The sequence below is a fragment of the Dendrobium catenatum genome, unplaced genomic scaffold (assembly GCF_001605985.2).
Source record: "Dendrobium catenatum unplaced genomic scaffold, ASM160598v2 fragScaff_scaffold_1257, whole genome shotgun sequence".
Classification (NCBI taxonomy): Eukaryota; Viridiplantae; Streptophyta; class Magnoliopsida; order Asparagales; family Orchidaceae; genus Dendrobium; species Dendrobium catenatum.
In genome coordinates this window covers 59689-131777 of record NW_021319719.1, presented here as the reverse complement: position 1 = coordinate 131777, position 72089 = coordinate 59689, and the positions used below count along the sequence as shown (strand labels likewise).

Genomic DNA, 72089 nt, shown 5'->3' with positions numbered 1-72089 from the left:
GGTTTGAATCATATGTTTTGAGACTAACCCTTGAGGTAACATGCAATGAATGTACAAAAATAATAAACACATCATGTCTTTAGATCTAGGAGGGCCTAAGCTAAGTACTCGTGCATCCTACACATGCGAAATACAGCAAAATAAAAGACTAAGCATGCTTATCAATGTGATTAGTGGACGGTTGGAGCTTAACCACCCACTAATGCTCCCCCAATGAATGCTATTCATATGAATAATCAATGTTTAAAATTTCATTAAATGGATCTCACAAAATTAGTGAATTTAAAGATATATGTAATTTTAAAATACTCTAAAATATATATTTTTTAGAAAATAAGATAATTAAAATTAAAAGAAATTGTAATAAATATGTATATGGGAGATCCACTAGCCACCTAAAAAGTATTTCAAAAGGGGTTTGAAAATAATTTTTAATTTTCAAATATTGATTATGTTAATTATTTAAATAAACAAGTAATTAAATAATATAGAGATATCATAGAAAAATAAAGTTTTGATATCTAAAAGTATTTTCAATTATTATTATAATAACAATAATAATTACTTTAAAATAATAATCATAATAATAATAATTTTTAAAATATTAATAATAATAATTTTAAAATAATAAGAAGAATGATGATAATATTAAGGTATTAATAATAATTGTTTTAAAATAATAATAATAAAATTTTAAAATAAGGGTAATAATAATAATAATAATAAATACAGTGACAAAATAATCAAAATAATAATGATCAAAGTTAATTATGATTAAATAATGATAATTAAAATAATTATAATTAAATAATTATATAATAATAATAATAAAATATTTAAAATCACTATTTTAACAATATTTTAAAATATTTATCATATTTTTAATTGAAATTAATTTTAAATTAAAGAGGATTGAAATACAAATAATAATAATAGGACATCAGAAAAATAAAGGGTGGTGAGTAATGCCTCCCAGGGACTCTGTCGTGCTCTCTCAACCAGGTATACTTTAACACCTGCCTAACCAATTTGGTGCAACAAGAGAGGAAGGGCTCAATACTCACTCAATCTTTTTAACCAAGCGAATAAAGAGTTAGGGTGGTGGGGTATGCCTCCCAACTACTCTGTTAGGCAACCCCAACTAGGTAAGCTTTAACACCTGCCTAACTATTTCAGTGTAGTAGATGAATAAGGGTTCAATACCCACTCAATCATTTCAAATGAGCGAATAAAGAGTCAGGGTCTTACGCCTCCTTGATCACAACAAAACATCACAAAAGTAAAGGGTGGTGAGGAATACCTCCCAAGGACTCTGTTAGGCTCTCTCATCCAGGTAAGCTTCAATACCTGCAATTTCAATTAGGTAGAGCAAATGAGGAAGGGCTAAATACTAACTCAATCATTTCAACTGAGTGAATAAAGAGTCAGGGTGGTGGGGTATGCCTCCCGGATGCTCTGTCAGGCACCCTCAACCAAGTAAGCTTCAACACCTGCCTAACCATTTTAGCACAGCAGATGAAGAAGGTCTCATTACCCACTCGATCATTTCAAATGAGCGAATAAAGAGTCAGGGTCTAATGCCTACCTGATCATAATAGGACATCAAAAAATTAAAGGGTGGTGAGGAATACCTCTTGGGCTCTTTAAACAAGGTAAACTTTAACACCCGTCTAACTAGCTTGGTATAGCAGGTGAGGAAGGGCTCAATACTCACTCAATCATTTCAACCAAGTGAATAAAGAGTCAGGGTGGTGGGGTATGCCTCCCAGGTGCTCTGTCGGGCACCCCCAACCAAGTAAGCTTCAACACCTGCCTAACTATTTCAGCACAGCGGATGAAGAAGGTCTCAATACCCACTTGATCCTTTTAAATGAGAGAATAAAGAGTTAGGGTTTGATGCCTGCTTAATCATATTAGGACATCATAAAAGTAAAGCATGGTAAGGAATGCCTACCAGGGACTCTGTCGGGCTCTCTCAACCTAGTAAGCTTTAACACCAGCCCAACCAGTTTGGTAGAGCAGATAAGGAAGGGCTCAATACTCACTCAATCCTTTCAACCAAGTGAATAAAGAGTTAGGGTGGTGGGGTATGCCTCCCAGGTGCTTTGTCGGGCACCCCCAACTAGGTAAGATTCAACACTTGCCTAACCATTTCAATGCAGCAGATAAAGAACAGCTCAATACCCACTTGATCATTTCAAACAAGCGAAAAAATAGTCAGGGTCTGACGCCTTCTTGATCACAACAGGAGATAAGAAAAGTAAAGGGTGGTGAGAAATGTCTCTCAAGGACTCTATTAGGCTCTCTCAACCAGTTAAGTTTCAACATCCGCCCAACCAATTCGGTAGAGTAGATGAGGAAGGGCTCAATACTCACTCAATTATTTCAACCGAGTGAATAAAGAGTCAGGGTTGTGGGGTATGCCTCCTAGTGGCTCTGTTGGGTACCCCACCAAGTAAGTAACCAATCTACCTATCTGACTAGCTCAATGAAGCAGGATAAAAGGTGAAAGTCACCTCAACATCGACTTGACACAGATTTGTGTAGGGTTGTGAGGGAGAAAGTAAAAGTAATTATACAAATTTCAAGGCATAAAGTTATCTGAGACTTCCCAAATTGACTTCAAGATACCACATGGTAGGAGATGATACCACATGGTAAGAGAAAAAATATCGTGGTCACAAGTATCCAAATATCGGCTGAATTTCCCATGCAACTTTATCACCAAAATAGCTAGAAAGGGGAATTTGAGCTCTTATAGAGTAAAGCCGGGTTCCACCTGTGATAAGGGCAATCAATTTTGCTCCACTTAGAGCTTCTCTCTCTATATTTTTTTTATTACATCAATAATAATATAGGAGAAGAAAAGGGAAAAACTAAGCTCTTAGAGAGTAAAGCTGGGTTCCTCCTATGCCAAGGGTAGCAAGTTTTGCTCAATAGAGAGCTCCATCTCTTTTTATTACATATATATTTTTTATAAGTTCGTGGTCAATGACTAGAACACATTGAGAGGTAAGAAGGATTGGCTTTGATAACCCAGATCATGTTCGCCACATAAACAAAATTAGGGAGAGAGAAATTAGATAGAATTTTATAAAGATTTAAAATATTGGCTTTGATAGCCTATGCCGCATTCATCACATGAATGAAATTAGGGAGCACAATCATAATGGAATTAATTTAAGAATGAAATTTATAGATAGATAGTGAATCAACATTACCACGCCCAACTAATGTGGGCCGGTGTGGACCCAGCATCTCATCTTGAAAAGAGGTTTGAATAGTTGGTTTTGATATCCCAGACTGTACTTAGGGTGACAAGCAAAACTAGGTAATACATATACAAGCATTAATATCCCTATGGCATATTAGCATATCACCTTCAAGGACAACCTTATACTCTTCGTAATGAATATCATATGTTAGAAGACAAATCGTCGTGGCCATATAGATTGCCGAAAAGTAAGAGGGATCCTTTTAGGAGGTACATATACAGAGGGATATTTGCAGGAGGTAGGAAACTCCTCTTGTGACGTGCAAAACTTAGGCATAGTACTTTTTTAAGTACTGCCAATTAATAATTGGCATGGGGTGAATTCCATTTTCATTAATAAGTAGGTAAGAACCACCTTCATATACTTTCTCTACGACGAAGGGCCCTCCAACTTAGGTTCAAACTTACCACTTTGTCGTTGGCACAAAATCATGGGCCTATGCAAAATAAGAACAAAGTTGCCAACCCGAAAAGCACGAGGTCGAACAAGGCGATCATGTGATCAGACCATAGATTCTGGTATAGCTTAAGATTCAGATAAGCTTACAAACGCAACTCTTCTAAACCATCAAGCTCTTTCAATCATATTCAGACATTATCCTCATGAGAAGGATTATGACTAACTACCATACGCAGTGAGGTAAGATTGACGTCAAGTAGGAGGACTACTTCAACCGCAAAAGTTAAGGCATATGGGGTAGACTGGATAGGAGTACGATATGTAGTCCTATATACTAATAATTCCTCGGGTAACTTATTATGCCACTCTCATTTATTCGCAACCAAGATATTCCTTATCAGTTACACGATAATTTTATTAAATGCCTCTGTAAGCCATTGGCTTTAGGATAATAGATTGAAGAGTATTACCAATTAATGTTATGGTAGCAGGCAAAGCAATCTTGGTGCTTCTAAAAGATGGGCCATTATAAAAAATGTTACGGCATGGAACACCAAAGCAGTACACAATGTGATCTCAAAAGAAATGCATTATATCTTCTGATTTTACTTCCTTGAGTGGGATAGCTTCTGCCTACTTAGAGAAGTAATCAGTGGCAGTTAAAATAAACCTATGACCATTAGAATAAGGGTCGATAGGACCCACTACATCCGTGCCCCAACCTTTAAAAGGCCAAGAAGAGACAGTAGGATGCAACATATTAGGGGGTTAGTGAATCACCGTGCTATGAATATGGCACTGGTGGCATCTCTAACATGCTCCATATAATCATGGATCATAGTGAACCAATAGTAACTAAGGCGCTTAATTCTGCATTTTATTTTTGGTCCTAACTAATGAGCATCACAAAGCCCTTCGTCTATCTCACCCATGACCTTACGAGCCTCTTCATTATTGAGACAACGTAACCATATTTGGTCAAAAGAGCATAGATACAAGGTTTTATTTATATAAGTGAATGATAAAGCTCTCTTTCTAATCTGAGCAGTCAGAGAGCGATCAACTAGAAGCCTACCATGCTTCAAATACTCAATAAAAGGATCTCTCAAGTCCGACTCTTCCTCAACAGAATGCACAGTGAGGGTTTGATCGGGAGAAGATAAGTTTGTGGGGCACAGGGCTTGATGATACCGAAGAATGATAGACAATGGGTTGACAGAAGGGTCAGCCAATTCCTTTTCTAAATTGGCCAATGCATCTGCTTTACCATTTGCAGATTGAGGGATTTTAGCCAAAGTTATCTCAGGTATTAAACACAAGAGCTTTATTACTTTCCCATGATAAGGCAAGAGCTCAGGCTTAAGTACTTTGTAGACTCCTGCTACTTGATTTATAATCAGTTGGGAGTCTCCAAAGATTTTCACCTGCAAAATGTTCATCTGAATGGCCAACTTAAATCCCAAAATTAGAGCCTCATACTCATATTCACCTTCACTCATGATTAGTTCTGAACATTTTGTCTTAAAGTTTTGAATGACTGTAGGAATAGCGAACAGTGTGACCTTCTGGGGAGACAAAAAATAAGGCCCAAGCATACCCTAACTGTGGGAGCCTCATTTGGATATAAAGCCTTAACGAATGATGCATTGTCAAAGTAAATCTCTCAAGTAGGGGACTCATATTTACCTTCACTCATGATTAGTTCATCATGTAAATCATCATTAAGTAGGGAATCCATAGGGATCGGATGGGTAGCAAGAAAATCAGCTAGAGCCTATCTTTTAACGACCCACTGAGTGATAAAAGTTAAGTCAAACTACAGTTGGATCATCGACCAACATGCTAGATGGTCTGAAAGAGTCAGGCGGGTCTTTAGATACAGTAAAGGGTTGACTCGAGAGAATAGGTTAACCTTATGTGAAAACATATAATGCATAAGCTTCTATTCCACAAAGATCAAGGCTAAACATTATTTTTCCATCACTGGTACTTAAGCTTTGTAGGTATCAATCATTTGCTAAGTAGCACAAGGCATTCTCCTTGCCTTCCTCATTCTCCTGAGCTAACAGTGGACCTAGGGACTCATTCAGGGCTGTAGTGTAAAGGATTAATGACCTACCTAGGGTTGGAGCAGCTAAAAAAGAGGGGTTCATCAAGTAGAACTTTATACTATCAAAGGCCTCCTGATAATGCTCATCCCATTAGAAATGGGCATCCTTCTTCACTAGAGCAGCGAAGCGATGGCATCTATTAGAAAGGTTGGAGATAAATCTCCAAAAGAAAGTAAGTTTGCCCTAAAAGGATCTCAACTGGATAAGACTTTTAGGAGGTTTCAAATCCACTATGGCTTTGATCATATAAGGGTCTATCTCAATGCCCTGATAGTGGACTATAAACCCTAGGAACTTTCCTGCACTAATTCCAAATGCACTTTTTAAAGGATTCATTTTCAAATCATATTTGACATTAAGAAAATGATTTGTAGATCTTGAAGATGATCTCCACAGACCTTGCTTTTGACTACCAAATCATCCACATAGCATTCAACTTGCCCGTGTATCATTTCATTAATGATAATAGTTATAGCACATTGATAGGCGTCCCCGGCATTCTTGAGACCAAAGGGCATCATCTTGTAACAAAATATACCTATAGGTATATGAAATGCAGTGAACTTCTCATCCTTGTGGTCTATATTTATATGATTATAAGTAGATGAATCATCCATGAATGAGAAGATTCTATGGGATGATGTTATATCCATCATAAGCTCGAGGATAGGAAGAGGAAAATCATCCTTAGGATATGCTTTATTCAAATTATGAAAGTCAATACAGACACGTATCTGTCTGCTCTTCTTTCGGACTGGAATAATGTTGGCAAGCCAAGTAGGGTACTTCTCTTCCCTAATGAATCCAGCTTCTATAAGCTTCTTAGTTTCAACGATCACCTATTGCTTAATCTCCAACCTCATCCTTGAAGGTGAATGCTTAATAGGGACTGCATCGGGCTTAATAGCCAACTTATTAACTACTACTTTTGGGTTTAGACCGAGCATTTCAGTGTAATTCCAAACAAAGCAATCTTTAAACTCTGAGAGTAATTCGATATACTCTTGAGCCTCTGAATAAAATAGTAAAGCACTATGAAAAATAGGCCTAGGATATGACTCAGTGCCAAAGTTACCCTAACATAGTTCATCCATGATAGAAGTAGTGTTATCTTCAAACTCTCTATGAGTGTCAAGGACCCTACCTTCATCCCTTCTTCATAGATAAGAGAAATAACTGGATAAGAATTAGAGACATCACAAATATTGACATGATTAGACTAATTCATCCCCATATAACCCACACTTTCTAGGTTTCGAGGGAAATCAGTTTGCCAAATACGGGCTTGATGTAGAGCTTGTTCACCAGACCAAGTAGAACAAATGAGACCCTGATCTACATAACTCTCTATAATAGGGGAAAAGTAATGAGGGGCACTCATAACCTCTATATTCATAGCAGCCTCCTCCGAATCCTAACTCCCAGGACCCAATGGGGCACCTATACTACAGGGTAAAGAGGCACACTCCTTAAACCGTACTGGCCTGAATGTCTCATACAGTGGAGGCCTAAGGCACTCGCTATTCTATAACGAACCACTATCACTAGTGGAAGGAGTGTCAAAAGGTGTTTGAAGGGAATCTTCAACTCTTATTTCATATATTTGATGGGGAATAAGCTATCCACTAGTAGTCTGACGTCAGAAGTCTTCTTCCTCATATGAACTATTATTAATAACTAATCCACCGTTGGGTATCAAATACCTACAACAAGTAGGAAAAGAATCATAACCAGCAAAATTTGGAGTTGATGAAGGGACTAAATGATAAATGACATCTATCATTTCATTATCTAAAAAGTTATACTCGACAGTCAAGGAAGAAGTGTAATGGTTTGAGGGAGGAGGAGTCCGAGTGTTGTAGTTTCGCGACTCATAAGTTGGACCTCTACCTCTACCTCTATCTCATCCTCCCCTACCTCTACAAGGGGGAACATTGTGCCTCACTACAAACTAAAAAGGAGCTCTATCAGAATGCATAGTGGAAACACATGCCTTAATATTAACTTGTGACAGACCCTGTACTAACGATTATATAGGATCCTGTGCAGGTGACTGCGTAGGACCCTGTATAACACTAGCGAGTGTCACTGGTGACTGGGCAGATGGAAGTTTACAAGTCTTTTGAGGCACATAATACTCGACGTCATCGTAAATAATGACCTCATGCATGAAAAAGGGCTAGATATCTCCAGGAATAGTATACTCAACATCATTCATTATAAACTTCATAGATTGGTGCAAGGTTGAGGGCACCATTCCATACTCGTGGAGCCAACACCTTTCTAAGAGAGCCCTATATTAAGTATTAGCCCCAAGTACATGAAACTTTGCCTCAGTTAAGAAAATTTCAAACTTCAAAGGCAAGGTAATAGACCCTAGAGCACACTGGCATTGATCATTGAAGCCTTTCAACATAATCTTGTTGGAAGTGAGCTTTAAATAACCTAGGGAGAGGCTCTTTAAAGTTTCATAAGTAAGAATATTTACTGAATGAGGACCTTGTTCAACTCATAACCATTAACTTCAATAGTGACATACAAGGGAAGGTTGTGCTCAGAAGTCTCTAAAAGAAGATCAAGATTTGAAAAGGTAATACATGGCATCTCTTTTAAATGGCAAGCATCTCCAACATAATAAAAAGCAAAGAAAGCATGATAGAACTCTAAATCAAGTAGGGCTTTCACTAGTGTCTCTCACATGTCAAGGGACATCATCAAAGCATCATAGACACTAAGAAGAGAAGGAATTTTCATTATATGAGCTAGTATATTATAGTCTACCTCCAGCTAAGGGCCTTTCCCTTTCTCCTTAGATTTCTCTTGAGAGGCAGGGGTAGGATCATCCTGCTGGGTAATAATATTTTTTATATTTTTCTTTTATATTCTTAGCCATCTGAGATGGGAGGAACTTCCCTGAATGCAAGTGAACTTCATGTATCAAGTCATCCTCGGTAGAAGATTCACTTGGCTTTGGGGTGGTGACTTGTGTTGGTTCTAAGGAGAGTGCTTAGAGTGAGTTCTCATATTCATCTCCTTAATCCATATAATAACACCCTCTAGAATTGTAAAGACTGGTTCATCTTCATACTCGGACTTATATCCACATATAGGATCATTTATATTACAAGTAGTATGAAAAATATGAAAAGAGTGAGTATTAGGAGAAATAGAAGTAAAAATATGAGAAGAAGATTAAAAGTAACCAGAATCACCTTCTTCTATTATTTTATCATCCATTTAAAGGAGACCAAAGTCCTTCAATGTAAGCACTGGAAGGAACCTTATCTTCCCTTCTGAAGTTATAACAAGTTTTTATTTCTCATACTTTTTTTCACATAAAGCAAAAGAAGAAAAAAAATGTGCTTAGTAGGCACTACAACAGAAGAAGAAGGGAGAAAGGTGTTGGCATAGTAACTGGAGCGGCAACTATCGAATCATCCTGGGGAGGCCTCCTCTCAATTACCTCTGAACTCTAAACTGCATGGTCGATCATCTTCTTTATCTTCTGAGAGAGTGCTAACTTCCACTCTCCCTCAGAACCTCTAGGTGACCTCCATTTACTATCCTAATTATCAATGTGACTGCCACTGCCACTTGAACTTGAGATTATCTGAACTATCTGAGTAATCTTTCCCTGGGGCTGCACTAAGTCACTATCCTACAGATTTATCTTCCCACAGGCCATAAGCCTCTCAACTCTATCCTTAAAAACATAGCAATCCTCTAAAACATACCTGATATGTCTGTGAAAGGGGTAATAGAGTTGGTGGTTTATCTATTCCTCTTCCTCCACTCTATTGTTGTTCAGGAATATTAATATATTTTTTGTAGTAAGGAATTTAAATATCTTTTTCACACTTTATCTTTTGAATGGATATGCCTTACTAAGCTTCTCCTGTAGGTACTGCTGACTCTTCAAAGTCCTACGAAAATGTCTGGACTGTGCTGATGACTGACCCGGTGAGTACGATTATTGTGGAGGTGCTGAATTGAATACGGGCCTCTTTCCTTTATCTGGTGTCCCATGAGTACTGTGTACCTCCACTCTCCAAAGAGGAGGTGCCCCTAAAGACTCCTGCCACTGAGGTCTGTGCAAAGGTTGACTCTCAACCTTAGGAGGGACTGCACCGGGTATGTTGTCCTGCAAGCTAATAACCTTTGTTCGCAACTTCTGGAAGGTTCTAATACTGAAACCCTTAAGGTAGGGTGCTATGGGACCATTAATATTCTTTATTATGATCTCCACTACATGATGCTTCTATAATTTAGGCTCACACTGTAGGCTAAGGTTTCACTATCTGACTATGTAATCTGGGAGACTCTCTTGAGGACGTTGTCTAGTCACTACTAACTCTCCAACTGTGACCCGGTGCTCTGTACTCACAAACCTCAGAACAAAAAACTGCTCTAACTCTACAAAGGTACGTACTAAGTCATTGGGGAGGTCGGCATACCAAGCAAAGGCCACCCTAACTACGCTGCTAAAAAAGAGTCTTAACTTCAAAGCATTGTTCCCCCTATATTGTAATATACATCCCAAAACTATGTCACATGCTTCCTCGGGTTCCCAAACCCATCAAAAAATCTAAAATGTTGGGGAATGAAACTAGGATGGTTGGGCTCTCTCTCGTACTCAACCGGGTAGGGTCTCCCTCTATTAACAACCTCTCCAGCCTCCTTAGAGGAAATCGCCTGCACAACCTTCTAGGTTATCATGTCCTGAATCTATAATGCTGATAACTGGGCTGATTGACTATAAAATGTGGTGGTATCTACTATAGGTGGGTCTGGCACTAGTGGGGGTACTGTGGGCTCATCCCTGGACATAGTAGGACTGGCTATGCCTGTCATCTGGGGCATCACCCCCAACATTATCAACTGTTTGATCATCGCCACCATGACTCTAGCCATATCTGTTATCTGAGTTTGAAGGTGTAGAATAGTAGTCTCTGTATCAATAGACCTGGGAGAACCTCTCTGCTCCTCGCTATCCTCTGGCTCTCTTTACTCATCCTAGTGGCCTCTATGAGTAATCATACAGACTCTATATATTGGTAAGTCTCCGTCTTACTCATCCTCAAGTATATCCTACTCAGAGAAGGTCTGATGAAGTACCTCTATATATGGACCTAGTTAACCATCAGGGGAAGCTATAATATCTACATCACAAACCATCAGGACTGCCTCAGGCCCAGTAAGAGTAATTGCCTCTATCTGCCCAACTGCCTCTATCTCGATTAGGGTGTCCACCTGTCGTCATCTCCAAACCTACCTACTGTGGTGGGCCCCAGAAGGTTCAACTAGCTACTGAGATGCCATAACTACTAAATAGATCTGAACTCTAGTAGACTCCAACCACTGCCTCGCTCCATAATGATGAGGGCGCCATCCACCTCCAGGAGTGACTGTCTGTGGTCGGACTATCGGAACTAAACTAATTGGTTGACTTGGTGGCTATCCTCTCTGCCACCTATAACTCTATCTCAAGGTCTACCTTTGTAACTAAAAGGGTGCTTGAGAGATCTGGAAGAGTAACCTCTCTCGACTAACAATCCCTCGACCTCGTGCTAGGCGGATGATACTCTAAATCCTTTGAGAGAGGGTTCAGACAATATCATCTCTGGGAGAACTAGCTCAGGGTAGAGTAGTGGTAACAGGAGGGGTAGACATAATAAGGTGATGTCCTCCTCATCACCACTATGTGCTAGGGGAGAGAAGCATCCTCCCTGGACTGCCTCTATCTCAGGTGCTATTACAACCTCTAGGGTAGGTAGAACTATTACTGGTCATGGCTCCCACTACATAAGGACCACTCTCCTCTGAATAGGATCTTGGTGAACCACTGCCACTGCCATCCTCAGTCTATCTACCTTAGATATAGACAAATGTAGTCTTCTATTTCTATTTCTCTAGGCCCTTCTCCCAAGGCCGTAGGTGGATGAGGAAGGAACATCTGAACCCACTGCTTGGGTGACCGAGAGAATAGGAGCTACAGGAACTACAGGAAGTGTCGAGGTTTACCCAGCAGTCTTGGGGTCAGAGAGCTGAGCAAGCATAGAAGCTCGATGGTGGAAGGTGAAGGAGCCTCAGTTTGGGCACCCCTCTTCCTACAGGAAGGAGGGGGAACCCGAACTAAAGCTACCTCCTCTGAAACAACAAGAGTAGCAACAACTGGCTGTCGGTGTTGAGGGGCTGGAGCAGCCTACACAATAGGTACAACAGGTACGTGTCTCCTAACAACTGGACATGTAGGAGGAATTGGGAGTGGCCTGGGCACTGGCTATCTAACCATAGGGCGCACTAGATGTGTAGAAAGGGGAACAGGATGAGCAGGTGCCCGGGCTGTCTGCCGAGCCACTGGTCATTGAAAAGGGCACATGGCTACACATTCTCTCCTTTGAGGAGGACAAAATACAACTGACTCTATCGGGGTCATCCCTCCAAGACTGATGAAATTCGAGTCAGTGAAGGAACTAAAAGTGATCCCTCCAGTAGGGGGATAAGCTATTATGGACTTAGGGAGAGTCACCTGTATGACCAAGCCAAAATAGAAAGTCATGAAAGAGGAACATGAAGCCATAGCAGTGCTACCAAAAGAATAGAGAATTGAAAAGATTAGTAAGATTTGAGATTATGATAGAAAAATAGAATTGATAGGGTATGGAATGTCCTAGAAGGCCAGAAGGAAAGGAACCATAGCTAGGGAAAAACACTTGCTAAGAAAGGGATCCTAACTAAGAGTAGGACCAACCTAATATAAGGAGTACCAATCATAGAGTACACACAATAAAGAATAATATATTATCCAAATATGGAGAGAGAAATGAGTTCCACCATCATTGCCAGAAACCTATAGACCCTGAAAGGACACCACCAATTGTAGAGTGCAGAGGGTATACAACTACAATACCCTAAAAGATAGAGACCATCACAGGCCTCTATGTACCTCACAAACAGGCCAATAGAAGGGTAGATTAGATCGCGCATACAACTAACCGATAGCGGCTCTTGACAATGCATCATAATTGGTAGAAATATATATGACCTAATCAAAATAATGGGTTTCCCCCACCCGATACATCAGCTCAAGGGGGGTTTATTTGATGGTGGAGTTCTATTTCCCATGGGCGTAAACCCCCATGGTTAATTACATCTCTAGCCTAGGGCCCAAGAAAACTCTCCATCAAGGATCTAATATAATTCTTCCCAAATAAGGGATTGGTACACAAAAGGGGGACTAGGAAATCCTACTCAAAAGGAAAGAAATGATCCAAGTGGCTTCGTTAACATGCATGGTTCATCTTAGTATTCAGAGGGACTAAGGAAATTGAGGAGAGAAAGAAACTCAAACACTTAAAGCATGCAAAGAGAAAGAATAGAAGTGATTCCATCCATGTGACGTAGATAGGTAGGATTTATAGTCCCTGAAGAAAAGGAGCTTGCCCACCAATTAGGCTTACTACGAAATTTCAAGTGTAGTAGCCTTGAATTCTAGATCTAATGTGAGTTTATTATTCTACCAAACACTAATACCCATGTCATAGCTAATGCACTTGAGCTTATACCCTGCCTAAAGAGGGAAGCTAGCTAATTACCTAAGTGCTTAAAATCCATGCTATTCAGTCTTTATGAAAAATGGGTAGGTAGGTTGAGTATTTTGGAAGTAGGTCCAACATATAGAGAGTTTCTTTTAAGTGGCCCAGACTTATAGGTTGAATGCTTCTAGAGCTAATGAAATTAACTTTTTAATTAGTTAGTTTCTAATGCAATGCATACTAGTTTAAGAGTCTAAATCATGAATGCTTGAGATTTTAAAAATAGACTTATATAAAAAATAATATTTAGAAAAGACTGGGCCTCCCCAGGTCTAGCACTTTATCCGCATAGACCAGATTATCTGGACACTACCCATAGGTGAGGATGTATCTTACTAAAAAAAGAGAGAAAATGCATCGATATGCATGTGACCCCCAGATAGTTCCAACTATTCCTAAGTCATTAGGTTTCTAAATTATTTAAACCTTAAAATGTTAGTTTTTAATTACGAGTAGAAAATACTTTTTATCCTAAAGAGCCTTGCGTAAATCAGGCCAAGCACATATAAGAAAAGAAACCTAGAAAAAGAATGAAATTTCTAGTACATAATCAATAGTAAATACATCAATATAAATCCAACACATTAAAGTAAAGTCCAAAGTCCAAGGAAAGTGTCACATAAATATAACCCAGGCTCCACAAAAGAGTAGTGGTGGCCAGACTCCACCGACAACAACCTAGATTCTAATCCTATTGAATAACATAAGTCTTAAAAGCTACGCATTTCATTATCAAGTCTTAGTCTTCAAGTGGATCATCCTTCTATGATCATCTCCCTTTGGATCATCTCCTTCGGGCTCCGTATGGTTCATCCTCCAGAAGGGTACTCAAATGATTAAGAAGTTTCCTGAGAGGGGGCCTTTCTTATCCTCTTTGGGTACCAAGTGTTTGAAATGCTAGACTTTTAGAGACTTTCACAACTCAATATCAACAAATTACATTACATTTAAAAATAAAAATCTAGACCCAGAATCCTACATAGTTATCTTAAGAAAAACATCAAGCAGTTTATATATCACATCACATATAGTTATATTTTTATAAGAAGTAAATATGCTTGGCCATGCTCTTTTAATTTAGGGAGGGGGCGTTAGCAATTTCTGGAGCGCCTGTAAAAAATAAGGTTAGTTTTAAATCTTAATGATTATGACCCTCTCAATTAACGTTGCATGAGTGTGGCCACCTTCATAAGATTAAGTTAATATAAAAGCGGCCCTAGCCCATGGGTGATCTATTGCACAAATCATATCACAGAAGAAAAAGTATAGTAGTGAAAGAAGATATCACAGTAATCATCAAAATACATCAGAATAATTAACCAGCACTCGTGTCACATGCAAGATCATCACAGAAGTAGAAAGAAGTAAAATACCGGCCCTAATCTTAGAGCTAGAAGTGGTACCCTAACACATCTATGTATGCGTAGTAGGCTTGGTGGCTTTGGATAGGTCCTATGTGGGGTAATTAATTCAAGTTGCCTAAAGTTTAGACTTATTGAAGCTCAAAAAAGGTAATTTAATTAAGGTTTAAGTATTAATGGATTAAGATTCATTTTTAGATAATTTAGTTTGTTAATCCATTTTAATGCTTAGGGTAGTGATATTTGAAGTTCAATTTATATTAGCCAATTTTAGAAGGTCCCGGGGTCCTCCTATACACTAGGTTGAGGGGGTACAAAAGGTCATTATAGAAAATAAGCTAGGATTAGGGATTCTAGCATTAGTTAAATATTATACCTTAAGCGAAGTAGTTAGGCTTTGAGTTTGCTAGATTTGGGATTTTCTAGGCCAAGTTTTGAATTTCTTAAGTTTTAGGGCAATTAAGGAATTATTAAAAATGTTTAATTATGGGTGATTTTATGGTTTTGATCAAAATTAGCTCTAAACTGATTGGAATCACCCCAAAGGTCAGGAATGACCTAAAGAGGCATTCCTAAGCATTTGGGGAAATTTTGGAATTTTTGTTAGTTTTTAATTATCTAATATGGGAAAAAAGATAATTTTTAATTAACGTTAAATTAAGGCTATGATTAAAGCCTAATTAAGGGGCCCTAATTAACGATTAAATTAGGGTTTGTTAATTAAGGGGTCTAAAGAGTCCTAAAAATTCCTAAAAAAAATTTTGTGAGGTTTAAGATGTCACAAAGTTCAAGTTTTAAAAGTTTTATGTCAATCAGGGGTCTACCCTAACTCTTAGAATTTTTTAAGTTCGCTAGACAGGTCCTTAATTATTATCCTTAGGGTATCGCTATGTTATATAGATTTGAATAACATGTTTTGAGACTAACCCTTGAGGTATCATACAAGGAATGTACAAAAATAGTAAACACGCCATTTCCTTATATTTAAGAGGGCCTAAGCTAAGTGCTCGTGTATCCTACACATATAAAAGATGACAAAATAAAAGACTAAGCATGCTTATCAATGCGAATAGTGGATGATTGGAGTTCAACTACCCACTAGTGCTCCCCCCATGAATGCTATTCATAAGCACAATCAATGTTAAAAATTTCATCAAATGGATCTCCAAAAATTAGGGAATTTAATGATATATGTAATTTTAAAATACTTTAATATATATATATATATATATATTAGAAAATAAGATTAAAAGTAAATACTTTTGTAATAATACATAAGTATAGGGAGACCCACTGACCACCCTAACTAGGTTTCAAAATAACTACCATAATAATTACTTAAAGAATATTCTAAAAATTAATTAATTAAAACAAAACCAAAATCTGCCAGAAAAAGGCAAGCTTTATTTTGAAATAATTTTAAATAAAAATATAGATTTTTCTGAAATGAACGAGGGGTTGCATGCCGAAATCCGATTTAAAATGAATTAGATATGATTTTTTGACGTTTAATGCATTAAAAGGACTTTTAATTAATTAATAAGGGTAAAAAGGTAATTTTTATTTAAAATTAAACTAAGGTCTAGATTAAAGTCCAAATTAGGGGCCCTAATTATATAAGGTTAAGGGATGAATTATAAAGAGTTGAAGCTATTATAAGTAATTTTCTAAGTTGAAATGGGTTTATTAGAATTTTTTGAAGTTATCGGTGCCCTAATTACGGGTAAGTAATAATAATAATAATAATAATAATAATAATAATAATAATAATAAATACAATAACAAAATAATTAAAATAATAATGATCAAAGATAATTATGATTAAAATATTTATAATAATAATAAAATATTTAAAACAACTATTTTAACAATATTTTAAAATATATAACATATTTTTAATTGAAATTAATTTCAAATTAAAGAGGATCAAAATACAAACAATTTGATTTATTATACTTATTTTTTGGATTTATAAATATTTTTTTAATTTATTTAAAAAAATCAGGTTAAAAAAGGATTTAAAATTGATTTAAACTTATTTTAAAAAGAAATGGCGGTGGTCATGTGATGTGGTAGCCCGGGATTCGCTCCGCGGTTCCATGTAAGGACTGTCACAACGGCGGCTCGATGCAAGCCATGTAGTAACTCGGGACATGCTCTATGGTCTGCGATAATGGTTACCACAGCGGGCAATCATTATCGCAATCAAAATGGCAATGATTATCATTAATGAAGCTCACTTAACCTTGTAAATGAGGTGGCAGGGTTGTTGGATCAGCCACAATTTCGAATTAATGGTTCAGATCGAGCCGGATGAAGTGGTAGGCCGAGCATCCAATCTTGCGGGTCGGATGAAGCCGGTAAATGATAGAATCTCCATCATTGATCAAATGATCAATGGTGGATATCTCATACATGTGAGATTAGGGCGAAAATTAAGGTTGAAAGCATTTCTTATCTCATTCTCACAAACGACATGATCAAATGTGATGAAATTATAAACGTGATTTATAATAGTGAAGAGCATTCTTGGGGGACCAAACTTGCATTCTAAAATGCTCTATATAAAAAGTTATTTGAACTTAAGTGTTGTGACCTAGGTTAAGAGTTTTAGAAAAATTTCACCAGTGGATCTTCGATTTCTTTGAACAATTGAGCTTGTAGACTGTCCTCGTATAAATTCCTACTTGAGATCGGGCCTTGGAATGTCTTGGATCATCCTGTAGGAATTTTGGAAGCTTTGGGGCTTCAGGTCACCAAAAAGTCATCGCCGGCGGATTGGGATGGTCGGGTTTTGCTTGGGGAAGGTAGGGGGATTATAGGAGAGCCCTCACATGAAATATATTGGGTTGAGAGCCACTAGAGAGAGATAAAAAGTAAGAGAGTGACTAATGGAACCCTAAATACCCTATTTATAATCCAAAGCCTATGATCGATGGCTAGGATCACATCTAGGGTAATTTAGGAGGGAAATTGAGGCTCCATAGCCGTGGTTTGAGTTTAGAGATTAATAGGAATTAAATTCATGTATTAAAGGGGTCTTTAATTATTTAAATAAGCCAGATTGACCATGGGAAGACTAGGGTTGACCAAGTCAGGGGTTGACTTTGTCAACCTAGTCAAATAGGTCCAAGGTATGGGATCTTTAAGCCAAGAATAGGTTTGAATTGATTGGAATTTAATTTGGGCTTAAAAGGGCCAAATGGGTCAACCTGGGTTGACCTGGACAACCAGGTTGTCCTAGGGCACAAGACTAGGCCCAATGGGTTGGGTCAGACCCATTGAGTCCAGTGGAAGTAAGAATTAAGCTTGAAATGCTTTGAATTGGATTTGAAATCAAATAAAGGGGTTTAGGTCAATTTGGGTCAACCAAGGTTGACCTAGTCTACCAGGTTGACCCAAGGCCCGGGTCTGGGCTCAATAGATTTGGTTTGACCTAAGGAATTGAATGGGAGGGGTCTAAGAGCCTAGCTTGGTCAATTCAACCAAGTCAGCCCTTTGACCTAAGGGTTTGACAAATTCAAGGTCAACATGATAAAAATAAAATATATATGGTTGACTTAGGGTATATATGAAGGTAAAGCTAATCAGAGCTAATCGCAAGCCACTGTTAAGTGGGTTTGGTTTAATATATAAGATGTACTCAAAAAAAGTGACACGGGCCAAGAATTATGTTTTGAAACCAAGTTGGTTAATCTTTGGCCCTATGTTTCTTTTAATTTGATTAAATAAGTTTACCTTCTAAAAAATGTTTAACATCCTAAGATCCTTAAGTGAAGACTTCATCCATGCCACTCCTAAGAAAAATAATCAAAGGAAATTAATAATAGCATGAAGTTCTAGTGTGCAAACAAAGTAAGCACACTAATCATTTATAAATAAATAATAATTAAGAGGTTAGAAGTGCAACTTGGTTTTGCAATACATCCCAAAAAAAAATAAGAAATAGGTAGTTGAGATCTATCATAATTATAACTCAACCTAAAATTATACATCAATGAAATAATATATGGGGTGTTGATCAATCTTCATGTATTTTGCCTCCTTCCATTTGAAATACCCATAAAGTTATATAACTTTCCTAACTAAAATTATATATAGAAAATAAAATTACATAAGCTCCCTAATAAAATAGAGATTAAAATATTTATAAAAAGATAGTTATATTTACATCCAGATCTAGTCTGCAGGATATTTATGATGATAATTATAGTATTTTTATTAGTCCATTGGGAATGTGGTCACCTATAGAAGATATTTCTTGTAAAAATTATAATCACTTAAGGGAAAGTGCCCACTCATCAATCAATAAAATAAGAAAAAAAAAATACCTATAAATAATCTAAACCAAAAAATAACATTATATTATTACAAGTGTAAAGTGAAAAATAAAGAAATTAAAAAATGATATCCTAGCTACACCTTATCTTAAGATGACTATAAAAAAATGTCCTATCTAGCACCTAAGTGTGTACAAAGTTAGTGTTAGCTAACTATTATAATTTAGGTGAAGGGTTCAAGTTGCAAGGTCAAGTTCATATTATTTAATTTATTAACCAAAGGATTTCTTATTAAGTGATTAGCTATTTAGGTTGGATTAATTATAATTGAAGTTATATTTTAGATCATTAAGTTATAAAAAGTCTAAAATATGATGGGGGGCTATTGTAGAGTGCACTATTGAATTACTAAAATTTTTAGGGCTCTATCTAGCCTAAATAATTCTTAGGTTTCCTGATATATAAATAATATCAAAACCCACTTAATATATGCAAGTATATATGCTAAATCAAGTAATAAAGTGATAGAGTAGAGTGTCAAACCCATGAGAAAGTATGCTTTTTAGCAATCAACTACTATAATTTATTCTAATTATAAAATTATCCTTCTGAAATAAAAATGTTGGTTGTGTAGATTCAATCACTGAACAAAAATAGTAAAAATATAGAATAAAATATTTAAATAAAGTATTTTGGATTGATGAATGTAAATTGTATATCTTTCTTAATAATTTTTTTGTAATATGATTCAGATCATATGCATCCCTAGATCTCTATCGAGCTTATAGGGGTGAAAAGGATATATGCTAACCTCCTATAGTTATATCAACTCCTTAAGAACCTAACATATTTTACATCAAATGTCCAAGTATGCAAATATATTATTTCAATATTCCTGGTTGTTCTTGTATTCCTCCATCAAGGCTATACAACACATTAAATTTTAATTACACATGTGACCACTATGCATATTAAATAAAGAATGAGAAAATATTTTAAAAAAAATCATTTAAATTTATAACACAAGAATCTTCATTGATACTTAATATATTCTCTACATCATCAATCCAAAACTAGAGAATTAGAAAGACATGAAAGAAAGATAAGCAAACTCATTTTCTTTAAAATCCTAAAAGAACAAAAATACAAGAGAATGATATCACTAGGAAGGATCAATGTATCTCTTATACACTCATTCTTCCTTAACGTATACAGTTGCTCAAACAAACACTAACTAAAACACTCTAATAATTATATCTAGTACTTCTATAGTCTCCCTTAAAATTGACACTAAGAGAGATTAAATTACTATGAAAAATATTAAAATTGGAAAAGTGACTGAATTCTCTTACAAAAAATAACATGTGGCACTACAACGCTTAAAAGAGTTGCGTCGAGGAATTTGTCAAGTTAACTAGCACTTCAGCTCTAGAACTTCTACACCATTATGGTGCTTGCTGATATGGACTGGCTACTTAGTTAATAGTCGCATCACTTTGGAAGAAGATTGTGTCCCTTGGAAGTTAAAACTACTACACCGTGACACTGTTAACTATCAAATGTTGCGATGCTTGAGTGGCAGATTTGGCGCCAAAGCATGATATATTGTGATGCTGCAATGATTGAAGATAGCAAACACAGCACTTCCAAGCTGACCATATAGTTTCCCAATGGTTAAAGATAGTCAACACGACACTGCTATGTCTAAATGTGATGCCTCGATAGTATAGAAGAGGATGCTACGGTGAGTAATCATAGGGTGTCGCGGTACTGTATTCTGCTTTAGATTTTTTTTACCATTTTTTAGTTTCTCTTACACACAATAACTAAAACAAAAAAATTAAACTCATAAAAACACATATAAAAATATAACATAATTTATACTTATCAAATTCTCCTCAGCTTAAACTCTTGATTATCCTCAAGAAAAAAAAAAAACTCAACTATTCTTTTTAATTTAATAACTAAAATAAAAAATTATAATTTAAAATTATAAAAATATAGGATAATACATCATAGTCTAGAAGTAGTGGAAATGAATAAAGTTATAATTCTAGTTTAAAATATAATAATAATTATCCTGACTAGTCATTCTTATCGTTACTTAATTGGAATTTACTTATTAGGATGATATTCATTGGCTATTATATTTTTAATTGAATAATATAGATTAAAGATTAGATGTGTTTGTAGTTATGATTGAATTTTTATTAGTTCATTATTATTTGTATTAGTTATCCCATCTTGTTAATTAAGAATTTTTGTATAAGATTGTTGTCAGATTCCAAGTTTTTAACTGATACCCATTTTTGAAAGTACTCATTTTCTTTTTTTCTCTTTTTATCCTTTTAGAACTCTTTTTCAAGTTTATTTTATTTTTTCTTTCTGCGAGAACAAAGTTAATAATTTTGAAAATCTATTTTACTTTCCTATTTTCACAATCTTAATGATATTATTATAAGGATTTAATATATTTACTAATTTAAATTTGGTTTTCTTTATGATTTTTAATTTTAATCTACCCATATCAATTCTTTAACATTAATTATTCATCTTTAATTTAAAAATCAATGCTTAAATAAATAATTTATGAATTCTAGTTAAGTTAATAACTTAAATGATATAACCTAGTTAATTTTTAATTTCTCCAATATATGCAATATAAAGCAATGTTCATTTAAAATATTATATAGGGTTTTATTGTTATCCTAATTTTACATAATTTTTATTATCATTTTTATTAAGGTTAGTTAAATAATCAAAATACATAATATTAATAGAGTGCAATGTAAAAATTGAAATATAAGAGAAATTTAGTACAATGAAAACAACAACATAATCAAAAATAACAAACGCATATTTTCATATGAATGATAAAAATACATTAAATATGTGCTTTAAAATAATAACATAGGTACATGATAATTAGTGCTTTAAGGAATCATACAAATCATCAATGACTCAGACATATCTCCAAGAACATGACCATCCTTTACATATCTGAATTCTCCTAAAATGACATAAAGGAAAAAAATTAGATATATATGCGTACATGACCATTATTATAAACTCTCCTCTCTAACATGACCATTATTATCTTTTTATCCTTTTAGATATATATATACACATACATACATACATACATACAAACATACATATATAACCTCTTCCTCTCTTAAACTAAGCACAAAGAAAAATGAACTCTCCTAATCTTCTAAACCATAAGGTTTCAATCTATGCCCCTTAACCATGAAAATGTGAAAGGTCATCTTATCTAGTTTCATTATGCCATTGTTGAGATAAATTCTAATTAGTATAAGGGTTAATCCATCTAGATTTATGTTTTTCATGGAAAAACATCTTTGTATAATCAAACTGTAAGACATCTTGACCAAGATAAAATTTATAATTAAGAAATTTACATCCATTCATCTTATTCATTTTGCATTATATCTTTTTGTATCTTCTTAAACTTCATTTTTAAATTCATGAAGTTTATTAATGATACCAGAACCTGGGAGGTTGAGAAGTGAAAAGGAATCTTCATTTTTTAATTGTAATTCTTTTCTATTACTAGAGGAAAAATGCTTTCTTTTCTTTACTCCCATGGCTTTTAAGTTTCAAGAATGAAAGGTGAGCACTCAATAATACTTTACTCCAAAAGATCTGTTAATGATTGAAAATAGTACTTCTAACTTATCCTTTTTATAATTTTAATTTATTCTGGAGTGCCAAATTTTCAAACTTAAAACAAATACAACCCATTTAAGCATTGCGGTGCTCCTTTTTCTCTCAAATTATTTTTTTTTTAAAATAAACTCCAATGATTACTATTATTAAAACTAATAATTCTACCTAACACACATAAACTAAAAGCTAGGTTGCCTCAAGTTAAGAGCTTAGTTTGTAGTCTTTAGCTATACTTAATTTCAAACTCAACCTAATTATGGGTTGCCTCCCATACAATGCTAAGTTTATAGTCTTCAACTAGACTTGACAAGATTTTTTAATTTGGGAAGGGTACATTATTTCCATTCTTCAAATAACTTCCACTAAGATCTTTTTCATTTTCTTTTGGGTTAACTTTAGTATTGGTAGGTAAAGGACTAAGAGGTTAACTACTAATTAAAATTATAAGTTGACTTAATTGGGTTTCAAAAATTTTAATTGAAGGAGCTTAATTTTATAATTGACTCCCTAACTGTATTATTACATCCTCGAATGCTATTTTTTATTTTTAAATTGATTACTTTGATTAAATCTTGGAGGATATATAATTCTAGGATTAATAGTAGGTTGTCGAGGATTATTATAATTTACTTGATTATTCTACCCTTTTTTTGATTGATTGCTACCACCCATATTATTTGACCAATTAAAAGTAGGATGGTTCCTCCAAGCTAAATTATATGTATTTATATAGGGATTATTATGACTTCTAATTAAATTAATATTTTTTATCTCTTGGACATTATTATCTTCAAATAAATTTTGATCCTCTAAAGATTCAATTTCTAATCCAGAATTTACTATTATTAAATTTAACTTCTTATAAATTGCTAGAATTGGTGCAGTCAAGATTGATAAAGAATAAATTATAAATTCCTACTACTTTCTTAAGATTTACCCTATAAACAGGCCACTAGAAATTATTTGTAGCCAATTATAATCAAGAGATGTATTCATTTTTGGTTAATAATAACCTTCATGAGGTTGGGTGTATTAGTCTAAATTTCACTTGGTGTAATAATAAAATTGGCTGGGCTCAAATTTTGGAGAGGTTGCATAGATGTTTCTTGAATTTTGCAACATTCAATTATTACCATCAAATGTTAGTTAGGTATCTTGCTAGAGTTACTTCAGACAATTGTCTGTTGGTACTAAATCTTTTAGAGCTAAAACCTCTGACTAAAAGGATTATTAGATTTGAAAATGTTTGTTCTTCATTTCTGGCAACTTTTGTTGTGGTAAGGAAAGAATGGAATAAGAAGGTTGATGGTAATTATTTTGATTCGTAATATCAAGTGTAATAGAATCTTGAAAGCTTTGTTCTTCTGGAGTAAAGCCAAGCTAAAAAATTTTAATCAATTGAAGGATTGTCTCATGAAAGAGATTTTGGAGATACAAGTTAAAGTGGAGGATATAGTTTATCTCTCGAAAGAGGATAGGTGGAGTTTTAAGGAAAAGGTGAATGAGCTAAACTCTACTTCGGCTCATCTGAATGCTTAGTGGAGACAATGTGTAAAAACCAGATGGATGATGGAAGGAGATATGAATTCTAGATTTTTTTCAATCTTTTGCTATCATAAGGAGGAATTCAAATTGGATCTTTAAGGTCAAAGATGATAATAAAGATTTGGTCAAAGATCAAATTTAGATTTAAGATATTTTTATTCGGTTCTTCAACAAGAAGTAGAAGGAAAGGAAATGAGTTCTGCAAGGTTAGCCTTCTATGATATGTTATGTTGATGAAGATGATATATGTTTGCTAAATAGGGATGTTTCTTTGGAGGAAGTTTAGGGAATTATGAATCAAGCTGATGCTAAAATAGATCTTGGGAATGATGGTATTACTTACTCCTTTCTCAAAGCTTTTTGGGATATTATTAAGGAAGATTTTTGGAATGCTATTAAACAACTTTTTTTTTACTCTGGAAACATGAATGCAAAGTGGAAAGATACCTTAGTGGTGCTTATTCCGAAGACAAGCAATCCTATGAGTCCTTCCAATTACAGGTTGATCAGCCTTTGTAAAACAATCTACAAGATAGCTGCCAAGGTGATTTTGAATAGAATGATTCCCATTATATCAAAACTGATTTCAATAGAGCAAGCTGCATTTATTAAGGGGAGGTCATTATCAGATTATTTGCTTATTGCTTAAGAATTTTTTCACGTGTTCAAATTTTTTAAATCTTCTAAAGGTTTAGTATCTTTCAAGATTGATATGGAGCAAGCTTATGATTACATGTGTTGGGGCACAATGGGAAAATTTTGGAGTATTTCAATTTCCCTTTGAAGTTTTCCAAACTCATTTTGGAATATGTGGAAAATCCCAGATTCTCTTTGATGATTAATGGCAGTCATTCTAATTGGATCAATGCTAAGAGCGGCTTCTATCAAAGTTGTCCTTTATCATCTTTTCTTTTTATTCTTCGATCTCAACTTTTATCTAATGCTCTTATTCAGAATGGAAAATCTATTGGTGTTTGTATTTGTCCAAATGGCCATATGATTTCTCATTTATTCTATGCATATGATACTTTTTTTTTTTGAACCTAACATTAAGGTAGTTAAAGAGATCAAGGGTGCTTTATTGGAGTTTTGTGGGTGGACGGTTCAAAGGATTAACACTAGCAACTCTACTATTCTTTTTGGTAAGCATGTTAAGAGGAGGAAAAGAAAGTCTATAACTCACATTATGGGGTTTAAACAAGTTAAGGAATTCAATTATCTTGGTGTAAAGATTGCATTTAGGAGGCTTGTTGGGGCAGACTTTCAGTTCATTATTGATAAAGCTGTAAGAATGCTAAATGTTTGGGGGAGTAAGTTCATTTCCTTGACAGGGAAGTTTGTTCTTGTAAAATCATTTTTTCTATCCTAGCCCACTTTTCATTATACGCATTCTCTTGTCCCTAAAGGTGTTCTTGATGAGCTTGACAATATGTGTGGAAGTTTTATATGGAATAAGTGGAATGTGAGGCTTGGCCTTCCTTATGTTAGTTGGAATGTGTTGTACAAACCTGTTAAAGAGGGAGGATGTGGTCTACACTCTTGTGCAAGTAAAGTTGGTCCTTTGAGAGCTAAGTTGGCATGGAAATTTGTTCAAGATAAAGACTCTTTATTACATAAGTCTCTTTCTCCAAAATATGGGTCTCAGTTTGGTGAGGTTGGATCAAAAAAGGGAAGCTCTGCTACTTGGAAAATTATCTCTGAAGGTGGAAAATTCTTTTAACTCTATTGTTAGATGGAAAAATTCAAATGGCAGCACTATTTATGTTCAAGGATGTTTGGATTTGGGATAAATGTATTAATAAATGGCCTACATTTGTGGCAAATACAGGATGTGAAGGCTTAAATATTGATAAGTTCATTGTAGATGGAGCTTGGGATGTAGGTAAGCTCTGTAAGGTCTTTGGGCTTGAGCTTGTGAAGAGTATATGCCAAATTCAAATAATTACAGAGATGGGTGATGATACCGTCAAACTTATAAACCAAAATTCCAGGAAATCTATCTCAGCTATGGCTTTTAAAGCTTCAATGTACGATCAGTCGTGCATTCTTTACTGGAAGTGGATAAAAATGCAAAACTTATGTTTAGAGTGGAGGTGTTCCGGTGGCGTTTGTTCAATAACGCAATTCCAACCTTTCAGTTCCTATCCTATAGAAGATTGTAGGATGGTTTTTGTTGTCCTAGAGGTTGCAATGCTATTAAAGATATAGAACATGTAGCAACAAAGTGTGGGAAGTTAAGAGAGGTTTTTCAACACTTAAACAAATGGGGCTTTTATATTCCCTCTTTCAACTCATTTGAAGATTGTTGTTAGTGGATGATCCATAGTTGTTTAGATAATGTGTTCTTAATTAACATGTATTTTAATTCGAGTTATCTTTCTTGGAAGGCTAGGAATAAGTATTTACATGAGGGTATTAAAGATAGTTCGTTGTTAATTATTGCTCAAACAGTAAGCTTCGCTTCAGTATCTTCCTTTGGTTGTGGTTCAAGCTCAGGCCACTGGGGTGTTAATCAGTCGGATAGACTATTATTGAGTTATTGGCACCCTCCTCCATCCAATTAGATCAAATTCAATGTTGATGCTTCTCTATTAACTTTGTATAAAGCTGATATTGGTGGTGTATTCTGTGACAATAAAGGTAGATTTCTATTAGCTTTTGGAATGCATTATATTCAATGGGATATTGCTCATTTGGAGCAATTAGCTATTCAAACTCTAAGGGATGTCATTAAAGAGTGGATGTTGGTCTATAAAGGAATTATTATTGAAAGTGATAATTACAATATTATCAATTTTCTTCTAAATTCGGCAAAGAAGAATGATCATTGGATGGAGTAACTTGCTTTGTTCAAGGATTTTAATCACGTTGTTTTTAATTGTATTGATAGGAATTAAAATAAGTTAGTTAATTTATGTGCTAACTATGCTATTTTTGGTAGTTTTAGTTGGGATGATATTAGTTGTAATAAGGTTCCTCTTTTTCTTACTTTGTTAAAGGAGGAACTTAAAAATATTGCTTAGTAGGTTGTAATAGTTTCTTTTAGTAGTGATGCAACTAGTTTGCTTCTTCAAAAAAAAAAAAGGAAATTATTAGTAGCCATTTTATCTATTAATTCATAGGCTTCCTAAATTGGCTTAAACATTAATGATCCTCCAGTTTCAACATTAATTATAGCCCTAAGATATCATACTAATATATTATTAAATGATTGAATTACCAACCAATCAGGTAAAGCAGGATGAGGGCATTCTCTAAACATTTACATAAATCTTTCTCAACTCTCATAAATGGATTCTCCAAAAAACTGAGTATAAGAAGTTATGTCATTTTTGGCTTTTTTTTAAGGTGGGAAAGACTTAGCAAGAAACTTATGAGATTACTCACTCCAAGTATTTATAGAGCTTGGGAGTAAAAAGTTAAACCACATCTTAGCTTTATCTCATAAAGAAAAGGGAAATATTCTAAGTCTAATAACATCATTATTGACACCATCACACTTAAATATTACATAAATTTCTAAGAATCTTGCTAAATATAAATTTGGATCTTCTATAGGAGTTTCTCCAAACTGAGAATTTTAAACTATTTGAATAATGATAGGTTTTAATTCAAAATTATTAGATTGGATTATAGTATTATTAATGCTCTTATGACTTCCTTCTACAAAAGGGTTTGTATATTCCTTATGAATTCCTTCTAACATAAGTTTAGAAATTTTCAAAATCTTTTTAGTTTCTAAATTTTAGAAAGAATTCTCTTAATTTTAGGATCTAATGATAAAAGTTTCTTTTTATGGATATAAAGCATGAACTAAAAATATACAATTAGTAATCAAAGAAATTAAAAATAAAAGATATAAGTAGGTCTAACTACGCAATTAATTAAATGATATATTTAAAATTTTCTAAAAGCAAATTACTTCCTTAGAAATGGTGCCTAAAACTTAATGGGGGCTACTATGGAGTGCATTCTTAAATTATTAAAATGTTTGAGGCTCTATCTCCCCAAAAGAATTCTTGTATTTTTTAAAATATATAACTAATAAAATATGCCATTAATATACACAAGTATATGTGTTGAATGAAATAATAAAGTGATAGAGTAGAGTATCGAACCCATGAGGAAGTATTCTTTTAGTAATCAATTTCTATCGTTTTATCTAATTAAAAAATTATCCTACAAAAATAAAAATGTTGGTTGTGGAGATTCTTTTTCTTTTTTCTTTTGAAGAAATGCATAGAGCAATTTTATTGATAAAAAGAAGATACAAGCACTAAGTGATAGTAACCCTATCACTTTCCTCCTTTAATAAAGAAACAAATAAAGGAGGAATGTTATTACAATATAAACTATCCCAAATGAAATCAGAAGAACGAGCATAGTTAGCACAACAACCAACTAACTTTATAAACTATCCCAAATGAAATCAGAAGAACGAGCATAGTTAGCACAACAACCAACTAACTTATTACAATTCCTATTCACAAATTGGAATAATACTTGGTTAAAATTTCTAAGAAAGGATAGATCTTGTGGCTTCAAAATAGCTTCTCCACCATTCATAATGCTTTGAACATACTTGATTACATTATAATTATCCCCTTCAATTATAATCCCTTTCACCTCATACATCCATTCTTGAAGAACATTCCTCAAAGATAGAATTAACATTAACTCCAATTCCGAGCAGTCCCAATGTAAGCAATTGAAGCCAAAAGAAAACAAAAATCTTCCTTTGGAATCTCTTATAACACCTCCTATTCCTGCCATATAAGAAGTATCTAAGGAAGCATCAATATTAAGCTTAATCCACTCAGGGGGAGGAGGATACCAATAAGAAGAAGACAGCTACAACAGCTAGTTGGTATCCCAGTAATTCGAGATTGGATTAAAGCGAAAGGAAACAACAGCAAAACTGATTGAGTTTGCTGCTATAACAAAGATGTAGTCCTCGCTTCCACCATGTATGAGCTTGTTTTTTCTTTTCCTAGAAAAAAAAAATAGTAAAGCAATATAGATTCCCTAAAAAAGGATTATAATTTGATAAAAACTTCAATCATTGAATAAAAATAATAAAAAAGGATGTAATATTAAAATTATTTTTTTTAATGATGAATGAAAATTTCATATATTTCCTAATGAAATTCTTTTATGTAATGTGATTTAGAGAAAATGCATCCCTAGATCTTATAGGGGTGAAAAAGATATCTACTGATCTCCTACAGTTATATCATCTCCTTAAGAACCTAACATATTTTACATCTATGTACAGGTATGTAAACAAACTATTTTAATATTAGGTCTTTTTCTTGCATTCCTCCATCGAGGCTATACATAATATTAGATTTTAACTACACATATGACCACTAAGTGCATTAAATAAAGATTGGGAAAATATTGAAATCATCATTTAAATTTATAGCATAAGAATCTTCATTAGCACTTAATATGTTTCTTTATCATCAATCCAAAATAAGAGAATTAGCCATACATGAAAGAAAACATAAGCAAACTCATTTTCTATGAAATTATAAAAGAACAAAACTATAATAAAATGATATCACCAGGAAGGATCACTGTATATCCTCTACACTCCTTCTTTAATATATAGAGTTGCTCAAACAAACACTGACTAAAATTCTTTAATGATTATATCTAGCACTTCTCTATTCTCATTTAGAATTGGCTCTTAGAGAAATATAAAGAAGCATTCTAAAAAATACTAAAATTAGAGAAGTGACTGAACTCCCTTATAAACATTACTACTATTTATAGGAAAACATAAAAATATTAGGTTGCACTATGGTGATTAAAAAAGTTGCACTATGGTGATTAAAAACGTTGCACCACGGTGCCCGTAAAATGAATTAACACTTTGACATAGGAAATTTTGCATCGTCGTTGTGCTTGCTGATGTGGATCGGGTAATTAATGAATATCCACGTCTTTGCTGATAGACCATATCCCTTGAATGTTACAACTTCTACATCATGGCCCTATTAACTTTCAAATACTGCGGCACTCGAGTGGCAGATTTGGCACCAAGGTGTGATAGATTGTAATGATGTGGTGCTTAAAGATAGTAAACACTATATTTTTGTGCTGACCATCTAGTGCCGCAGTGCTTGAAGACAGTGAACATGGTGCTTCCATGTCCAAATGTGATGCTTTGGCAATGTGCAAGAGGGTGCTACGACATGTAATTATTAGGTGTCATAGTGTTGTATTAAACTTTAGAATTTTTGCAACTTTTAAGTTTTTCCTACACACAAATAGCTAAAATAATGCATTTAAACTAATAAAAACATATATAAAATTATTACATAATTTATACTTATCAAAATATATGGGTCATAACCTATGTTTGAGTTATAAAGAATTAAGGGGTTAATATTCTATCCTTAATTCTACACCTAATTAAGGCTAAATTGATTATATGGATACATGGGTGGCTAATTCCTCCTAAAGGTGGCTTTAAATTTCTAAAAGGGTATGATTTGTGAAAATCTTTTGAACCTTCTTCCCTTACTTGTGAGGTACATAGCATTGAAACAAAGAACATAACGATTGATGCCACTTTAGGATATATACCCCATAACCCAATGATTCTAGCTAATATAACTCGCATCAATGAAGGGGATACTAAAAATAAATATAAATCAAACATAGGTTGAGGCACTAAGGCTTGATTTGAAGTGTATTTGTTTTTCCAACATCACATATTGTATTTTAAAATAGACATGGGAGAGACACACTATAAAATTTAGTATGAAAGATAAACATATATATTAAAATTGAATCATATAATTTGTTAAATAGAAAATGAAACTCAAATATGGGACCCTAGAATAGGTTGAAGTAACATATTCTAATCTATGACCTATTGGAGAGACACACTACACAATATGCTAGAACTTAGTTTTTATTTTATTTTTATATTATTGATTTGTTCATCGAAATAAGATTTGAAGGCTCAAAATTATTAAGGAGGTAATTTTTTTATGTTTTCTTAAGTATGTTATTAGAAAAACCAGAGAAAATATCCTAGCAGGGTCCACTTTGTGTAGAAAAACATTGATGCATATGATACAAATGGGTGGCTTACACTATAGGTATTGTTGGCCATATGAAGGTTACTAAATTCATAGAGGGCGCAAGCCTTAGCTAATAAATCCAAAGCTTCTTCAGTGAGCTAACCTTTGTCCAAAATCTAACACATCTTGTCTCATATCTTTGGGTAAAAGTAAAACATGTCCAAATTGTGTGTGTGAGTATCAACAAGTCATTCAAATAAAAGAAAGGTCTTAACAATATTACAAAATTTTTCCATGACCCAAAAGTAAGGCAGGGCATGTACTCCCCTACATAATAAAGGAGCCTCTCTAAAGATTAGGGGAGGTATTACTCAATGATCGTCACATAATATGATGTCCCTCACAAATAACACAAAGATAATGCACATCTAAGTAAATGATTTATAAATGACACATGCATATGTGAAATGATGCATCCAAAACCCTCATTCCAAGGATATTGATCATACATTCACTCTCCAGCCGCTCTGAGATTTTATTTTATTCTCATAGAGTTTTCTCCATAATCCTTGTGTATTTTCTTGTCATCTGAATGTTGCCGGCAGAAAGGTTGAGAAAGGATCAAATCTCACTCCATCCTAGCTATTTGAGATCCTTCTCTTGTCCTTCCCAGATGTTGAGGTCTTCATAAGAGTTATTAATCACGCCCTATCAAAGAGTTATAGCCATTAAACATCCCCTGAGATCATCTTTGTGGAGGTAGCAATCAAACCTTAAGCATTTACCAAGAAATACTCTCAATTTTCTTTTTACTAGTCTCTAAATAATCAATAACTTGAGCTCAAATAGTACTAAATTAGGCTATAATATATCATTGATGTATTGTAATCTCTCTCAGTCAATTTCATGCATCTTTCTCCTATAATTGAATTTTCAAATTTAAGGGTCTCTATGTGATCTATAATTTTGATAATTCATTATGATTAATCTATAGAGCATTAGGACATTAAATTTATGTGGTTTGTTTGCAAGTATGCAAGGTTAGTCACACAAAAATTCAAGTCCATTTGAACATTAGAGACATTTAGTGAAAATAATTATAGAATGTGTCTAGTCAAGTTAGAAAAATCCTAAGAAATTTCACGCACACCCATTAAGGGTGAAACTCAAACTCAATAAGCTTAGTAACATGGCACACCCTAGGAATAAATTGGACACGAATTTGAAATCATTTCATACATTAATTAAGCAAATCTAAATTCAGCCCTTATTTAAGGGTTGATTTTGGTTAAAAAATTTATAAATCATCTAAAATTCATAAAAAGACAAAAAAAAAAAAACATTTAATCAACTCCAAATCATGGTTACAATCTTAAAATTTAATTAAATATTTAATAAATATTTAAATTTCAAATAATTAAAATAAAAATCAGTGAATATTAATTCTAATTTAAATCACACAAACCTAATTAATTGAGAAATTTAATTGATCAAATTTTCTTTAATCAAATAGATTTAAATAAATAATATTCATTAAATATATAAAGAGCCTTTTTATGCTTTATGTTTGATTCCTCTTGATGGTATATTAGAGTTGAATTTATAAGGTTCTTAAATGATTTTAAAAAACCAAAAAGATTCATATGTGTTGTGTATGATTCCTTTGAGGAAGACACTAACACATTGAATTGGGGGATCTTCAATCAACCTTAATAAATGATTAATAAATCAAACACTACAGGAAAATGCGTTGTTACTGGCAGATGAAATCTGCTGGTAACATAAAAAAATTTGACAAAAAAAGTATGTTTCCTTCAAATTTCTATTGAATTTCCATACTATAGTAATTCGCGCGTCGTTAAAAAACTTTCGACTTAAATATTACACCGGAAACATTTTTGACAAAATTTTCGGTGCAAAACCTATGAAAAAAAGATTGTGGTTTCATCATTTTCTTCTGCCTTATTCTGACATTATATCCACTGGAATTGTCGGTGTAAAATTACGCCAGTAGTGTCGACAGATAAAATGTCGCTATATACGCCAAAAAGTATACGATGAAAATTTCAGCGTAAAAAATACATCAAAAATTGATACATAATTTGTTGTATCATTATTTCTAGCAGATTACCGGCATATTATCCACCAAAAACTTGTAGCAATAATAAAAAAAAGAAACTTCTCATACAAGAAACTAATTTCCACAACCTGCAACAAACGGTTACGTGTAGAAAATAGTTACATAAGACAATAACAAATATCAACAACTAATTATGATTTGTACAATAATAAATAACTATTCATAAACATCACCAAATATTCATAAACATCACAATTACATAAGACAATTTATTTGTTTAAAAGTACAAACTGAAATAAGTACATATGAAGCTAAAAAAATAAACAACTACTCTGGATTAGTCGACTCATTCTCTGCTTAAGCTACCTCCGTTGAAGCTACCTCCATTACACTGAACTACTCTCTCTTTTTCTATATTTCATCCAACAATTGATTGATTTGCATCTGCATATACATCTATATTTGTGCTTGCAGCTGCACTTGCCAATTAGCTTGTGATTTTTCTTACTTGTTCTAGCTCCGCTTGAAGGGTAGCAACATGTTGGCTATATAAGAACACCTAGGAACTTGCTGTGAAGCTAGAGCCACCAAAGGTCATCCCCTCATGCCCTTGCAAACCTAAACCATAAACCCTGTCATATTACATTCCTCATATTACTTGCAACTAAATGTGGTACTCAAAATACTCTACAAATCCGCCAGAAGAACCCTTACCTACTACAGCCTGGCTCTTTTGAAGCTGTGTATACGCCTATGAAAGTTAATAAAAAATTAAGCAATTTAAACATAACATAAAAAATATTAAACACATATACTTACATGGGCTTTCCTTGCTCGCTCATCAACCCATTGTTGTTCCTGTTGCCGATTGTGGGTATGACAATGCAATTCAATAGGGGTCGATTCTCTACCCAACATCTCTTGTTGTAATAGACTTACATTAGTATTTCTATTAAAGAATTTTTTAAAAAAAGTTTTAGAATTCCTTAGCAAATATTATCTTTGCTCAGTATGTGGAATTGAGCCCTCAGAATGAAGGGAACTATCCATGCCCCCAACAACAGAAGCTTTGTTCTGTCTATTTTGGACCCTCCTCCTAATATACTCTATGCTACCCCAAAAATTGTTCAACTCATCTTGTACTCTCTCTCCAATCCATAATGGCCGCTCGTCAGACTTCCTAATATCTGTAAATAAGTCATGCATTCGAGTTGAACCACGCTTCTAAAAATTCTTTCTAATTTTGTTATTGTGTTGGGGTAGCCAATAAAAATCTTTCTGCATTTATATATATATATATATATATATATTTGTTAACTTAAGTAAAAAAAAAGAAATAATTCATAATATATTTGCATAATAACTAATATTAAACTCTCTAAACTACAAGTCTCACACTTTTTTTGGGACTTTCTTCTAAGAAACATAAGGAGCATTATACCTGCTCCATATTATGTCCCGTATTTTATGTGTCGATTTTTTTGACTGGTGAAACCTACAAAAAATATGTTAGGTGAGAAAATTAATTATTCAAATTTAGTTTCATGTTAATAATATTATAAGTACATACATGTCACTATCATGTTCAATCAATATTTGACTATTTATTGCTTGCTCTACAATAGCTGGGGTCGAAGGTCCACCTATAGCAGGCTGAGGGGGTAGTGGGGGATAGTATGGTGGAATATATGGTGGATATGAATAAGTATGAGGGCCACCATAAGGTTGGGGTGGGTAGTAAGGGTAGAATGGGGTACTCTATGTGGCATCTGGTCAAGGAAAGTAGGGAGTAGAACTACAGGCTACTAGCTCTAGGAGTGGGTAAATGTGTAGTAGGCTAACTATGAGTGGTAGGCAAACTATGAGTGGTAGGATGACTATGAGTTACATGCTAAGATGAAGAGGTCCCCTTAGTACACACAGACTTGTTGGATGGACCACCAGAATGTTCTTATTGTGCCTATTAAAAAAAATTTTGATCTATCCTTTGTTAGGCTATTCACTTGAAGCAATTTGCAAAGAAAAAATAAGAAATATTAGAAACATAAATTGTAACAAAATTTTAATATAAAATAACGTAGCAATTAATCATTACTGTCAAATAAATAGTCAAATTGAATGCCATAATTTCTAGCATATAGGTTTCTACTGGAAGCTCCGACAATTTCCTATAGTGTTATCTTCTTGTTGTGCCTATTAAAAATTTTTTTGATCAATCCTTTGTTAGGCTATTCACTTAAAGCAATCTGCAAAGAAAAAATAAGAAATATTAGAAACATTAATTATAACAAAATTTTAATATAAAATAACTTAGCAATTAATCATTATTGTCAAATAAATAGTCAGTTAGAATGCCGTAATTTCTAGCATATAGGTCTTCGCTGGAAGCTCCGACAGTAATCAATGGTTTTCCTATAGTGAAGGACCCTTAATTATACATTATGCTTGGTTCTTCTAGAGGGCATATATGTAGAAAATTTTTGGGGTCTTCTTTATCCCTTTCTCTCTTTCTAATAAATTACTAATAAATGTGAGGACTCTATTATAATTGATCCTATCCTTTATAGGAATGGTAATATTGTAATTATGAGTGTCAAGATCAGGGTTAGTGGCTTTAGCACTTCAAAGTCATTAATTTATTTTGTTCATTAAAACTAAATAAAAAATTTAAATCTCTTAAAATATAAATAATAAATGTTAAATTATTAATAGTTAAATTTAAACTAAAATTCCCCTTTAGCTTCTAATCAATAAACCTCACCAAATAAAGCATTTTAAAAACTAAAGCCACTTCGACCATACACCCTTTTTCACACACTATAGATGGTTTGTTTTTTTTTTTTTTTTTAAAGGATTTGTTTTTTTTTTTTTTTTTGAAAGATGCAAATTACATAAAATAAAAGAAGGAACCTAGATACAAGCTAATGAGAGGAACTCAAACTATCACATTCTTCCTTTACTAAATGAACAAAGGAAGAAGGAAGGTTGCTCTCACAAAATAAGTCCCAAAGAAAATCATAAGATAAAGCTATGTTAGCACAGTAATCCGCTAACTTATTATAATTACGATTAACACAATGAAAGATAACATTATTGTTATTGCTAAAAAATAATAAATCTTCACTTTCCAAGTTCCTAACTTTCTTCTTCGGTAAGCTGTACAATGTTTTGTAGAATATTGAGAACATTCTTATTGTCTCCTTCCACAATAATACCTTTAACATCTTGTAGCCTTCCTTGCAACACCTCTTTGAGTGATGAAAATGCTAAGAGATCTAATTGAGCAATGTCCCAATGCACTTTTCCCAAACCAAATGCTAAAACAAATCTTCCTTTGCTATCCCTCACAATACCTCCAGTACCTGCTTCATAATAACCTTTAAGGGAAGAATTAAGGTTTATCTTAACCCACTCGGGTGGAGGAGGTTGCCATTTGTCAAGGAACAGTCCAACAGACGGATTGGCAACCCAGTGATCCGACCGAATCAAAGACTGTTTACCTGAGCCAATAAAACCAAACATAGAAACTACAATCATCACATTACTTTCCTTAGATTTTTCACGCTTCACTCTATTTTTATTATTCCAAACAAACCACAATAATGTAAAATAGATCCTAACCATCAGCAGATTAGAATCCATTAGCTTCATAGGACAGATAAAGCAATCCTTCCAATCTTCAAATTCTGGAATACTGAATCCCCAACCTCTAAGTACCTCAATCTCCTTTAATAGCTTAGAACATTTTGTTGTAATATGGTTGACGTATTCTAATTCAACACATCCCAATGGACATAACAGAGATTCTGTTAATCTTCTCCTAAACAAAAAGGCTTCTGTTGGAATAGTGTCCATACACAGACGCCATATAAACAATTCCACCCGTGCATTCAATTTCAACCTATATATCCATGAAAACTGAACCTCATCCTCCATATCTTTGCAACCATCTTCCACTAACAAAGCTGAGATAGATTTCCATGTCCTCTTAAGATATAACTCCATGCAGACTTCTTGTAACTCTTGTACATTACAAATTAATTTCAGCAACTCATCACCAAATACAAACTGAATTTTGCACAGTTCCATCTTCCCTCTTCGATGAAGAAGTCAAGAGTTGTGTTATCATCATCAAAAGATCCTACAAACGTTGGCCATTTGAGTAGATTCTTATCCAAAATTTAGATATCCTTTAAAACATTGATTTTGGATCCATTCCCAACCTTCCACCTTACATAATTTTTAAGAACATTCCATCTCTAGAAATAATCTTCCAAGAGGAAGATCCACCTCTAGAAATACCACTGTCCCACCATTTGCTTCCATAGTTAGCCAAAAGATTTCTACTCAGCAATGTACCTAGTTTCTCCAAAAGTTTCCAAGCAAACTTCGCTCTCAGTATCTCTTCTGGACACTGCAGATTGAACTCCCCAACCTCCATATTGCTTTGGTTTACATATTAAATCCCATGCCGCATAATGAAATCCACGGCTACCATCACTTTTGTTCCATATAAAATCTCTACAAAGCTTCTCAAACTCCTTCAAAGTCTTCATAGGAATGAGAGAGTGAGACATCATAAAACCAGGTAGAGAAAGGTATACAGTTTTTACCAAAACCAATCTTCCTGCAAGGGAGATATACCTATTACCCCAAGCAGTCAGCTTCTTACTAGATTTATCCAATAGCATTCGGAAATCTCACTTTTTTAATCTCCTCAAGGTCATCTTAATTTTCAAGTACTCAAATTCTTCCACCAATTTGACTCCCATAATTCTTGAAATATGAATTCTCCTCCTCCTTTCCACTGAATTACCACACATCAAAGAAGATTTTTGATAATTAATTTTCTAGTCGGTCCACTTACAATAATCCTCAACAATGTTTCTAACCTTCTTCATACTTCTCTCTTTAGCTTCCACAAATAGCAATACATCATCTACAAACATAAGATGGGAAATCTTTTTGGATTTTGAAGAAATTCTAACACCTACATCCGATCCTCTACTATGGAAAGCATTGGATAACAGTTGTGAGCATAAAATAAATAGGAATGGTGATAGTGGGCATCCTTGTCAAAAGCCACTCCTCCCCTCAATCTAATTGGAATTAGAGCCATTGATCAATATAGAAAATCTGGGATCCGAGACACACTCCATTACCATATTGACAAACTTGAATGGAAACCCCAAATCTAACATCATCTTCTTAAGAGTTGCCCAACACATACTATCGTATACTTGCTCCATGTCCACCTTGATGGCTAAAAAACCATTAATTGCTTTAGAATAACTTAATTTGCTTAACACCTCCCGAGCCAATAGAAGATGGTTGAGATCGATCTCCCCCTTCACAAAAGCCACCTATTCTTTAAATATAATCTTAGGAATGATCCCCAACATTCTATTCAACAAAACCTTAGCCACAATTTTATAAATTAAATTACAAAGACTGATTGGATGGAATGCAGCTGAAAATATTGGGTTTTAAGTCTTAGGAATCAACACCACCATTGTATCTTTCCATTCCTTGCACATACTTTTTGTAGAGAAAAACTGCTTGACCGCTCTACAAACATCCTCCCTAATGATGCTTCTATAAACTTTAAAAAAAGAGTAAGCGATCCCATCACATCCTGGAGCCTTATTTTTATCCAACTTCGTAGCAAACTCCTCAATCTCGAAACCGAAAATCTCAGTATCCAGCAAATCTTTAGAATAAGTCCGTCAAAGTCCTTTTGCATTTCTTATTAAGAACTTCCATATCATCCCCCATATAAACCTTCTTCCACCCATTAGAAACAATATGAGTTGCTGTCTTGTAAGATATCCAAGCATCTTCAAACTTAATGCACCCTCTCCCTCTTGAAATCGACTCATAAATCTTCAACACAATTGGGCTATGGTCTGAATCCACTCTGGCTAAGTGCCTTACCACCATAATTTGGATTTTGTTAATGGCCAATGTGTTGAGAATACACCTATCCAATCTTTCCAGTATCCGACCCACTCCAACTTTATTGTTTCACCAAGTGTACCTAGGACCAACAACCCCAACTTCATGATAATCATTATCATTCATAAACTTCATCATGTCTAAGGACCCTTGTGAGAAAACAAACTTTATTCCTCCCTTCTTATCTTCCTGAGCCAAAATACAATTGAAATCCCCTCCAACAACAGATGGAATTTTCCTCTGAGAATGCTCCTAAACACATTCCCATAGCAATCTTCTCTTATGAGCCTCCTTGCTACCATAAACCGTAGTAATCATCCACATACCTTTATTGAAGACATTAAGATCCCCTATAACACATTGATCTAATATCTTTAATACAGAAAAGGATACCATATTAGACCTCCATAAAATCATAATCCCACCAGAAAGCCCTTCTGAAGGAAGAAGGAAGAAATCCCACCCATGACCCATCATTCTTCCTAAGGCACCTCTATTAAGAGAGGTGATCTTAGTTTATACCAGTCCCATAAAAAAGATCTTATAATCTTTTATAATTTCCTTCAAATAAATAGAGGTCTCTCTCTTCTTGGCCCCTCTACAATTCCAAAAAGCTATTGATTCCATTTAAAAAATTTTCGGGGAAGGGCCCCCATCTCTTCTCTTATTTCCCCCCTTCAAAAATTCTACCACGGGAATTGTTCTTAATAGGACCTAAGGCCCTAAGCTCTTTTGCAAGATTACATTTAACCAATTCCCCATTGGAACCAATCTCCTTCTCCTTCACCACACCACATAACCTTCCCTCATTGCATTTAATTCCTCCACCTTTATTAGAAAATCCACCTCCATGAGTCACTTCTTCATCACAACTATTATCACAACAAACAAAACTTGTGTTATTCACTTCAACTCCTTCCCTTTCCAATTCCTCCCCATTCAAAACATCAAATTTCTTCACATTTAATGAAATAAAAGGTTTATCATTATAAGAAAATGTACCATCAACCTCAACTGCAGGCTTTGCAATATCAGAGTTCACCATAACTGCATCCCCAATTGCATCAGGCTGCAACCCATGAACAAGAGTATCCTATTCCACAGCTATTTCCCCCTCCTCCAGTTGATTACCTTCAGCATTTGGTACCAACTCTTCAACAATATCAGAATTCAAAACATCAATTTTCACTTCAGCATTCTTCCCTTGAGCTTCCATAGTCTTCTTCCACTATTTTTTTACAACCTTTAGATTTTCCTTCAGCATATCATGTCTTCTTCTATTCCTCCTGTTAACCATGATCCAAGGTCCATATGTGGAGTCAGATTCCACCTCTTGAACCAATCCCACCTCTCTTACTTGACTTGACTTTCATCTTTAGCAATCTTCTCCTTTTCACCATTTTCCTTCAATTTGCAATCAGTTCTCACATGTCCTATCAATCCACACTCATAGCAAAATGTGGATATTTTCTCATATTCAAACTTTTGAAAAAACCTCCCAGATATACTTTCCACCCAAACTCCTATGGGAAGACGTTGATCAAGCTTGACCCTCACACAAACTCTAGCAAATTCCCTTCTTCCCCACTGAAACATGTTTCCATACATCATTAGAGGTTTACCAATCGATGAAGAAGTCCTTGCCACATTAACCTCATCCCAACATTACAAGGGTAAGTGAGGCATCCTAGTCTAAATAGGGGAAGTTAGACCCTTCAAGGATATAGTAGAAAACTCCACCGTCCACCTTTCCATTCCATAATATGGCCATTGATAAACCAAGGGCCCCCTGACATAACACCTTCCATCATATCCGTCAAATCAAAAGAGCATAAGAACCATCCCTTACCAAGAGTTGTAAAGTGGAAATTCCCAAACTATTTCCATTGCCTTCTCACTTCCCATGCTGCAATATGTGAAGGTATTTCCTTTCCAAACACCTTAATCACTAAGGAATTTCTCAATTTATTGGAATTCAAAATCTCAACATCTTCCCTCATTTTAACAGCTTTACCATCTTCCGAGAAAACCATATCCTCATCCTTGAAATCTAACTTTATGTAAGGCTTCTTCTTCCATGGGTTACCATCCAACCATTCACAATTCTAGTCGGCATTACCTCATTAACCTTATCCACAACACCAGTTCCCTCTGCTTCTGAATAACCAGTGAAATTAAGATTTGTGTTAACAATGTTAAGCAAATTCACATTTATCACATGGACAGATCCAGAGATTGCATTTGATATGCCAAACCTGTTAACAAAGATTTTCATTTCAGAAGACAACGCCAACAGATCAAATAAATCATGTTCTAAATATCTTTTGGCTATCCTTGGGGTTACAATAATAGATTCTTCAGCAACGACTTTACCTTTACCCTCTACATACGAAATCTTCTTAGGGACCTCCATGATGTTATCTTTAATCAGCAATGGACCATTAGAATTCATGATAACAAAATCCAATTTATTCTATTTTGAAATAGCTTTCAGACGTTCTTCTCCCAGATTTTGATTCAATAATCCTCTATCCACATTACCTCTTGTCATCGCAGCCAAAGATGGTTGGCGGCCCTCCACCACCATCTACCCGTCAATTCCTTAACAGAAGGAATGAAAATTGGGAATAAAAATTTTCAATTTTAGAAACTTTCTCTCTCTAGAAAACGAGAGTCTTTCTTAGTTTGGTGGAAGTAAAAATTAGTCCATCTGTAGATGGTTTGTTAGGACTACCAATTGTGGCCTAGGTTAGACTGGTGCTTTGATTTTGTTTGTTTGTGGTGTGCCTTGTCTAGAGGGCACTCATGTTTGGTGTTTTTATTTTTTCTACACTCTCGATGTCATGTTTACTTTATATTGGCGCATAAGAGATACGAGTGACTAATTTAGAGCTATATAATTTTATTTTAAATTATTATTTTCTAAATACAACTGCTTACACTTGTACCACATCATATATTACATCTTATATATATTTCTTTTTATATTCCTACAAAAGTAGAGTTTACCTAAGTGTCGATGTAAATGTAAATGCATATATAATTGTAAATGTTTCCATATCTTTGTATAGCTAGATTGAGTTGTATAGCAACAAGTATTGTAAAGTCTTGAATGTGATTATTGTATCCATGTATATAAACTTTAACAAGAAATTATTCTCCTTCCTTGGAGGATTATTGCTTTTGGAATTCTATAGAAGATGCAGTAGCCATTTGATTCCAAGAAAAAAAAATGAATAATCACATTCAAACTTATATATATGTTTATTGTGGTGGAGCCTCACCACCTTACTTTCATATAGACCCAGGGTTATACTATGAGATTCATCAATAAATTAAATTTTTATTTTTGTACGATACTTTTTACAATGCATTTCATTACGTGGTCATATGCATATTATACACTCTCATTTGTATTTTTTTTTTTAATTATACCTCCTTAGTTCTTAGGATAGAGCTTACCAAATTTTACATATATATGACAATTATTTGTATTTAAAATTATTAGCTTGCAACTCACTCTAGTCAAGTGTAAGTCTAGATTATATACACCTCTCTCCTTCAACACATCTTTCTTATTCTATCCTCTCAACGAATCTAAATCAATTCTAGAATTTACAATCTAATGCTTGTATATTGCAATCTCAATATCCCAAAAAAATTTCTTAAATCTATAGGAATTTGAAAACCTTTAGTCTTCACTTTAATTGAGATTTTTGTCGAAAGAGATGTAATTAACTATAGGGGCTTGCACATATAGGAAGTCTAGGACCCAAAATTAAAATAAACCCTACCTTAGTTTTCTCTCTAGTTTAGTTTAATCTTCATTCTTATATATTTATTTAAATTTGAATATATGCTTATGTGTATAAGTGTATCCTATGGTTGCTTAGTTACATCCTAAAAATCAAGCATACTAGGCAAACTAGAATATTGAATTAGTCCTAGGTCAGGTAGAGGTTCTACCCATTTATAGTCTTGCATTTGCATGTGTAATTTTATGTTTATTTAAATTTAATTTCAATATTTGAATCAATGCTTATGTAAGTAAGTTTATCCTATGGTTAATTATTTTCATCCTAAACACTAAGTGGACTAGGCCATTGGGAATACTAAATTAGTCCTAGGTCTGGCAGGGGTTCTGCCAATTTATAGTCTTGCATTTGTTTGTGAATTTCTATGTTTATTTAAATTTCAAGCATTTGATTCTATACTTAATCAAGTATGTGTATCATAGGGATACTTGATTTTTTCCTAAAAATATGCAGATTAGGCCAACTAGAATACTAAATTGGTCTTATGTTAGGTAGGGGTTATGCCTATTTATAGTCTTACATTTGTATATGTATTTAAATTTCAATCATTTGAGTTTATTCTTATGCAAGTAAGTGTATTCTAGAGCTACTTGGTTTCATCCTAAAAACTAAGTGGACTAGGCCAGCCAGAATAATGAGTTGGTCCGATGTTTTATAGGAGTGTTTCTCGTTTGTAGTCTTGCATTTTTGCCTGTTTTGGAGTTTTGCATTTTTGCGTGTGTATAGTCTCCAAAGTGCATTTAAAATGTTAGGATTTAGATTGTAAATTCTAAAACTTGTCTCGTCCCTTTCCATAAAATCTTGTCATCAAATTCACTTTACAAATATATATCTAAATCTTTTCTCATTCACTTCATCCTTAAAATTTAAATCCAAAAATTTCAAATTCCATTTATTTAGCATGAAATTTAATGGATAGGGTACATAATAAAAACTATTTCACTTTCCAGCATCAATTACTTAGAACTTACTTTGGAGAATAAATGGATTTATTTTGGCATATTCTCTTAATTCAATGTGTAACTTGGATTTAGTTCGTTTTGTAACTTACATCGACTTCTGATTTGGTTTCTTAGAGAAAGTCTAGAAAATGGATTTTCAACTTCAACTTTTATCCAACCCAATCTGCTGAGGGCACCAAAATCAAGTATGTATCAAGTTTTGAAAACATGCAGTTTACTTTCACTAGGCCACAGGCTGAAGTGGTCTCAACTACTAATCCTTCCATTAAATTAATTCCTCTCTAACTCAACATTGAGGGTGGGTCTATAGTTACTCTTGTGGCTACTAAACAATTGTTCTTTTCCCATTTGACTTTCCCTCAAATTGCCTTAAACAAAAGAGGAAAGTCTCATGTTAATACTTAATTACCTATCTTTAAAAGCTTTGAGATGGTGTCATCTTTTAGATTGAAGGAGATGATTAAATCTCAATGTCGAAACATGAACCATAATCTGAAGTGGAGGGAGGATAAATCCAAATTAATTGAAGATAATATTTGGATTACCACTGCTACTGAAGCAGCAATGAAAGTAGATTGAAGTTCCTAAAGTAACAACGAATCTTATATTGCTAGGTAAAAATTGTTTCCATCCACTATCAGTTGTTGATGGAGATGATAATTTGCTTAGGATAGCAAATTCTCCTCGTACTCCTTTCCATTAAAATCATGTCTTAAATTCTTTAGCTGAAAGGAAGAGGAAGTTTAAAACCCTTCTAAATGGATTAATCCATAACCATGCTACTGGTTATAGGTAAATGAAGAATGAATTTTTAAGAAGTCTTAAAGATGTAATCTCTAATGGGGTATAAGAACATTCAAGTAGAAAATGAGAGATGTATGCCCTTACTAAGAGAAGGGTCCATTTTTATGAATTGGGTCCTAGCTAACTAGTGGTTATTCCCAATCATCATTAAGAACCTTAAAGATTATCACATGCAAATTATTAAGAAGCACCTTCTACTGATCAATGTCAGGAAACTCCTATAAATCTTTGGGATATAGAGAGTTAATTTGTCGAGGGTGTAATCCCATATCTCCTCCATCTTCAAATCAATCAAGAAACTTTCCAACAAGAACCTTTGGTCACTCCTTGGGTCAACACTCTCAAAGAGTTGACTGACATCATTTATAAGGTAGCAAATCATCTTCTAATTTTGATAGGAGGATGAAATCAACATATCAGTCAACCTTATTTTAAGATAGGAAGAGTGTTTGGTGGACTAAAGTAGTTTCCACTCTAACTATATTAATCACTCACAGCGATAATGCATTAGAGGAGAGAATAAGGAAAGGAAAATCTATTGTTGAATCATCGCCTGTTAGAGAATACACTCCTATGAATCCACATAATGTTATTGGCAAGTCAATTAAAGAGACAATAGATCATCAAAAGGAGAGTACCTGACATATAAATGAAAAAGAAGCTATAAAAAATGTAGAAGCAAATTTATAAGATAAAGAAATGTCTGGTAGTGTTAATATGGTAGACACTCTTTTATCTCTACAAAAGCAAAAAGCGAAGGGTAAAGGTGAAGTGAAAGGTGGTGATTTTGGGGCCGGTAAAAATGACACAGTGGATTCAACCATATAGCTTTTAGAATAATTACATAAGAAGGATGAACATATACTCATAATGGAGAGGGAATAAGACGATATGGTAGCCATGATTGTTATCATGCAAAGTAAAGTGTCTCTTAGACTATAACCACAAGTTAAATATTTACTCGATGAGTCGGTCCAAGTTAATATTAAGGGTTAACAAGTTCATATAAAATAAGTGAAAAATAAACCAAAAAAATTCAAAAATAGAATTAGTGTCATTTGTAGACATAAGGCAGATGGTAGAACAACAAGTTAAATAGGCGTTGGCTAAATCTCAGAACACTTCATCTATTCGAAAGGGTATACCATACCAAAACGAATATGATTTAGTACCTTATCCAAAAGGATTCATACCTCCTTCATGTAAGCAATTGAATGGTAAAAGAAAACCTAAACAACACATTACTCTATTAAGAGCTAGTTATTGTATTGTTAGAGGCAATGATGCAACCTTATTCAGGCAATTTATTAGTAGCTTATTTGGTATTGCATTTGATTGGTATGTTGAACTACCCATTGGGTTATTCCCTACCATCAATGAGTTAGAATGTCTATTCATGAAAAGGTTCATCGATGCAAAAAAAAAAAATCATCACTATTCGTGATCTAGTAGTAGAGAAGTAGAGATCAGGTGAAAGATTGGTAAACTATATCCTAAGATGGTTAAATCTTAGCATGTGGAGTGAGCCACAGCTACAAGAATAGTATGCCATAAACATTATGTTGAAAAATATTCACAATTTTGTCACCTTTTTGCTAAAAGGTTTTACAATTAAAACCTTTGAGAAGCTATTGAGTAAAGCCTTTAATCTCTAAGAGGAAGTCTCTGAGCTGCCATTTTTGAAAGACCAATCTTCTTTAGAAATAAGGAAATTAAAACCTCAAAAAGTTCTAAAAAAGAAATGAAGATCATTATACATAATTGATAAGGGAAAAAGATGATATAGATCCAAGCAAAGAAACTAGGTCGACCTCCTCAATATCAACAGTATAGTAGGACATGGAATGAGCAGCAACCAAGACCTTAATTTCATCTAACTTTAGAAGAGAGAAAGTAAAAGTTTCATTACTTTAAAAAGTAAAACTTATCCATTCAAATGAGAACCTATTTAAAGAATTTTTAAAAATATTTTAAAGAAGTCATAATTCAAACTGGTTGATCCTAAGAAGCTTGATGAGTTATGAAAATATAGCCAACCTAATTATTATCCATATCATCAAATGCTCGACCATGAGTTGGAGGATTTCATAATATTTAAGGAATGGCTCGAGAGAAGTATGAAAGATGGGCCAATTGTGATACCCAAGGAATATTTAGGTTATATAAATCAATGATCTACTAAATATATAATTGGTGAGGCTCCTATACCCTCCTTTATTTTAAAATCTGATGATAGCTGAGATGTTGAATTATCTCACTCTTCTAAAAGAATTATCAATTAGATATGTTGTTCATCTTTTTAGGAATCTCCAAGGGCCTAGTATCCCATCCAAGATGATCTCACATCTCTAGAGGGAGAGGAGAATAAAGTTCTTATCAAAGAGCCTAAGGAAATACAACTCAACAAAGCTTCTAAAGTCTTAAGGAAGGATGAAAATAATAAAACTAAAGCTGTAATTGATAAGATAGTTATTTCTGAGAGTGGATAGGCTAAAACTCTTAAACCTTTAACATTGTATACCTTCAATTTTGTCCATCCTAAGACTAACAAACCAATGAAAAAAGATTTCATGTATATCTTATTTAATTTTATTGATGAAAATTTAAATCAATACATACATAATAATGAAAATAATTCTCATGAAATTCCCTTAAATGAACAAAGAGTCCCTCCAATATCTCTCAAATTGTGACTCCTCTATCCTTGATGTTCAGGGTGATCCTATCACCATCCAACTTGAAATGTATGATTTAGATGCTCCACCAAAAGAGAATTCAAAGTCAGTTGATGTTCAAGAGGTGAAACAACTTAATACCTCTTCTCTAGAAGAGGAAGTTGAGGTTAATCTTCATAATGGTAAAGTCTTGCCTCGCCGAACACCAGCTATGGATAAAGGAAAATAAGTTAAAAATAACCCAAAGGTTTCAAATCTACCTCAACCAGTTCAAGATTCTGATGAAATAAATTTATAGATTCCTAAAGTGGATTATAACATTATAGCACATCTTAGAAAGTTACCTACAAAACTAAGTATTTATAATGCTCTAGTTCTCTTTAAAGAAATGAGGGACGCTTTAATCAAAGCCTTATTCAATCCATAGATCTATTTGGCTCAACTAGCATCAACACAATCAAAAGAAATGTTATATTGTAAGGAAGTTACAGGATTCACCTCTTTAGATGATGATCTACTACTAGGAATTAGAAACCATAATCGTTTGTTATACATATCTGTGAATATAGATCATTTAAATTATCTTGTATCATTGTTGATCTGGGTGCATCGATCAATATTGTGACTCTTAGAACTCTCGCATATTTATGAGTGGATACTTGCAAACTCAATTTTGATAAGATGATGTTGCGAGGATTTGATAAGAAGGGCGACAAGGCTTTGGGTTTGATAACCCTCCTTTTAGAAGTAGAAATGTTTGCTCTTCAAGGGCGACAAGGCTTTGGGTTTGATAACCCTCAAAATTGAAGCCAATTTTCATATAATAGATTTTGAGGCTTCCATGGATGCTCTTTGAGATAGATACTTACTAGCTCCATAGGTATTGAATGATGCCTTCCACCCTTCATCACTGCATAAAATACACTCACAAGGGAGTGGAGCACTATATTAAGGGTGATTTACAACCATGTTTAATTCATGAAGTAGGTATATATGAAGACGCTTCATATTACCTACCTAAAAAGTATACTATTTTATCTAAAAATATTAAACTAGATAAAACAAAAGGAAAAGAAAGTATTAAAAAAGAAAAAAAAGAAGAAAAATACATGCATTTAGATCTTGAAAATGATGTTCACTAGTCACTTTCTCCTGCTTCACAAAAAAGGTAGTAGAATGGCTCAACGATCTAGAGGAAAAGGTCAAGAATAGTAAAATCAAAAAGTAAAAAAAAAATGAAAAGGAAAATGTATAAGTAAAGGTGCCTATAATCCATATCAATTTGGAATTCACCTTAGAGGATGAGTCATATGTGATTGAGAAAAAATGGCAAGCTATAGAATATAAGAAATATATACGATATCCAAAGTTCAAACATTTTATAGAAGCTGATAGTGATGAGAACATGGTCTAAATTACTAAGGAACATAATTTAAATGCATCTGCCATGGAGAGGTTAAGGAAGTATGTAAAAAATATTACCTTAACTCTATTATCCCAGACTAATGTAAAAATGTTAGAGGTGAAAGCCTCTCTCCCTCTAAACCCATATTTCATAAATAATATCTTTGTCTCATCCACCAGCAAAACCCTAGAGACCGATGTAATCCTTCATTACCTTTTTATGAGTGAGATAGTAGAATTTCCTTTTGATTGGTATTCATTGAAAGTTCGTTGGGGATGTTAAGCCCTATAGAACTGGCACAAGCTAACCAAGAGGGGGGGTGAATTGGTATTTTAAAAATTTCTTTTAACAAAGAATAAAAAACATAAACAAAAATCACGCCACAAAAAATAAATGCGGAATTAAAAGCGCGGAAGTAAGAAAACAAGAACACAGAAATTTATAGTGGTTCGGTCAACTCGACCTACGTCCACTCCTTGGAGGTACCCTCCAAGTATTGCACTACAAAACGTGACTCTCCTTTAGCCCCCACGGCTAGGCGGAGAAGCCCTCACAAGAACCTCCTTTTTGCCACCCCGGCAAGGCAGAGAACCTACCTCCTTTTGCTTTCTCCTGAAGCTGGCAGAGAGACGCGACAACGCAAAAGGCTTAACTCCTTACCTCTTACCAGACCCTTCCAACGGATGAGAACTCTAGAACGAAGAACAAGCAGAGCGATCCTTGAAGAAACCCTTGTGAATCCCTCACAAGCTCCCCCTCACAAGTCCTCTCTCTCTCCTCTCTCTCTTCTCTTCTCTCCTCAAGGTCTTCTCAGGTCAAGGCAGCAGCCAAAGGTCTTAAAACGTTGAACAAGAGCTCTTAAATAGAAGAGCTCTCAAAGGAGCTCATTAATTGAAAGTTGCCGACTTATCGTCCAGGCCGATTTGGACATCGGCTGCTGGCCGATCAGTACAAAAGCTCATAGATCGGCCAGAGCATCGCCCCTGAATACACTCCTGGAATGTATTGAAATTTGCTTGTCGTCCAGTCCGATCGTCACGATCGGCCTGGCCGATCAGTTCAAATTAGACAAAAATCGTCCTGAGAATAGCCCTGGATACGAGCTGGCCGATATTTATCATCCTGAAGTAACTTAAGGTTTTTGACTGAATCGTCCTGGCGCGATCCTGAGATCGTCCAGGATGAATATGGTCATCCAATCATGCTTAATTCTACCCTTGATTTCCTGATCAATAAAGGAGCATATTTGTGAATATCGTCCATGTGCGCGATGCACGGTATCGTCTTGCGTATATATTTAAATAATATAAGTATAGCCTTATAATTGTCTTCTGCGGGTAACTCTTTCTTGTTTTGAGCTTATGCGTGACCTTGCACCGATACACGTATCATTCCGGGCTGATATGTTAATGACGGCTGCCTGTAATTAAGAATACGGCTTATTTAGTATTTTTATTTTAAGGCCTGTCGTCGCAGGGCAGATAAAGAAAATGCGTCTGGTCGATATGAGTAAGAGAAATTCTAATAAGTCTCTGCAGTGTGTGTGTGGAAGATTACTTAGGCATCAGTCTCTTTTGACGCATTAGCAAAGTAGACTCAAAAAGTGGAAAAACAAAGAGTAAAACAGACTGACTCAGGCCTAAACCTACGGAAATCCTGCTGGCTTATTTGTCCCGATCTTCGATTCCTGAAAAGTTAGAAGCAACAAGCAGTCTAAGAGAAATAGTGTTTGTCAATCATCAAAATATAAGCCATGAAAATAGATTTGCAACATTCATGAAAGTGCACTTATGCCACTTGAAAGTTCATCAGGGATGTTAAGCCCTTATGAACTAGTCCCAAGGCTAACCAAGAGGGAGGGTGAATTGGTATTAAAAAAATTTCTATAAACAGAATAAAAAATACAACCAAAAAATCACCACAGAAATTAAAGTGCATAATTTAAATGCGGAAGTAAAATAAGAAAGAACACACACCAGATTTTATAGTCGTTTGGTCAAATTTATATACGTCCACTCCTCGAAGCCTCCCCTTCGAGTATTGCACTAAACTAAGTGTCTCTCCTTTTTCCCCCACAGTAAGGTAGAGAATCCCGTACAAAAACTGCTTTCCACTGATCCCATTAAGGAAGAGAACTCAACTCCTTTTGCTTCCTCCAGAAGCAGGCAGAGAACCCAACTCCTTTTGCTTCCTCCAGAAGAAGGCAGAGAAGCTAATTCCTTTTGCTTCTTCTAAAAGTAGGCAGAGAACCTCGATCGATTGCTAAAGAAGAACTCTCTCAAACCTCCAAGGACACTAGGATGACGACCGGAGAAGATGACTCGGATCCTTACTTGGAGAAACCTTTGTGAAATCCCTCACAAACTCCTCCTCACAAGATCCTCTCTCTCTCTCTCTCTCTCTCTCTCTCTCTCTCTCTCTCTCTCTCTCTCTCTCTCTCCCTTCCTCTCCCTCTCCTCTTGGCTCTCTCAGGTCAAGACAACAACAAAAGAACTTTTCTTGAGAAAATAATAGATCTTTTAAACAAGGGCTCCAAATTAGCCCTAATTAGCAACTAATCGTCAAATATCAACCTATATAATTAGTTTAACTCGATGAATATCATCTAGACAATTGCCCTGGATGGATGTTTAGATGAAGGAAAAAATAACTAGATCGTCCCGCCAATTAGTATAAAATGGCAAATATCATCCATAACATCACTTTGAATGGATGTCTAGATAATAAAAAAATAACTTGATCGTCAAGGCCGATTTCAGGATCATCCCGGATGATTAGTTCAATTCAATACATATCGTCCAGAGCATCACCCTGAATAGAGCCTGGATGATTTTTAATCATCCAGAAAGAACTAAGATTTATGAACTAATCATCCTGGATGATCTTGCGGTCTTCTAGGCAGATAAGATCGATCTATCAAACCTTAATTGCTTTTCTTAATTACCAAATTAATTTAGGCATAATTGCACTATATCGTCCCAGACAATATCCTGGAAGATGTCCAAAAATAAACGATGCCTAAATAGATTAGGCGGTGTATTCTTTCTGATTTGAGCCTATCATCCTGAATGATGTTAATATCATCTAGGAAAATTTGCTTAATTGCAACTGCCTTAACCAGGATGCCCTTATTAGGGTTTCTATTTTTAATAGATCATCCATGCCAATTTATGGATCATCCAAAAAAACTCTAAAACAATCATAAATTTTTCCCCAAGTGTATTTGTGTAAGGTTACTTAGCATCAGGACCCACAATACTACAATTGACTCAAGAAAGGGTAAAAGACACTTGACATACATTACAAACTAGCTTAGTCCTAATCTACCTAATCTTGAATTGGTTCGATTTGAAATTTGATCTTGTAGACCTGAAAAGGTTAGTAGGCAAGACAATCATAGAAAAATAGAAATGTTTGCTATCATTAAAATTCTATTCCCTGAAATTATATTCACAATAATTCATACTATGTAACTATATTTTCTAAGCAAAGTTTAACACTATCAAAATAGACTAGAAGTAAAGCTCAATAATTCAAACATCTATGGGATACAAAATATCATATATATGCATCAATATTGGGTGTTCGCTTCACTATTCTATGACCACTTGATGCTGATGAATATTACTTATTTATATCAAATAATATAGAATCTGATAGTCTGATTCAGTGAACGTTAAAGTTTTTAATAAACTCTATTTATAAACTTTAAATTATCTTGTTGTCGCTTAAGTTAAGGATGAACATCCAAAAATTGAAGAGGATATTAAATCAACTATTTATGATTTGAAATAAATAAATATGGGTAGTGAAGAGGACTCTCAACTGATCTTCATAATTTTTTATTGAATGAGGACTAGGTAAATCAAATAATTACTTTTCTATCAAAATTCAAATATTACTTTACTTGGAGTTATGGAGAAATGTTTGGATTATCCCCATACATAGTCGTTCATAAGTTAGAAACTCAACCAAAAATGATCTTTGTTAAATACGTAACTTAAAAGATATAACTTGATATCAAATAACAAGTGCTTACTAAAGTTAAAAATTTAATCTGCTGGCATTATCATAGAGGAGATATATCCAACCTAGTTAGCTAGCATCATTCCAATTGAAAAGAAGAATTGTCAAATTCATGTATGTATTAATTATAGATATTTGAACAAGGCTTATCATATAGATGAGTTACAACTTCCTATACTAGAACTCATGTTTGATATTGGTTCCTCCCAAGTGATATTTTTCTTTATGGATGGCTCGTCTGGATTCAATTAAATCAAGATGGCCCTAGAAGATGAAAATATATATAACATTCAGAAGACTGCTAGGACTATAGTGTTATAAGGTTATACTATTTGAAATAAATAAAGCTTGGGCAACTTACCAACGATCAATAATGAACAATTATGATGAACTTATCTACCATCAAGTGGATAGTTAAGTTAATGATATTCATTAAAAATCTTAAAAGAGACAATCATTTATATGACCTGAGAATTATTTTTCAAAGATTACATCAATATAATCTAAAAATGGATCCTCTAAACTATAGTTTTGGCAAAATGTGGATAAATTTAATTTAACATCCAAATACACTATCACATATGATTTTCTTTATATTTATATTTTGGATATCCTTAGTCAAATCTACATAGATTTACATTATACCATCCCTATGTATAGACTAATATTTCTCTATCAATTTGAGAAGAAAAACTTTCCATTCATGATTAAACACTGTATTAGGCATGTTTAATTAGTCTAAAGGATAAAAGAAACATTTACCTAACATTTCAATTATGAAATTAATCCAATATTTAAAGCTTATGTCGGCACTTCACAAATCTTTCCTCTACCTTAAAAAGAAACTAAGATAGGATTTATTTTTTTCTAGATTTTAGACTCCCTATTGGGGCAAGCCACTATTATTAATTACATCTCCTTATAGAATGCTCTTAATTAAACTAAGGACTAAAGATTTTCAAAGACATATAGATATAAAGAAATATTCGAGCTAACAAGATTTAATATATAAGCATTTAAATGGAGAGCATTTATCAGATCTTGCTTGAACTCACCAGAGACATGGACTATAAGGGTTGGGAAGCTCAGGGGAGACTTCTAGAGTTTAGGGTTTAGGATTTAGGGTTTAGGGTTGAGGCTAAAGTTAGTTATCTTAACAAACCATCTAAGTGTGTGTAAAAAGGTTGTGTGGCTTTGATAGTTCTTAGGCTTTATTGGTTTAAAGTTATTTATAAATTAATTTATTTTTTAAGGTCTTTAAAGGATGGTTTGAATTTATGTTTTAGTGATTTAGAGGTTTAATATTTCTTTTAAAGATGTTGTGATTGCTAAAGTTAATTAATTTTAGTTTTTTAAGAATCTAGTATTAAACAATTTCTTAGTATTGGAAGCTATTGATCAATAAGTTGTTGGCTCATATTTGTAAAGCTACTAATCCTCCAAGACTGGGGTAGTTGGATAACATAGAGTCCTTTAATTTAATTAAATTTTTTAATCCTTAAATCTTTCTCAATCCAATACACCTTTGTCCTTCTAAAAGAAAGCAAGCATATGAATATGAAAAGCTATAATATCTACATGTTATATTAATAATTTTTATTTGAATCTAATTTATTATTTACTAATTTATTTAAGTTTAAACTTTAGTCTTTATATTCTATCAAATTCATTCGTTGCATTATCACAATGAGTACAAGGACCTAGGACCTTCTTAAGACACGTAGTCTGTCAGCTCAAGGTGTCCTAAAAACTTCAAGGTTAAGAATGTTGGGTTTTTATTAAATATTTGTTTACTAATTTAATTTCATTGAATTTTTTATTTACTTAATCTTTCATTTTTTAATTTTTATTATTTTATGAAGTTTTTATATTTTTCATAATTGTTAGACCTATATATGAGTTTAATACCTTTGAGTTTACTAAATTTGGAGCTTCCCAAAATTAGTTATGAATTTTACAAGTTTGGTGCATTTTAAGAATTGAGTTTTGCCTTAATTTTAACTTTTTAATTTGTAGTTAATTCTAAAGTTTTTATAAATAATAGTCCCAAACATAAGTCTTATGCCTTTAGTTTGCTCAATTTGGAGTTTTGTTGAATTAGTTGTGATTTATTGAAGTTTAGTGATTTGATGGATTTATTTAATTATTTAATTAGGGTTATTTCCTTAATTTTGAACCAAATCATCAACAAACCTCTTAAAATCTTCCCCAACTATCTGAAATGACTTTCGGGCTGATTACAAGTGTTTAAATTATTTTGGTATTTTTTATATATTTTTAAATATTTAGTGAATTTCTTATTTTTTATATTAATTTTAATTCTTGATGAATTTGATAGGAATTTTATTTTTCCCATGTTATGCTTTTAATTTTGAGCATTTTAATATATTTTTTATATTTTGTTATTTAAAATGAATTTATCATTCATTTTTAAAAATCCTAGGTCAATTATGTACATGAATCTTGGGTTTACTATATGACAAACGAAATAACCTCCAAATACAATGAAATTTGAAACATAGTTACATAAATATATGAGCGTCAAATTCACTAAATTTAGGCTCATTAAAGGATTTCTAGGTTAAAAATCAACCACTAAATCTAAATACATCTATAGCTTTGGTGATTTGTTTTAGGAGCTACACTAACTGAATTTGAAGAAAATCAATGGAAAAATAGCCCTGACACATAATTCAACACATTATTGATAAAAAAAATTATTTCTAGGTGCATGAATATATGATTTTTCAAAATTATCGGTCAAAAATAGACCCAAAAACTTGAAAGATTAAATCATAGAAAAAATGATCAAACAAAGTTCCAAGAAAACTAGGGTATGTCTGTGATGTACCCTAATAGACACCATTCAAATTTGTGGTCAAATTGACCATTAAATCTTGAGAAATTCAAGAAAATTAGAAATAAAACTTCTTTAATTTTCTTAAAATCCATTGTTAAAAAACTGTTAAAATTTATTTTAATAAATAGTAAAGGGCCAAGAATTTTCCAACAAGCCCAAGAACACTAAATTTTAGATGAAAATAAATTTTCTATGTTTTTTGAAATTTATAGACAATTTTTGAAAATTTTAATTCAATTTAATCTTTAAAATGGCCGCGCTTTTGTTTCCTTTGCTGATGCGTGTTAGATAGATAGCCGAATGAAACCACGAACAAAATTTCACTTAAATATATTAGATCATTCGATTTTACTGTTAGGGTTAAACTACGGGAAATGAATGGCCAACATTTTACCATATATCCTCCCATGGTTCCGATTGATGAGGGTTCCATGATAGGGAGAAAATGAAACAAATGGCCAAGATCTTTCCACCTAATCCATGAACAACCTCCAAATAAGTTAGGGACTATCTAATAAGAGCTCAAGGAACATTCTGGAGAGTTTTAAAGCATATGGTTGGCTATTGAGGGAGTTAAGCTTGAACCAATATATGGAGAGAGATTAATTTAAAGGTATTGCCACATCAGTAGCCCTTGTGGCTTGAGCTGATATGGGCTATAGAGGATAGGTTCTAGAGCCTATTCAATTCATTAGTTAGGGTTAAGTTAGGTTAGGTTGGTCTAGGATCCAAAAGCATGGGTTTTGGAGAGCTTAGTTAGAACCTTACTTTTAACCTAGGCCAAACCATGTGTACATAGGGTAAATACACACCTACTATAATAAATTTTAAATTTTATTTTGATAATGTTAAAGAATTAGATCAAGAAAACCACATTTTTAGCACTTGGTTTACCCCATTGGTCAAACCATGTGAGCCTAAAACTTGGGTATTTTTTTAGGAGTCTAATGTTTGCCTCATGAATAGTCCTGATGAGTTTGGTTCAATGATTTGGTCAAAATATTGAGCAATAAATATTTTAAGTGTATAGGGTGGTTTTGGTCATCTAGAGTTGACCAAGTTAACCAGGATTGACCAAGGGTCAATGATGGGTCCAACTCATTCTAAATGGTTTTTGGGACTTATTAGAGGTGGTGGTTTAATGCATTCTAAATGATATTTAGGGATTGTTTAAGGTGGTCCCCCAAGGTTTGGTTGGGTCTCTATGCATGTAACGTAATTTAAAGAGCAAAAGGGCAATTTGGTCAACTAGATTGACTTGGTCATCCTAGGTTGATTAGGGCTTGGGGTTTGATTCAATGGATTCAAAATCATATTTTGGATTATTTTGTAGAAGGTTGTATGGCTTGGTTTGATTGAGATATATTAACATATAAGGAAAATTCAATTTTCAAGATTTAAACTTTTAGGGTTTTCTGGTCAACCATGGTCAATAAAGGTTTACTATTTATTTAATACATCATGCTAGTGATGAAGACCTTGATTAATGAGTTTGGATAAGCCTCCAAGGTCAAAATCACAAGATGTCATGTTCAGTGGCATAGACTATAAATATTTGAAGATTTTACAGCCTTTTTAAATACTTTGAATTTTAGGGGTTAATATGTGTAAATAGTATATTATTTTATATTTTATATTTTTAATAAAAATATGTTATTTTAGTTGTCATTTGTAGTAAATGTATAAAAAGGGTATAAAATTCTAAGTATCATCCAGCACAGCGGTGTTACATGAATCAATACTGTAGTGCCATCAAGGATACCATTGGGGTGCTATAATGTTTACATGGAAGCATGGATGCCTCTATTTGAAAACAATATATGTTAAAATGGTAAGCTTGGCAGTGTCATATTCACTATCTTCAAGCTTGACAGAGTCACAATCTCTCATGTCTTGGAGCAAAAATTTCCACTCGAGCACCACAGTGTTTAAAAATAAGCAACATCATGGCGTAATAGTAATAACTTGCAAAGGACACAATATATTAATGAAGTGATACAAATATTCACTAAGTAACTAATCCACATCAGCAAGCATCACAACAGAGCAAAATTATTAATACAATTGTGTTAGTTTATTTTATAGGTGCTGAGGAGCCAATGTTTCAAGAACCGCATAGCCAATTGCCTAATTTGTGTTTTTCCATAAAAAGTTATTTAGTTATGTTTATATGAGAGTTCAATCACTTAGATAATTTAAATTTCTTTAAGAGTACTTCTTTAGATCTCTTTTAGATATCAATTAAAAGGGAGACTAGAGAAGTACTAGATACAATTAATAGTGTGTTAGTCAGGGTGTGTTGGAGCAACTCTGTACATTAAGGAAGGAGTGCATAGGAGGAATATTGATCGTTCTTAGTGATATCATTCTCTTATATTTTCATTCTTTTATGATTTCAATGAAAATGAATTTTCTTATCTTTACTTCCATCTTTGGTTGATTCTTTAGTTTTGGATTGATGATATACTAATGAAGATTCTTGGGCTATAAAGTTAGATGATATTTTTAATGTTATTCCACACTTTATTTAATGCACATAATGATTATATGTGTTGTTAAACTCTTGTGTCATGTATAACCTCAACAAAGGAATGCAAGATCAACCAAGAATATTAAAATGGTATGTTTGCATACTTAGACATAGGATGTAAAAAATGTTAGTTCTTAAGGAGATGATATAACTTTAGAAGGCCAGTATATATCATTTTCACCCCTACAAGCTTGACAAAGCTCTAGGGATGCATATGCTTTGAATCATATTACAAATAAGAGTTTTATTAGGAAATATATGTAGTTTATATTCATCAATCCAAAATATAATATTTAAATATTATATCCATTATTTTATTATTTTTATTCAGTGACTAAATCTCCATAGTAACCATTTTTATTTCAGTAAAATAATTTTGCAATTAGAGTAAATCGTAGTAGTTGATTATGAGAAAGCATACTTTCTTATGGATTTGACACTCTACTATATCATTTTATTACTTTATTAGGCACATATACTTAAGTATATTAAGTGGGGTTTGTTCTTTTTATATATCAAAGCAAACCAAAGCATTATTTAGGTAAGATAGAGCCTTAAACATTTTCATAATTCAAAGGTGCACTCCACACCACCCCATCAGAGGTTAGGGATTTTGAAAAGCCAACAAATTTTTATGGTTGGCCCTAGAGATATACCTAATAAATATGCAAGTGATAGACCAGAAATCCAAGGTCATTTGGTCAGATTTTAGGGTAATGAAAATATCTCCAAAAATAAACTATGGACCAAGGGGTTTTGGGTTTGGTTTTGACACTAAATATTTTTAGTTTTGAGTTAATCAATGGATTTAATTAATGAAATTAATTTAGATTAGATTTAGCCAATGATTTGTGGGATAGATTTGATTTAGAAATGCTTAGATCACTAACAATTAATGATGATTATTAGTGATTAAATATGAGATAATATGATAATTAATGGCGATTGTCTACTAAATAAATTTGGATATTTGATTTTGGTTTGATTTGAATATGATCATTGAATGTTAATGATTAAGGTAAGATTTGATTTAGAAATGATAATATCACTGATAGTCATTTATTGATTATCAAGTGATTGATCAGGTGATCAAATTAAGGGTGACTGTCAAGTGATGGTTTTATCTATCAGTGATCAAGGTACTATGCAAGAACAAAATGATGAGTTTGATTTGAAGTTTCAATTGTAATTTAATGCTTTATGTGTTACTATAAGATGTCTAATATTGATGATTGACCTCACACAAAAATGAAATCAACATGTCACTTCAGGGATGTTTTTGAGTATCATGGTTCAACATCACGAAAATGAAATTAATCCAAATAAAATCAAAGAAATAATAGAAATGCCATTACCTAAAGCCCTTACCCAGCTAAGATCTTTTCAAGGTTGATTGGCATACCTTGTGAGATTCATATCAAACATTTTAGGTAGATGTCATCCATTTACAACGCTGTATAAGAAAGAAACTAAATTTTAGTGGGAAAAAAGTTGCCAGGATTCATTCGATAATATAATGCAGTATTAGACTAATTTTCCAATTTTGGCTACCCCCATTGTTGACCTCATTTTTGTCCTGATTTGCCCTCGGCTGTGTTTGATCGTGTTGATTGAGCCTCGTCGAGCCCGATCCATTTTGAATCGACATTAATTTGAGTTTGATTTTATTTTATCTTATTTTATTGAATTAATTTTGGGTCAAGTTTAGGCGATTTTAAGTTGACCCGGATCGAACCAAACCTTTCTCAATTTAAACTAGATTTCAGCCCCATGGGTTTAGCTAAATCCTAATCAAAAACTTAATTAACTTTCCAAGCCAATTTGAATCACACCATTGGATCAAGAATTTGATCGGATGGCTCCAATCTCCCCTTTTTCCCTCTCGTGCCCTAACTGAGGTCAAAGTCTCTATCTCGCCGCCCCCTGAGTGTGTTCGGATGAGACAAGAGGAGGCCAAAGAAAAAAATGCTGGCAGCTCTCGGTTCTGGGCAAAAATTCCTATCTTCCTCTCTCGGTCTCTGGTTCGCGCCCTAGCCGGAACCCCGCCCCCGCTCTCCGTCTCCTCTCTGTTCGCACGGAGCCAGGCTGAAACCCCCTTTCTCTCTCGGTTTTGTGAATCCCAGACTAGCCAAGCTCCCTCCGACCCTCTCCCTCTCCCGATTTTGCATGGTCCAAGACCGGACCCAACGAGCTCCCGACGCCTGGACTGATCCTGACATGTCCTCTCCCGAACCCGACGGCAACCACCCAAGATTCCCTCTCCAGATCGATCTCGACACCTGGACTGACCAAACTCCTCTTTGTGAGTATTCCTCCCTTCTTCTTCTTCTTCCCTTTCTTCTTCTTCTTTCTCTTGTTGTTTCTTCTCATTTTTATCTTCTCCTTCCTCTTATTTCTTCTCAACCTTCTTCTTCATCCTTAGCTTGATCTGCTTCTCATTTTAAATTAAGACTTTATGATTGTGTTAGTCGGTGGAGGGTCATTTTAATGCAAGGTTTATGCAAGTTTTAAGGTGTATATGTCAGCACACCTACAATCCTCTTATCACTGTGGAATGCATTCATTAACTATGCCAAAGTTCTGCAATGGTTTGTGATGATAGTAGTTGATTTCATCATGTTTTTGTTATTCTATATATCTATCTAACTTGTTGATTTCACATTGTTTTGAAATGGGTAGTTAGCATGTGAGACTACATTTATTTTATATCACATGGTTTAGAAGTTTTAAGAGTGAATGGTGACAAATCATGAGAAACTATGATCAACTCCTTGTTAAAGCATACACATTAGATGTTTGTATTAATGCATCTTTAGGAAATTGCTAAAGTCTTGATAAGAGCGATGAAGAGTAAATGTTGGGTGAGCATGGTTTGTCTCATTCGAACATGGAGAGAACTTTTGTGATTTGTTTTGTTTGTTTTTTTTAAGACTCTTCAATCGTCATTTGTGAGTGATTTGCTTGGTTGTTTTCTTGCATAATGTTAAAGAAGGGCTTTGATAGCAAATTTGGAGAGCATGTTACTTGAGATTATTATAAAATGCTTTGAGAAAAAAAATATATACTTTATAGATTGTTCTTCATGCCAAAATTTCATTGAGCTTTGTGTCGATTGTGGGAAATGATAAGCTTGTTCATTCATATAAATGGGCAAAAGCACGTACGAAAGCATTTACACGACTTGATTTATGTGGATTTTTATGGATGATAGGAGAAAGCAAAATGAGAAAAGCTTTTTATGGAGATAAGCATTTATGCAATGAGTCATACTTTTAAGGAAACTTTGACATAACATTTGTTAGCCTTTGAATGGTATATTTGCGACAGTATATCTCTTGAATCATGAATTAATCTTTATTTATTCCTTTTGTCAATATCAAACATTTGGCCTTCAATAAGAAAACCTTTGGGAAGCTCTTTTTGGTTCAAAATATGGCATGTCTTTACTAAATTTTGTGAATGATTGAAACAAGATCTAAAGCCATTCCTGCATGAAACAAATTTGTTCTCTGATTTTCGTGGGCATATCTTGTTAGAAGTAAATGGTGGTATGTTTGCTCACACTAATAAGCTTTGGCATAGGCATCTAAATTTGATGTGATGAAATGCTTAAAGCCATGTACCAAACGTCTCTTCATGTAATCTTATCCTTACATGAGCCACAATTAATCAAAAGTACTTATATATACAGATACATGTTTAGGGGTCATTCTTTCATATGTATGAGCATAAATGCATGCTTAGAATTATTTTTGTCAATTGAACTTGAAAGCCGTTTGTGGTAGTGCTCATTAAAGAGAGGTATATGTATAGACAAGTATGTGGTGACCCATGTTGCTTGGAAAAGGTCTTATTTGGTCACTTTGTGTATGAAATTTATACTTATTTTGATGGCATACAATGTGGAGGTTGGAAGTTTGTTGGGAAGCAAGCAAGTGTCTTATAAATTTTAAGTGAGGTTACTTATACTATTAGAAACATATTGAAAAGCAATCATGTGTTCTATGTCTTGAATCAATGTGACATTGTGTGATGGCATGCTATTTCTCCCTTGAGTTTCGGAAACAAAATAATGACATAAGAATTTCTTTCTCTTTTCCAAATACATTTGGTATAAGTGTTGAGCTTGAAAAGTCTTGTGCTTTGGAATTTTATTCTTATCCACTCATACCTGTTGTAAAAGGAAGTTGGGTGATTACATAAGTAGTCTCTTTCGAAATTTGGAAAGAAGTATGTGGTGGATTTTTCTCATTTTCTAAATCATACATTTGCAAGTTTGTTCTTTTGAACTTTTGGTGGCGTGCAGTATGAAATCGGAAAGGTTGTCGGAGAGAAATCGTGGCAAGTATTCACATATTTCTCATAAAGTATTTTGTAGAATGATTAGAGAACTTTCCTGTGATTCAAATATGAGTTTGCACATGGATTTAAATGGAATCTTGCTTCCTATCGGCTGAAAGTATTTTCTTGGATATTTGAAAGAGTGAAATTGCATTGGACCTTCTCTATCTCTTTTACATCGAATTTTGGGTGAGAATAAAATGAGTTGGAAGTATGCCTAGTTCTAAAGAATTATGGTGAGTGATGGAATACTTTTATTTTTTATTCTTAAATATTGGTTTCTCCTTCGCTTGTATGAGTTTTATATGAAAAATCATATTGATTAGTATGAATGGAAAAGTTTATGAATGGTTTCATGTTTGAAAGATTTATGACTCACTTTATGTTTAAAAGAGCTTTGGTTTGTCTTATGTTGAGGAAGAGTTATGAGTTGCCTCATGTTGGGAGGATTTATGGTTTGCTTTATGATTGGAAAGATATGCGAGCTACTTTATGTTGAAAGGTTTCATGGATGATTTTCTATTAAAAAAAAAAAGAAAACTTTATGATTCACATTTTTTTTTCTGAACTTCTTTGACTTGTTTTATGTTGGAGAGTTTCACGAGTTATATTGTTTCGATTCGAGAACTTTATTATATGTTTTGTGAATGTTTTATAAGAGGAGACTTCATGAAACCTTCTTGTTAGGAGGTTCTTCATGGATTTCACCCCACACCAAAGTATAAGAGCACTCGATTGTTTTGTGTCAGAACAAATTTTGGTGGATTATTTGTGTAGAGATTTTATGTGTCATTTGATTTGGGAAGTTTTTCATAAGTTGTTTTGGAATCGAAAATTTTATAGATGGTTTCACATGGGAGAGCTCTTTATATCTTTTTGGAACGAAGTGATATTTCGTAGGTGAGTTGTTCTTCTTCTCTTTGTGTTTGCTCCTAGAGTCAAGTTTTGGATGAATATGGCGGTTGGGAAGAAGGCTTATTTTGGTTTTAGTTTAGGTTTTTTGGGAGTTTGATTCTCCTTTGCCGTTTTGAGTTTTATTTAGGACATAATATATTTGGCTGAGTCGAGTATTTCTAGAGTGCTTTACTTGGAACGTGGGGACACTGAATGGCATCAAAACACCTTTTTTTTCCTATTCGTGTTACATCGAATGGGAGCGAGGGGCATTTTAGAGACATGCTTGACTTCGAAGAAGCATGTCCGTTAACAAAATGCCTACATTCCTTTATTGTTTTGTTTCCTCACTTTTCCCTTTCTTTTTGGCATCTCGTAGTTTTCGTTCTTCTTGCATCTCCACTACTTTTCTACTTATTGTCTTATTTCATAAATCCCTAAACTTATTAATACATGCATGAATGTCTAAAAGGGTTAGAAAAACACATCTATTCGTTTCCCATAGTACTAGTGACACCTAAGGACAAAAATTAAGGATCGGGTCTTAGATAACATAGACTTAAGATGCATGCTCCTTGTAGGATAGAGACATCAAAACTTAACTTAATGACACATTTTTCTAGGTTTAGTCCCCTCTAATTTACTAATGATCAACCAGCCTAATAAACCTTAATTCAAGTCTTAAAAATGCATTAAAGCATCTAATTTTGTACTCAAATCATAACTAATATTTCATAACCCCTAAAACACAAAACCTAAATCAAATATAACTAATTTAATAAACAACTCCTAACCAACATAAAATCTAAAAAACGTAGATTAAATTAGGAGAGTGAACCTAAACTAAAACTCTATTAAGCTAAAAGTTTTTTAAAACCCAAATTCACTAACTTACTTAAGTTCTAATCAAACATTAAGCTAATCTCTTAAAATCAATCAACAAACCTCCTAATATAACTATATCTACTTGGTTTTTAGGATGGACTACTCCGGGCTACGGGGCTAAGTTTCCTAAGGAGGCCTGGTTCCTCGAGCCTGGTGGCATAACGCCACAAACCAGTTGATAAGAAACCTAATTAATTTGATCCCTTAATTGATAATAAATTATTTAATTCACCCTTTCTTTTAGTTTATAACCAATTAAAATAATTTAACAAAAATTGGTTTCCATTGGGTAACTTAGGCCTATGAGGCTATTAAGTTAGCCCCAAGGAGGGTGAAATAAATCTCACAGCCTCGGTGTGAAACAAAGGTGGTAATCAATCAAATCCTAAAATAAAATCTCTAAAATCAATCCTAAAATACTAATATTTAAACTTAAACTAAAATCCCTCTTTTGCCCTTTAATAAATAAAATGAAAGCAACTATAATTAAACTATCCTATAAAGGACCTACCCAAAACTACACACCGTTACACACACCTAGACTTTTAGCTCTAGGTTAGGCTTACATTTTCTCTTGTTATTCAATGTTTGCTACATGTACATGTTCTATAAATGCAATTCTTAAATTTTCTGTTAGTTATATTTTTGTTATTTACTTGCATTTCTTTTCTGAATGGCATCTACGCTCATATACATCTTTCTCTTTTATCTTATCTTGCGAGGTACATCGGATCCTGACGGTTGAGAATTAAATGGGATCATTTGTTTGGAAGCTTTTAAGTGGCAGTGCCACAATCTGAGATCATTTGCTTGCTTGGAGCTATTAAGTGGCAGCGCCACATACAGTTAGGTATAATCTCTGCAACTTGTAAAGTAAATTTTTAATTATATATCGGAACTGCTTCACATCACACACTTCTTGTTAATAGGTATTCTGGCATATTTAGGTAACCAGCCTTAGGCTAGTGCACTGACGAAGCTTTGGCCCTATAGGTCAAAGCTTGCCCTCCTTCTATGAGCCCTAAAGACCATTAAGTTCATTTAGGCCTGTAGAGTATGCCGCCCATTTGTGTCATTGGGCATCGCTATTTTCCCACACGAAGTGGGTATCGCTAGGATTTTGGCCTTTTTAATTTTGGGTATGATACCCCCCAACTTTTGTGAGCCCTAGAGACCATTAGGGTCATTTAGTCCTATAGAGTAGGCCACCTATTGTGCCATTGGGCATCATTATTTTCCCACAACAAGTGTGCATTGCTAGGATGGTTTTCTGTGCGAGTACCTTGCCTGGAGGGTACCCTTATAATGTTTATTTACTTTTTTTGTACTCTGAATGTCATGCATGCATTTGTTTCTTACACATCTTACTTCACATTATACTTCACTTACATACATGCATTACATCAGTAGACCTAGGGATATTTTGTATCCATTTCATGCATTATACATGGCATTAGGTATACCCTTTTGCATGTTATAGAGTCACTGATTGAAACCTCTTGAACTATAAATCCTTGATTCCTTAGGATAGAGCCTTCCTATCTTGTATATATATATGACGATTGGTTGTGCTTAGGATGTTAGTTGGCAGCTCACTACAGGCAAGCATAAGCCCAGATTGTATACCCCTCAGTGTGTTTGTCACTTCTGGTGTGTTTCGAGTATGTCATTTTCTCTTAGGGTAGTAATTTGATCTTCGATCTCTTAAACTCAAATTTTTAATCATATTTTTATTCATTTAAAAAGTCTAATCATCACTAAGGGTAAAGAGAAGAGTTTATCTTCTTCGGGGTAGAACTTAGGAACTTTCTCTGTGCACCAAATCAAGAAGAAAATAATACACCGTCCTTAATCGAGAGTTTTCTTAGATTGAGGTCTAAAATGTAATTAACTACGGGGGCTTGCGCTCGTAGGAAACCGATCCCCACAATCAAATAAACCCCATTCGAGCTGATGTCTCGAATAGGGGAAATCTCGTGAACTTTTGAGTTATGTATATTATTATCCATTGAGATTGGTAGGTGAAAGCCGCTATCCTCTATGGCTAATCGTATACATAACTCCATCTGCTCTTCCATCGGCCTGCTTGTGTCAATTGTAAAGGCTTACGATCATTTTGCCCTACGGGATAGTGTGGTCGTACCCTTTACATTTGAACCACATAAGCAGCATCCTTTCGGAGACCCACACCCATTCTAGGGAACATTCTAATTCTATACACAATAGCTTGAAATGAATCTCTTGGTGCCTTGTTAGCTCAAGTTAATGAGGAATAAAAGATAATGCACTTTATTATCTCATTAGAAGTTTACTTCCAATTGAAGTAAGATACCATTCGATTGAAAATTAATGTTATCCATCATAACTTCATTTCATTTTTTGATGACTCATCCAATGTTATCAGGAAGATTGGCTCAACCATTAATGATTCTATCATAGTTTGAAATCATATTTACTAATTTATGAGTGATAAAGGGGTAAGTTGTATTAGAATTTTTAGTAGTTCATCATGTACAACATGATTATGTGATAAACAATAAACCAATAGAGAACAAATCATGAAATTAGAGTAAAATGAAAAGTCTGTCTAGGAATTTTAGTTTGATGGTTATGCTTCTATTCAAAAAGAAAAGTATGATGATACTCCCCGAAGAAAGACTAGAATCAATGTAGTGTTCATCACCCTAAATAAAGGCTTAATTTATTACTCTTACGATAAGTCAAAACCTATACTAACAACAAAGCTGATCACGAGGGACTAAAAATTGGCTTAGAGTTCTAATTCTAAATAAAATTTAAGAGGTTAAATTTTTTGGAGATTCTTAACTAGTGATTTATCAAATAGCTGGGATTTATAAAGTGTTAATGGAAAACTGTTTCCCTATCATTAGTGTATAATATGTCACCTCAAAAAATTTTTTAATGTAACACTATATAGAATTCCTTGTAGGGAGAATTATATAGCATATGCCTTAGCAAAACTGAATAAAGCTCTAGCTTTTCTAGAAGGATATTCAATTATAATAAAAGTTCAAGGTCATAAAGTTCCATCACCTATAGAATTCAAATACATAAATGAAAACCTCCAACCGAAGTGAAAATTATTTTTGTAATGGATAATGAAGTGGATTAGAGAAAGTCTTTTATCGAATACTTGTGAGAAAATAAGCTCCATCATGACAGGTCAGCACTTGATTAAGTTAAGAGAAGATCTCTATCTTATGCTTTACCTTAAACATAAGATCATTCGATCAGATGTGGTTTTGATGTTTAAATAAGTCTAAAGAGCAAAAAAAAGTAAAAATGTATGGTGGATTGTATAATGCACACTAGTCTGGACCGAAGATGAAAAAGAAAATAATATGGATGGGATATTATTGGCCATCAATATAAGATAATTGTATGAAAGTTGCATGTTATTGGCATCAGCGCTAAGTGCATGGTGTAGTTTTACATTAACAACCTAATATTTAACACCCAACCATTTCTTCGTGGCCCTTCAAAATTTGGGGCATAGAAATCATATGTTGGATTGATCCATCATTCTCTAAAGGTCATAGGTTCATATTAGCTGCTACATATTAGTTCTCAAATTGGGTGGAGGCAATCCCTCTAAAAGAAGTGAAATCCCATCATTTTCAAAGGTTCATTAAAGATCAGATAGTATATAGATTTTGTGTCCCTCATCAAATCATGTTAGATAATGCTTCGTCGTTTTGAAGTACCAAGATATATAATTTTGATAGTCATCATAACATTTATTGGAGATACTTAACAAACTATTATCCTCACAAAAATATATTGGTTGAGGCATTCAACAAGATGTTTCTCATATTTTAAAGAATATTTTAGAAGATAATAAACATCAATTCCATGAAAAGTTGGTTGAAGCTTTGTGGGTTTATTGGACCACATGTAGAACTCCAACTCAGTCTACGATATATGCTTCAGTCTTTGGTGCATAACTTTTTATTTCTTTAGAACTACAAGTATTGTCACTTTGTGTTGTAGTAAACTACAACATAACATCAAAAATAGAATTCCACACTTTGATGGGAAGAACTTGAAGGTTTAGAAGGGAAGAGATTGCATGATCAAAAAAATCTTGAGTTATATAAAGCTAAGATGATTCAAGCTCATGATAAATTAATTCGTTCAAGAATATTTGAAGTAGGAGACTTGGTTTTAGTTCTACAAAGGATTATCCAAGCACATCATAAGTTATGTTAAAACTTTGAACCAATATGGGAAGGTTCATTCATGGTGGAGGAAGTTTACTAAGGAGGATCTTATCAGCTGGTTGATTATAAAGGAGATCATCCTATGTTACCTATCAATGGATGATATCTTAAGAATTATTATAATAAATGATGTACTAATTAAACATTATCAATAAAGAAAATTTCAATGTCCAAATCTCTATTGTTGTTAAAGTTACATGAATGGAATTGGTCCAGATAATCACATTAAGTCTAGGGATTAATGCTAAAACTAATAGATCATGAAACTATCTAAAGATTATTTTTAGCTATTAACATAATTTCTTAATTATGCATCCAAACTCTATATCTCCCTATCCGAGAATTGATCTCTCAGTCAGATCTTACTTTCTTTGGTTAGGAATCGATCTCTTAGTCAGGACTTACTTTCTTTGACTGGAAATTGATCTCCCATCTAAAGTCTACATCTCTCTATCCAAGAATCAATCTCTTGGTCGAGTCATGTTTTTTTTTTGGATAAGAATTAATCTCCCATCCAAAGTCTGCATCTCTTTTTCTAAGAATCAATCTCTCAGTCAGGTCCTACTTCCTTTTATTGGGAATCAATTTGTCATCCAAAGTCTATATCTCCTTGTCTAAGAATAGATCTCAAATTTAATTCCTATACTCTTTAGTTGGAAAAGAATATTCAATCTAATGTCTATATCTCCCTTTCCAATAATCAATCTCTCGATCAAGTTCTTTTTTCTTTGGTTGGTAATCAATCTCCCATCCAAAATCTACATCTCCCTATCCAAGAATCAATCTCTCAATTAGTATGTACTTTCAGTCTACATCTCCCCATCTGAGAATATATCTCTTTGTCAGGTCCCACTTTCTTTGGTTGGGAATTGATCTCCCATCCAAAATCTTCATCTCCTTATCCAAGAATTAATCTCTTAGTCGAGTCCAATTTTATTTGGATAGAAATCGATCTCCCATCCAAATTCTACATCTCCCTATCCTAGAATTGATCTCTCAATCAGGTCTTATTTTCTTTGTTGGGACTTAATCTCCCAGCTAAAGTATATATCTCATTGTCTGATAATCAATCTCATAGTTAGATTTCCTTCCTTTTGTTTGGGAATCTATTTTTCCATTCAAATTTAAATCTTTAGGTTGTGTAATACCCTTTATCACGCCATCCTAGTCTAGATTCGAAACCTCCAAACTTAGGACCACTTTCTTTGTAGCTCCTAACCATTCAAAAAACCCTTTGAATTATCTTGATCACATCGATTAATGCCAACACTAATAATTTACTTTTCAAGTTCATCACACCTGTTGAGGGTCCATTTATTGACCTCGCATTTAGATGAGGTCACCCTGAAAGTTCAAGGAGGTTGTGAGACCTCAAAGAATAAGCTCGAGGCAAACCAAGAGAGTGGGTGAATTTATAATTTAAAATTTTTTTTCACAAAAAGAAAATCTTTTTATAGCTTTTTTCATTATCTAAAAATTAGAAAATTTTATTGCTCGTTGCATAAGCAAATTAATTTCATAATAATAAAAAGATCAGAGCTTTAAACTACACAATTAATCACTAAAAAAATAAGGTACAAAAAATAATACAAATAAACATACTAAAATTTATAGTGGTTCGGTCCAACCTGAGCTACGTCCACTCCCTCAAAACCTCCTTTCTAGGTTCCACTAAAATTAGTCTCTCCTTTTTTGCCACAACAAGGTAGAGAAGCCCTTACAAAATTTATTTCACCAATTAGGTGTGGGAAAGGACCTTACTCTTATTCACCATCCTTGTAAAGTCAGAAAACCTGTAATCCTTTTTCTCCTTCTTGGAGATGGCAGAGAACAAAGAATCTCTTTTCTCCCTCCTGGAGATAACAAAGAACCAAGACCTAGTTATGTATAATATCTCCCTAGAGCCACTAAAGGATCAAGGCAGAAGCTTGAAGAAGACATGGAAGAACCTTACATTGAGTAACCTTATAAATCCCTCACAACTCTCTCTCACAAATAAATCTCCTTTTCTCTCCCTAAGCACTCAACTCCATCTCTATGCTCCCTCTCAAGACACTTAGTAGCAAAAGTCTTAGAAGCAAGTCTAAGTAAGAGTTTAAATAGAGAGACTCTCAAAAAGCTATAAATTTCAATCTACCAACTCAGATCGTTCAGTATAATCCAAGTTCATATTGTACGATTAGTTCAAAGTGCTCATATTAATAATGTATGAGGAGATAGTCCCGACACGCTCAGTTCAAAGAGATGAACTAATCTTATAGATGTTTGAGAACATCATCTAGTATGATTAAAACAAAACATTCTTTTTAGATAGTATGAAATGTATTACCTTGTATAATCAATTCAAGAGTTTGTCCTAATCGTCCAGTATGATAGGAAATGATTAATTATCAGACGATGCATAGCTCAATTTGAATACTACAAAAGTAGGGGTTTTTCTTGTATAATGAATTGAAAAACTATGGCATTTCACCTTAGGCGATCGGTGATGATAAATTATCATCCCATTTCTCACTCAGGTCGTATAGTACGATCGTTACCAATCATATTGTATGATTTGATTGAATAAATTAACCATAATTATTCCCTAATCATATCATCAATTTAGGCATTATTGGGATATAGCATACAGTATGACTAATATCATACGGTAAGATTAGACATGAATTTTGAAATTTTAAATATTATATAAATTGTAATTAACAAATATTTTACTAATTCTAACTAATCATCTTGTATAATATTAATCGTATAAAGCGATGAGTTTAATCAACCTTAATTATTATTGGTGTCAAGTTAGGATTTATTGGTTAATTAATCGCCTAGTATGATAAAAATCATACTATATGATTAGTTCACAAAAAAAAAAACTTCTTCTTAACTTACACTCTCCATTGAGTGTGTGTGTGTGTGTAAGTTTACTTAGTTTTAGGATCCATCAAAATATATGATGTTAAGAGAGTTGTTATTTGCATGATTTATATTCTTGCAACTTGTATAGTTTTAATGATTCCAAATATTATTGTTTTATGTATTGATATCTCCTAAAAATTTTTGAAAGATTTTTTTTTGCTCTTGGGTGAACTAACATTTCAGGAAAATCAAAACTCCAGACTACTGAAGACTTCAAATCAAATTTAGCATGAGAGATTTTATGAATTAAAGCTTGTATTTTTCTTTGAATTAAGTTTGAGAGAGAGTGATTGTAATTGAGTGAATAAACACACACACACTTAAGGAGATCTTTAACAATTTATATTGATCATACGGGACGAACATAGTTTGTACGGGACGATCAAGTCAATTATCTCCTCTAAAGAGCA

The 72089-nt window shown here is 33.7% G+C and overlaps 1 protein-coding gene and 1 non-coding gene across 2 annotated transcripts; one reads left to right on the top strand and one right to left on the bottom strand.

Annotated features, from left to right (window-relative positions):
• Window positions 1–27489: 27489 nt before the first annotated feature.
• LOC114580775 lies at window positions 27490–27596 on the top strand. The gene has a single exon (XR_003702337.1). It is a non-coding gene; the product is annotated as a small nucleolar RNA R71 (small nucleolar RNA).
• Window positions 27597–36508: 8912 nt separating this feature from the next.
• LOC110100437 lies at window positions 36509–37462 on the bottom strand. The gene has a single exon (XM_020827939.1). It carries the CDS (start codon window positions 37460–37462, stop codon window positions 36509–36511), a length of 954 nt encoding a protein of 317 aa, XP_020683598.1.
• Between the last annotated feature and the right edge of the window lie 34627 nt (window positions 37463–72089).

Bases quoted from the DNA above. Each gene is read 5' to 3' on its own strand.
- LOC110100437 (XM_020827939.1), bottom strand. From the start codon at position 37,462: ATGGAACTGTGCAAAATTCAGTTTGTATTTGGTGATGAGTTGCTGAAA.